The sequence below is a fragment of the Lagopus muta genome, chromosome Z (genome assembly GCF_023343835.1).
Source record: "Lagopus muta isolate bLagMut1 chromosome Z, bLagMut1 primary, whole genome shotgun sequence".
NCBI classification, from domain to species: Eukaryota; Metazoa; Chordata; class Aves; order Galliformes; family Phasianidae; genus Lagopus; species Lagopus muta.
Window position 1 is genome coordinate 58041579 of NC_064472.1, and position 72089 is coordinate 58113667.

At 38.5% G+C, this 72089-nt stretch overlaps 1 long non-coding RNA gene across 4 annotated transcripts; it reads left to right on the forward strand.

Moving 5' to 3' along the window:
• Positions 1 to 10213: 10213 nt before the first annotated feature.
• Positions 10214 to 49912, forward strand: LOC125687189 (uncharacterized). Of its 4 annotated transcripts, XR_007374008.1 has the most exons (7): positions 10214 to 10636; positions 11414 to 11499; positions 12507 to 12595; positions 13514 to 13652; positions 41596 to 41760; positions 43975 to 44086; positions 44994 to 49912. It is a non-coding gene; the product is annotated as an uncharacterized LOC125687189 (long non-coding RNA). The 4 variants fall into 4 exon arrangements; XR_007374007.1 differs by lacking the exon at positions 41596 to 41760; XR_007374010.1 differs by lacking the exon at positions 41596 to 41760 and having other exon boundaries at positions 46990 to 49912.
• Positions 49913 to 72089: the final 22177 nt, after the last annotated feature.

Consider the following 72089-nt stretch of genomic DNA (forward strand, 5'->3'; position numbering starts at 1 on the left):
AACAGGCAGAATCCATCACAGACCAAACTTAAAAAGCTTAAGTGAAGCTCACATCCTTTCATCCCTGCAGGACTGGAGAGAAACAGAGTCTGTTAGATTAGCAAACATTAACCTCTTGCATAGTTCTGGATGTAGGATTAATGTCTACTGAAGGGACAGCTGTGTGACCCTCACACATACACTAACTATACATTAGGATTTTCACTCTATCGATTGGGAGAAGTTTGTGTGAAGAAGTGCTCCCCACCAGGGAGCAAAACAGACTAGAGCTGGAAAAAGCCATTTGTACTCATTGAGGACACTCTTTAAAAAATTTGTTTCCCATTTATGGAATCTGAAGTGCAGATGAGCTGAACTCTGCAGGCTACACCCCAAGGTTCTGCAGGATATGGACCACACACAACTCCCAGCTGTGACCCCGGGATCAGCTCATCTTTGGGCAAAACATAGACCCATGCCAGCGCTGGATTTGCACACAGCAGAGTGTTGCTGAGGCTTCCTACAGGAGGCTTTGGCTCCCCACAGGATTCTCACCGGCTGCACAGCATTAGCATGTCCATTCCCACTTAGATAATTTGGAAGAGACTTGTTTGTCTCCAGTATTTTCCATCCTTACCCCCTAATCTGTGAGAAAGACGACATGTGGTTGAATAGTATGTTTTTCAAGCTTTCTTCCCAGTAAAATAGCAAAACTTTATGCTGTTAAAGCACAGGTTGATTGTTTCCTAGGTTTTGCTGGATTAGGTACAAACACTGGACTTAGCTCTGGTCACACCCTATTTTCATGTTAGTCTAACTGTTCTCATAGCACAGGAATGCCACAGATGTACCAGTAGGTTCAGTGCATTTTTTGAAAGAAGACTTATTTTAGTTAGATAAATGAAAATAAATGCTTATTGTTGAAACCTGTTTATTAAACGCTAATGGTTTCTTGGAGTTAGATCCACACAAATATTTGGATGTCAAATATTTCCAAACTTTCCAGCCCTTGATGCTAGAAGAAACAACAGCACAGCACATGGTTGGAGCCTGTATCTCACAAGGACCATCACACCGTCTCACACTGACCATCAGTGTGTCCCTGGAGCTGGTCCTCATGGGGCCTCCAGCCACAGTGAGGTGTCTGCTGAAAGCAGATGGGTGAAAACAGAATGTGTGCTGAAACCCAGGCATGCTGTTGTTAGGGCATGGGCAGAGAAGACTGCAGCTTGCAACAACCAAGCCAAGAGCTCATTGAATGGCTGAAAAGCAGCCTTTATCTCGTGCTTGCATGGGGAGGCTGATGTTGGGATCTCCAGTCATGCATCCATGTCCAGATGGATGTCCTGACCATGGAGGTCAGAGACTGAGGAAAATGTGAGACTTCAGCAGCTAGATTGGCCATGGCCATGACTTGCGAATGTGCTGTGAGGCTGGTGGTCCAGAGGCTGCTTGGTGTGGTGGGGAGGCCCCACCTTTTGCATGGCAAAGGATTGTGTCTAAAGCATGTGTCTTGCAGCAGTTTCCTGACCCAGAGCTTCATAACAGAGCTGTCTGGTTCTAGCAGTATGCCATCCAACACAGAAAATGCAGTAGGAGCCGTGATATCAGCCATGGCACACAGACAGTTCTGTGGGAACTTGTCAGACTGCGAACTGGTCAAAAACAATCAGACAGGACTGTTTCCAATGAAAATGCCAAATTGGCAGGAGAATGTTTCAGGGGAACATACTAATTTCATCAGCTCTTTATGTAGGAGAGCACTGGAAGGCTGTGCTACAGCACTTCTGAAGCATTTTCCATCACTTCAAGTTCTTGTTAATAAAAGAAGCAAGACACAAGCAAAAGACGTTGTTTTAAAAGTGAATCTTTCAGGCAGATGAAAACAATTCTAGCTGCACATACTGCTGCTTTCTGACACAGTGAAAATCTTGGGCTTTGCTCTTTGCCACTGCAGTGTTGGGAACTGGCATTCCAGAGAATGCAAATATTAGCTGTAGTGGGTCCTAATCAACAGGTACAGGGAGAAACAGACCCAGAAGAGGAGAAAAAGCAATCTGACAGGCACAGTGGGGAAGTGCCTGGCTGAGCCTGGACCCATCTCTTCATATACTTTGTATAATACAATTACTAGGTGCAGGGCCCAACTTCTGGATAGCATTAAGAAGATCCTGACTGAAAAGGTAAACACTCTTCAGAGCTCTGGCCCAGTTTATTTTTGATGTATTCGGCAGCAGGGAGCAGCTTGTATCGTTTTGAGATCTGTGTATTCATCGCTGTACGTGTAGGCAGGCAGTGAGCTGCAGATCAGTGAGATCCTGGGGGGACCTCAGCCCTGGTGCTGCCACGCTGCCTCTGAGGGGCTAAGTTTGAATAGACAGCTGAAGAATTGGAAAACAGCTGGGGATGTGGACACAGCCCCCCCCAATACAGGCCCTTTTACTTCTCCAGAAATGTGTTCTCTCTGTAGCAAATTTGATATTTTCATCAACGCAGATGAAGATAAGCAACAGCTGGTATGCTGTGGGTGTCTTGGAAGTCTGCTGAGGTTTAAATACAACTCTCCCAGGAATTTGTTTTTAATTCACCTAGAAATCTGAGGTTGCTTAATGTATGAAATGGCATTCAAGTGGTTAATGCTTACACACTCCTGAGCAGTACTTAGAAAGGAAGTATGGTCTCTTGCCCACCCATTAACCTGTGTCATTATGAGGATTTTATACCAGCAGCAGTAAAATTCACCTCCCTTTTGTATGTGTTCTTATACTGGAGATCAAAGTCCTGTAGTTTGCAAAAACATGGAAAGTATATCACAATTAAGTCTATTTGTTTAGTTAGAGCTCAGCATTTAATGAATAGCAAATTTCTACTTGTCCAAAAAGGATATGCATGAACCTGTCAAATGAGTGAATGTGCAAGGACTTTTTGTTTTAGGTTTTACAGTCATTACTGTACTGATACTTCATTTTTCCCAAGTGAGTAGAAAGTTAAAAGTGCATGGCTCACTATATGAGTTCATAACTACGATCATAGGGAATGCATTAAAAATTGTGGGATTCTACAGAAAACCAGTGCTTTACATAGCTATGAAGATCAGCTGTGCCAGCCATTTCTTTCAATTTACACTATATTAAACCACGTTAAAGGAAGCATGGGTCTGTCCCTAAGAAGTTTTCTAGCTTTGCTGTATACCAGGATACCAGGAAGGTTGTCTTTTGTAAACCATGTGTTAGGGATCTTGGCAGTGGGAGGAAGGTAGAAATCTCACCCTAAAAACTACCTCAGTTTTCAGCATGACAGCCATAATGCTGTTGTTTTAGCTGGAGGCCAGAGCACAGTCCCTGATATCTTTTCCCACAGAACTAAGCATGATCACAGAATCACAGAATCACAGAATGGCCAGGGTTGGAAGGGACCTCAAGGATCACAGATCTCCAACCCCCCTGCACATGCAGGGCCACCAACCTCGCCTTTTAATGCTAGACCAGGCTGCCCAGGGCTCCATCCAATCTGGCCTTGAACACCTTCAGGGACAGAGCATCCACAACCTCTCTGGGCAGCCTGTTCCAGCACCTCACCACTCATAGTGAAGAACTTTGCTGAGCAACTCTCGTGGTCTCCCTTCAGCTGGTCACTGACAGTGGCTCCAGTTGGAAGATCTTCTGGCAAATGCCAAAAATATTATAGAATGAACTAAAGTTGTGTTTTGACTTTGATTTTTTTATCTTTCGTGCATTCTAAGCCAACTTTCGAACTGAGAGTATGCCATGTCCCACCTGCAAGGGGGGGGAGGGAGGCTGTGACACAGTTAACAGGGAGAAATGACATTAAAAATTAACTGTGACTTTTCTCTATCAAAAATGACAATTTCATCTTCTGAGTAATAGTTTGTTTTTTTTTTCATGAGGGTGGGTGATTTCCCCTAGTATCTGAAAGACGACAGCATTTCAGCATTTTACTATGCTTCTCATCACTTATCTCAGCCAAAGAACAGATACAATTACCCCTCCAATTTTACCATTTCACTTTTCAAATTTCCTTTCACACCCAACAACACAATGACACCTTGCCTGTACAAGGTGTATTTACACAGATTTCAGTTCAGTGTGCTGTGTTTTCCCAGGCAGAAACAAATGACCCAGGCCACGAGTTTTGCAATTGGTTTCACTTCAGTTGTAGTTTACGTTTGACTCAATATTTACCCTTTGAGATAACAGCAGTTTCACTGAAGGTGTAAAATTGGGCAGATATCCTATGCGATCATTATAAACTAGCATGAGAATGCCTGTAACAGTAGGAGCATTGGGCTGGCTGTGTTCCAGCTTGGCTAACTACATCCCGTTTTTCTAAATTCAGGTTTATTTGGAAGCATGATCCAAAATCTCTCGAAATAGCTGTTCTCCTGTTACCACCAGTCTGCTGCTAGGTGAAGCTCTGTCCATGTCCCGTGCAATTCTGAATGAAGAAATAACTTCTGTTGGAAATGGTGTAGACCTCACATCAGGATTGCAGATAAATGGACATCAGAATGCGTGAAATCTTTCTGCCTAAAATACTACCAATGTAGTTGTAGAAATAAACTGTAAAATTAATTCTGTTGCTTATTTTTTCTGTCCTGTACATACTTGTTCACATCACGTAAAAGAAAATGACACCAGTATAAATGTAAGTCAAAGCAAGGGGCAAAAATGTGATCATTGACCTGCCCTGCTGATAGGGAAAATGTTGTGAATAAAATCACACCATTGTCTGACTTGATTGTCAGGATGTCAAAACCATATATACAGATATCAATAAATTGTATAGCAAACAATCAGTTAAAATTCAAATGCAAGAGAAATCTGCAAGCATGGGACTTTCTTTTTCATGCCAGCTACATTGTTTGGAAGTTATGTTTTGCAGAAAATCTGGAAAATGAATCTAAATATTAAGAATATGCACTTTTGCATATAATTAGCACGTGTTAAGCTACAACTTCTGCACAATTTCATATTTAGAGTCATGGTTTCTTGTTTCCAGATTTATCTAGAACTATCATCTGCCCATTTTTACTAGATTACTGATATAATAAAGAGCTGGAGGTCACACCTTATCAGATCATCACACAGTATAAGATGATTCTCAGACACAGAAGGAGGGTGAAGCAGTTATTCTTTAGCAGGAATATGCTATGGGAATTTAGTCACTTCCATAGTTATAGAACAACTCAAGAAAATGTACTGTAACAATGTGGTACATGCTTGGATTGATTACCCCCAAAAATCCTTTCAAGAGGAAAAATGGGGGTGGTGGTGTGGGGTGGGGACAGTTCCTATCCAAGCTTCACACCCTACAGTTTAGTGTCTGTGGATAAAAGTCTCTCATTCAGTTGTTACATACAGTGGTCACTGCATTTGTGTATTCATTATGCACATTAGACAGTCAAATATATTCCTTCCAGTAAATATGAATAGTTTAATTTGTTCTGCTGAAAGAGAGACAACTATCAGAAATAGCAATAAAAGTCACATAATGAAATAAGAATACTAGAAAATCCGAGGATTTTAGTACGGTCCATTATTCATTCAATTCCTGGCAGCCTTTATGATTACAAATCACTTGATTGACTAACTAGACATTCTCAAAGTGAATTATGAATAAGGTTCATTTTTCCTGGTTGAGAGTTGGTACATGTTGTAACTCTTCCACTTTGTGATATATCAAGTTCTTGTAACAGTAATAAGAGATATAATCAACTCTTTATTTCAGGACAAATAAATTGCCTTTTCAAAAATGAAATGTGGTTGCTAACATTTTAACAGTGCGCAATGTAATTCCTGCCTGCTATTCTCAGAGTGCAATCTGCTGTGATGACATAGCCTCTGAGTGTTTGACTTTGCTGAAATTATTGTAAGGTTCTTGCACCCTCCGTCAGTGCATGATGACCTCCGCATGAGCTCGGGCTGTGGCTCAGAGCAGTAAGTGGTCCTTGTCCTGGCAGAAAACAAGCCACAGGCACCTTCAAAGCAGACCACAAGTTGCCCTTTTGTGCCTGGTTTGGGCTTGGAAATGTGGATAAGTTTTAAAGCTGTTTAAGTTTACTTTGAAAAAAGTAAAATGAATCTCTTCTAAAGTGTGCTTGACCCTTGAGTCCTTCTGTATGAAAAACTCCCCCAGGCTTTTGTGGAAATTATGCAAGTAGAATGACTGGCAGGCTGGGGTGGGAGTTATTTGTAGAACAAATGCACAATCAGATCCCAAACCCCACTAGAATAGGTTTAATGCAAGGTGCATTTCACCTTCGAATGGCTACTGGGAATCAAAATAAAAAATAAAATAAGACTAGAGTGAGGCTGCTTGTAATCTTTGCAAGTGTCCAAGCTGAAAAGCACTACAGAAAGCCATTATGCCTTGCATCTGCATGTCAGATGTAGCCAAAACTGCTTGCTTGGCATTCCTGAGCATGGTGGCTGAGCTTGTGTCCTGGACAGTGGAGCTGGTAAGCATAGGGAAAAACAATGTGGGGATGGGGTGGCTGTGGGGATGAGGGAAGGGCAGTTGTGTCCTCTGCACCCACAGCACATCTCTTCACATGGGATTCTGCATGAAAGCCTCCACACAGAGAGTTTACAGAGTGTTCTTCTGGTTAGAGAGATGATCCCAGAATGTGGGTGCTTGTTTTGGCTCCAGTGAAGAGACAGGCTGATACTCAGCAGGTCCGTAGTATTTATAGAGCAGTTTCAAAGACTTTAATCCCCTCTTCTTCCCCTCCCAAGCACAAAAGCACGTTTCTAAAGCAGGATCTTGTGGGAGAAAAAAGTATTACCATATTATTTTTCAGAAGACCTTAATGTGGTCATTTATTTTAGAAACAATGGGTAAAGACGTCAGATTTATTCCTTATTCATCTTTCTATCTCAGTTCTAATCTTCTAATAGCCTTAATTAAATGCTGAGTAGTTTAGAATATTATTAAATAGCTTTCATAGGATTTTTTTTATTTCTGATTACATCATGAGTACAGATTATTTAATATTCCATTCATTTTAAAATTATGATTAAGAGGATAATCCCAAAAAGATGTTTGTAACAATTTTAACTAAGCTGTATTTAATTGAGTTAGGGGATAAGAAATGAGATTTAAAGGGTGAACAAGGGGTAAAATCAAAGCCTGCACAGTTTTAAAATCAAGTGGATTAAGAGATTGGTCAGAATGGAGAAGGTGGCAGGTCAAAAACTGAACTGGTTCAAATAGAAAATTCACTTACTTTTGGGCCATGTGTCTGTCTTTCACGGAAATCATGTGCAACAGCACCCGGTGTAATATGGCTAAACATGAAAGGGAACGAGTGCTTGTTACGGGTCAACGGACTGCACATTGTTCATTGTCAGTCTAAGGTGTGCAACATTAAGGGACATACAAAAGCCTGCTCAAGTGTTACCATCTGTGACAGCGTTGTGTCCCCAGATGTGCCCAAGCATACCAGATGAATCTCCAGCATACCCGTGTCCCACAGCTTGGGCCCTTTTGCTGAAGTGATGTGTTGGGTGACCCTGAGACACCAATGTTTTGATGCATTTGGGTTAGGATGCTGAGTGTGGGGCCTTTCAGCCCTCATTACCATTCCCTCCATTTGTAAATCACTAGTTGTATCACATTCAGAATTTTGCTGGGTTATTTCTTCTAAGATGAAATGTTTGCTTAGAATTGATTCAGTGCAGCTTTTTTGGTGGCCACTCTTTTCTCAGGGGCCATCCCCTTCTTCCTTGCTGTACAGAGGTCTTTACATGAGATGTTCCATCTCACCACCTCTTGTAACAGGAACACAGCTCTAATGTATTTGGAAGCCAGGGAAGATATTTTTACTTGTGTTCCTTAATCTCTGCATGAGTAACTGAAGGCATTCACATATTGGAGGAACTTCTGCAGTCATTGGTAATTATGGAAATGACAGCACCCTTTACAGTTCTCCCATGGGGACATGAGAACAAACCAGTGCCTGTAAAACTGAGCCTGGGAGGAAAGACATGAAAGAAAATGAAACACAGAGTGCAGAGCTCAGGCTCTCAGGAAGGGATGAACGAGGCAAGGAATCTTTATTTCAAATATGGACAAAGAGAGCCTAACCCACAGCACTACTGTCACAGACATTACCGTGTGTGCATCATTTCTCTACAGTTACACAAGCGTCCTTTAAGAATTAAAGCAGTCTACATGACAGCCTTAGGAAGAGCAGAGTGAATCAGCGCATGGTACTGGGAGAAAAGTACATGTTTCATATTTCTTTCGAGCACTTACTTGTTCCAGAAGTTTTCCATGGGTTCAGGGTACAAACAGGGATCTTTAGTATCACACATCCAAACGAGGCTGAGAAGAGCCTGACTGGGAGAAAGCAGCATCTACACCCAGCAGAGAAAAATAGAAAATGAATTTGAATGTAGCCAAGAAGAGTAAAATGCTGTGATGAGTGATGGAAACATTAGTTCTGCAGGTTCAGTTATAGAGGCTGGGATTTAATCTGTTTAGATCTTTTTCTTCCAAGCTTAACAGCTTTAATTATTTTTACGAAGAAAAAAATCAATACGTCCTTACACACTATTAATAAAAAAATCAAGTATCATTGATATTTGAAAACAGAAATCATAAAGAACATATTGCATTCACACCAACTACATCCCAAACAGAATGTTAATAACATTAACCTTTACTCTATCAGATATTTTCAAGAAATACCGCTGTACTTTTTGCAATGGCTCATATCTGTCATTTAACTGACATGTGATCTTTGCTAAGTTTGCCAAATCACTGAGGCCTGAATACCATTCAGCAATGTTAATTTTGTTTTCCTATTCCACCCTTTACACAATTATTCTCACGGCAATCATTCCAGCCTTGAGTATAAATAATACTTCAAGTGGTTTGTTGATATCCAGAAAATGATGTGTATCTACATTAAGAGATTCTGGAATCTAATGGGAGAACCATGCATATTATTAAGCTGAAATGCCTATTTCTTTCCTCCCAGATGGGAAGTAGTACAGGGTAGTGCCATGGCATATGCATTAATTTTATTCCTTCCGCAAATTTTAGCACATATTATTTTTGCAGATTTTGAGTCTTTGCCTCCTACCAAATATCCAGGAGATTTAAACAGGATTTTTCTGCAGAAGGGATCTCAGTCTTAACACTTAGGACCTTGGATAATTCTCAGGTGAGCTGAGGAAGAGGAGGACGGAGCAGTTATTTTCTGGAGAATAAGGACAGAAATGGGAGTTTGGTAGGAGGAGTCCTCAAGGATTAACAGACTCAAAAGTGAGACAGAGAGTAATTTTCCTGACTTCATATTTCAGTTCTATAGATTAAGTAGCTTGTTCTGAAGGTCCTAGTAATAAATAAGGAGCACACTTAAAATGAAAGGGGATAACAACCACATTGTAACGTGAAACATAAATCTTATAACATGTCCGTAAGAATTGTTACCCCATTAATACACAGAAATACTTTTCTATTTAAAAATCAGTCTCTAACAGATTTCTTGCTAGGCCTGTGGATTTCTTCCACGTTCTCTTCCACAATTTTTATTTCATATTACTGCTTTTTTCCTGTTCCAAGCCTTGTGCACCCTTCTCATTCCTTCCAGTCCAATTTGACTTTTACTTCCCTGGGACTTGGGAAGAGCGAAGGAATACACTGCATTACATGCTGAATGTTTGTGTGGGAGCGAGCCATGTGGGAGTGCTTCCTGCAGCACTTTATGGACACTCAGAAGGAGCAGTTTAAAGTCAGAATTGTTGGTGTTTACAGACGTGAAAACATTGTAGGCCCACCTCTGGAAAGGCAGATGGTCTGAGAAGGCAACAAAGTGGTACGAAATGAGGCTTGAGCTTACTTGATCTACTTTTTCTTTTTTCTCTTTTACTTACTTGGTTCTAGTAGCTTGGTCTGTATATCTTAGCCTTCACCATTCTCCTATGAGCATTTTTAAGTTGCGCGCGTTCATTAATGGCTGTGGCTCTGAAGACCTGAGCCTAGAATTAATGCTGAGCTTCAGATCTGTGAAGCAGGACTTCATCTGCACTATTCCTGATTCTCTAGAACCTTTCCAAATGGAGAAATGCACCTGCCTCCAGAACAAAAAGGAGTATTATAGTGTGTGGGCACACTCTGCTCCACATCAGCAGCCCTTTCCCCAACCAGATCAGTACCAGCTACGTAATTCTTTTAAAAGCGTGGATCAGATGTCCAAAACAAAACAGTGCATAGCCAGCTGCAAATCTACATACAAATTGATCTTTTTCAGTATCCGTCTAATATGTCTTGGTTTGAATTCATCCTTCCTTCAGTTAATAAATATTTCAGGGTCCTCCCTCTGCCCACTGAGTACCTGGGAGCCTATGGTGAAAGCATCCCTAGTTTGACATCTCAGATACCCTGAGTTTAGACAACTCATTTAGGTGCTATGAGTAAATGGGATGAAGCCAGCCTTTGTTTCAGCTGTTTGTTTTCTTTTTCTTTCATTTCCCCCATCAGCACAGATCCGATTTTTCTCAGGATGAGTTCTGCTGTGTCTGAATTCCTTTTTGTGTTCTTCCCAGCATTCCAGTCAGTGCTGCACTGCAGCAGCACACCCCTCTTTGGAATGTTATTCCCTCAAGACTCCCATGGCACAGAGAGATGGGTAATGTTTTCTGAGCTTCTTCCACTATTACCACATTTTCTATAGAGGATCAAAATGGATTATTTTCATCTTGACATGCAAATGCCTAGGCTGTGCCCTTGGCTGAGATCTCAGCATTGACTACAGAAGTAAAAGATATGGGGGAAGTAGCTTTTTAATATCACATATGGAAATGGCAGCCTTATTTCTTAAGAAAAAAAAAAAAAGAAAACGACTGTAATCCATTGTGCCTTAAAAAAAGAAGGATAATACAAATATTTCCTCGTGCACTTACTGAATGCTGCATTCACATGCAGTTGTCGATCTGCATAAGGGTAGATGAACATTATGTGCAAGATCTCACTGTTGTACCCTGATCTGCCCAGTTGCTGTGCCAAAGTACTGATGGAAAGAAAAGACATTCATGAATAATTTTACCCAGCCAGATTACAAGCCCGAATATGAGCATTTACTGAGTGGTGGTATTAAAGCAGAAGTAGGAAGGATTTCTAAAACTCGTTGTGAAATGCTTATAAAGCTAAAAAGGTCAAATTCTTCTCCAATTTTCACTCCTCACAATAGCAGTTAAGTAAATGAAATAACATGATGTGCAAATTGGTGCATGATACTACCTGCAGAATATGTCGACACACAGTAAAAGCCATTGTGTGTGGTTTCATGTTAACACGAAAGAATTGATATCTGACCATGAGGGTATCAGCACTGACTCACTGTTTCTAATTATTATTATATTCTTTCTTTCTTTCTTTTTTTTTTTCCTTGAAACAACAACAACAGCGACAAAGCAGCATCAAGCAATTGCCTCCTGGCTAGCATTCTCGGCAAACCCTCATGACTATTGACTCAAATGAGCAGCCCAGCAAGTAAGTTGTTAGCTTAAATGAAAATTATAACAGAGACAAAAATGTCAGCCTGGGAACTGAACTAATAAGGGAAAGAATGTGCATGAAGCTGCCGGCGCCGTTTTAAACCTCAAGAAGAATAAAGGAAAGCACGGCTACCCAAATTAACTTGTGAGGCGGAGGTCAATTAAAATGCCCACGCTCACCGTGACTGTGCTCCCAGCAATGTGGCTGGAGTTTGGCATCTCAGGTTGGAGGGGGATGGGATGCGTGGCAGGCAGCAGGGTGGTGGGTGGGGAAGGGGAGTTGGTTCTCTCCAGGGTAGGTGGGTTGCTGGCATGGGACAAATGGTTGGAAGGGAGAGAGGATCAGCCACGGCGGGCTTGCTCCGTGCAGCCCCTGGACGCCACTCAGGCTGAGGTCTTGGACACAGTCCACTGTCAGGCCTCCTGCCAGGGGATTTGTTACTGTGAGAGCTTGGCTTATGCAGGATTTTATTGCAAAAATTGTCTTGATTCTTCTTCCATCTTATTAAAATCTATCCCGTTCTTCCCTTCTGTGCCAGGAGGAAGAATATTTTGTATATATCTGGGCAAAACACACAAACAAATTCATTTCCCATGGATAATGTATTCAGGGTGATTTGCTTTTTAGAGTTGGGAGCTCAAAAAGATGAATTTATTATGCAAAGTAATAATTGCAAATTATATTGGCAAACTCCATTCCAGAAAAAAAATGGGGTATTAATATAACTAAAAGGATTAAAAAATACTGGCTGTTAACTTGGGGCTACTGCAGATATTTTAGGAGGTTATATATCTCTGTTCCACCTAAACCACCAGAGGCAGTAGCTTTCATTTTAAAGGTCTAGTGAGATACCGTAATTAATGGGCCCACCTAACAGCATATGCTGCACTTGTACTGAGTAGTAGGACATGGTACATATAATGAAAGAAAGTGAAGGAAATGCTTAGTGTCATAAAAATTAGCATCTCTCTCTCTCTCTTTTTTTTTTTCCCGCTATGAAGGAATGAAATACATCAGAGTTCAAACACAAAAGAATTTACCTCCAGTTTTTGGGTCAAGCCAACCTGTGCAAGTGAGGCAAGTGAATTGTGTATGTTGATTTTTTGGATCCTTCTTATGATCCCCTGGAGCTATACAGTACTTCCCAAGTGCAGGTCCAGGTGAACTGGAGGATGGTGGCTCTTCCACCTTGCAATCACCTACAGTCTCCCTTGCTGGTTCAGTCCTATATGGTCAGCAATAGAAAGGGGCCCTAGTAGTTGTCAGGGCTGAGGCTCCAACATAATTCTTGTCAGCCACTTGGGATTTATTTTGCTGGATCTGTACATTAGGTTGGGATTCTCAAAGGATTAATTTGCAATCACAATCTTCATGAAAAAAAGCACAGCTCTTTGCTGCTATAGAATTATTTTCACCTCTGGCACACATGCCCCATTAGGAAGTACTCTGTGGTCAATTATATTTTCCAGGATTGTTGAAATTTGTGGGTAATTATTAAAAAAATAATGTACTTGTAAACCTTGCAAGTAATAGTTGCAATACTTGCACTATAATTCATAGACATAGCACCATTAGAAAGTGATGGAGCATATTAAACTAAAACACTAGTGACATTTTTAGCATACTTTCATGAAAGCATGAGATGAGAATGAAAAAAGAGATTTAGGTGCTTCACAAGTTCTGGCTCTGGCACGCATGCTAGCTGTGCGCTTGAGACAGTCCCCAGGTAGGGTGGTAGTTATTAAGCATGTGAAAGGGACTTTGGAGACAAAAGAGTGATGGCAGTTTACACACCAAGGCAAACTAAGAACAAACTGTCTAAAACTTATTTCCTCATTTTTACTTCTAATGTGCATTACCAACATTCATTGCGATGAAAGGACTTCTACTTTGTGGAAAAAGAGTAATTGGAAAAAAAAGAGGGGCAGTGGAGATCTAATAGGTAAACACTGAACTTATGATCAACAATTTCTTCACCGAATAACAAACCTGCATTTTGCTTTTCAAGCAGGGAAAAAGTCCGTTCGATTCACAGATTATCACGTGGATCCCAAGACCAGCGTGACTGTGGTGACCAAGAGGAGCAGTCTGCAGCTTCCAGTTTTGCCCATCTTGACCAGCCTACAGTATCAATAACAAGAACAAAGGTAAAACTGTTCCTCAAACGTCACCACAAAGTTCCCCTAATGCATCATCAAGCTGTGCTTTGATCTTAGTCCTACCAGTCAGATGAGGATACAGATGATCCCCCTCCTTTTAAGCACAATAATTCAAACTAAACTCATAAACAGAACTGGAAAAGAGAATGAGAACTCAGCAAAACCAGACAAAGCTAAATAAATACTCAGCCAAAGCCAGTTCTCTTGGTCTATGTAGAGATACACTTGTGAGGAAGACAATTTCTAAACAACTGCAGTTCACCAGAAACACTGATAGCCTTTGCTAGAAATTTTACCATGGTCATGTGGTGGTGTTTTGATATGGTATGAAAGATTCTTTTTTGCTGCTGCACTATGTTTTCAATGAAACTGCTATAACAGCTGATGACACAAACAACAAGGAATGAGGTGGTAGGACCTGCATCAGTGAGATGCTATTGTTTTAATAAAATATACGCTGTGATATTTAGTGATAAGTAGTGAAGAATCACAAATAGTTACTACTGATTCCTACATGCCAAATAAAAGAAAAAAATATGTCCTTTTTTTCCTGTTAAGATGCAACATGATAAGGCAAAGTTAACCACAGTGGTTACAGTGCAAGCAGAAAACACAGATTTTAAAGTATGTTGGTAGAACCTGAATGACATTAAGATAATAATACAAAAACAGAAAGTCAGCTTTGTATTTCCTTGTTGGAGACTAAAATCTGATTCAGAGACTCTGACTTTCTCTTCTGCTTGCTTGCAGAATCATCTAAGCGGGGTTTTATGTTATTTCATAAATTTGAGTGTTTGGCAGCCTGGCTGCTTCTACCATCAGTGAAAGAGAGGCATGTCCAGGAATTGGTGCAGCCCATCAGGTGTGTGAGAGGCAGCCCATGGGTTGCTGACATCTGGGGATGCCACAATGGTCCCACATAGAAGTGCCTTTGAGGCTGGAAATCCCAAATGATGAATAAGCATTCTATGCCTCAGCTGGGCTCAGTTCAGCTGGCAGAGGGACCTCTTGACTTGGTAGCCCAACATTCATATGCATGTAGATTTTATATCCCTTTCTCTTTGTTTCCGAAGCAACTGAGAAGAGATTACTGTTTTCTGTTAAAATACTTCTGGAAGAGGAGACAGAAAGTGCCCACCCCCTCCTTGCAGTGCAATAGCCCATTGTCAGGGCAGTCACACAGGAAGAGGGACACATGGGTTCCATTTCCCTTCTGCCTCAGGCAACACAAGCCGGTGTTTCACACCCTTTAGGAAAATGACTGCAGTAAAGGAGAGGATTCAGGATTCACAGGGCCAATGACCAAATATGAAAGGGAGCACGGCTCCAGGGCCTCGGGCATCCTTTTGGTTCCACTCCCTGCTCCCAGGATTGTTTCTGCCTTTTATTTAAAGGCTATTTCATGTAAACATGAACTGAGGAGACACGATGGTGCAGTTTCATCACCATCTGATAACTGGAAATACATAGGCCACGCCTTGCAGAAAAGAATGAAATGTACATATTTTTATTTGAATAAAAAGCAAACAGATTACGGCTATACAATAGATAGAGATGAGTGTAAGGGAGTATAGTAGCACTATTCAAGATAATAAATGGAAACAAGAAGGTAAAATAGGTTCTTCTGTTAATCCACTTAAGAAAATAAAGTTCACTGAAGCCATAAGGAAAAAAATCTAATCAAAGCAAGCATTTAAAACAAAGCAAAGCAAAACAAAACAAAACAAAAGCTGTAATTAACCTGGTAAACTCACTGATATTAGGTATAACTTAGGCCAAGAGATTAGTAGGATTCAAAAAGGATTAGACATCTATATGCATAATGAAAATATCCATAAGCTACCATGATCTCAACTCTTGTACAGAATATCTTGCTTCTTAATGCCTTAATGACAACTTCTGTCTCACTGAGATCTTGCAAAGTGCCTCTCTTAATCAAGGAACTTTACACGTGGTGTGTAGAGCCAACCTCACTCCTTCCCTCCAAAAAACAAACCCCAAACTAAATTAACAACAGAACAGCTAAAATAGAATGCATACTTTTATACTACCGATATTCCAGGGAATTAACCTGTATACTTACACAAAGTAGTGATTTTACAAACTTAGATGATATTTGTACACCTCTTAAGTCAGTGTTTCTACAACTTGTGAGAAATTCAGCCTCAGTAAACAGAGAGAAGCCCAGTCAGACCACTTAGCTGCTTGAGATATAAGGAGAATATCCTAGATCCATTTCAGTAGAAGATAAACCACAACAGGGTCTGACTTCCCACCTTCGGTGTATTAATTGGAGCAAGAGTTAGGTCACAGGAATGGTCTTTGTAGAGCAGCTCTGTACCCATATTGTGGTGAAAGAAATGGAAAATTACCAAATCTCCTTGTGCATATTTCATGCAGATTGAGGCAAAACTACTCTTTTTTTTTTTTTTTTTTCATTCGGTGAGGCAGAGATACACAGAACGCTTGGAAAATCAGAGATTATTTTTGAATATAAGGGCTGGTGTTATAAACAGTGTCCTTCCTTTTGTAGACTCAGACTCAGAAAGAATAAAAAGATCTGAAAATAACTGTTGAGGTTTTGTAACAGTTTTTAGTTTGTATGAGGCCACAGAAGTTTAGAGAAGGCTAAAACTTACATAAGGTAAGTTACTGCTTATGGTAGACTCTCCATAAGCAAATGTAGAATGAGAATTGCACTTGAATTTATCTTTTTTTTTCTATGGCTCTTTTTGGTTCACTCCCCATGCAGTGAGCCATCTATCAATTTCCTTCCCTGAGGAACATTTTGTCCTTGCTCTTTAATATGACCTTATTCCTTCAAATTCAGCAAGAGTGAGAGGACCTCCCAGCTTTCAGATTTCTGCTGAACATATTTCAATGCTGTGAAATCTTTGGAATTCTCACCTAGCTGCCATAGTGCTGTTTCATATTCCTCAGTTCAGAGAACCAATCCCACGACGTATAGGTACACCTGGATGAGCTTATCATCAAGTGGATTCCAGAACGTCCCTGGGACCTCCTAAAGTTTTTGCAGTCCAGAGATGTTCTGTATCTCCTGTGGAGGAGACTGGAGAATGTATTTCCTTTTTAAAGTTCTTTCTACCAATTTAAATTTAAGAACTAACTTTAATTGTGAGCGATATTTAATAATTCCAGGCTCAGTATGCTCCTCGTTTAAAATTTGTCAGCATTACTGTATTGTTGTTCACAAAAGTAACAAAAGGTGTTGCAATAGTGATTCATTTTGGCAAATTAAACCTGCAGTGGGATTTCAAATGCAGGCATTTGTCCCCTGGGATTAGACAGCAGCAGCCTGTGGAATTATTTCTGACATTTCATCCATCATACACTCAGAATAGCTAAACAAACCAGTGCTGTTCTCTCCCTGTTCAAGGAACAACTTTCACAGAGCCTTCCCACGGAAATATCCTAACCTATTAGTGTCAGGAAACTGTGCTTGGAAAGTTAAGAGAAAAAAGAAAATTCTTCCACAGCCAAAAGGAAAAGATGTTATCGTACGTCAATAATGCACACTGGGAGGTCTTCTCAGAAATAGTTATTGGGCTGGTGTAAATCAGAATGGCATAACCAGTGTGAGTATATCGATTTTGTTCACTTCAGTTCAGAAATCTATACTACAGGAGTGACTAGATCTCCAGATTTGAGATTTTGGACTTACTCTCCTTTAAGTAAATGTCCAAATCAGTAGTAGATGAAACAAGGGGAAGACTGGGTCCTCTGATGCTGCTTCTTCCTTTTTTTTTGTTTAAAAAATTATGTTTTAAGACATGTAATGTTTTCAACACTGTCTCACATCTACATTTTTCAGGTTTTTCTTGAAAAGTTGCAAATCTACTACAGTGCCTAAAGTGTTTACTTCAATGATCTAATTCCTATCTACTTATAGCCAAAACTAGATTAGCTCTAGTATTTAAATACCACAGCATCAGTGAACAATAACTCTGGACTAGCTCATTATTAGAAGGTAATAACATTTTAATCTGTATTAAACTGCAGTGTTGTCTGATGGATCTCAAATTGGTTTCCCGTTCTGGAGACATCTCTAAGGATATAATCAAAATTACATGAGGTTCTTCCCCTCCCCTTGCCTCCCCTCCCCTCCCACTTTAACAACCAATATAATGTGCTTTGAAGTAACGTGGTCTCACACTGAAATCTATAGTCAAACACCTAAACTAACAGAAAAGGTAAAACCGCCACAAGGGAGAATTTAGAAACGGAAGTGCATAATCAGATAAATGAGAAGAAAGTTTTGAAAAGCATTGCAGAGGAGTAACAGGAGATATTGCTGGTGTGTTTCTTACTACACTGTTGTTTTCCTTCAGTAAAAGTTCTATCAGCTGGGGAGAGTTGCTCACTTCTTTGAAGCTGGCTCTTGTTTCTCTGAAATCAGATTCCCTATTCCCAGGGCTCCACTCCGCAATGCCAGCACAAACATACATCAGCAGCTGCACAGCACTTTAAAGACTATGCAAGAAGCTATCAAGCAATTACTTATTCCACTTTAGATCCATGTTCATTATTTTCATGGAGTAAGTTTGAAGTTGGGGGAATATAAATCTGAGAAAGTAAATACACATTTTGCAACCTGCAACTCACCTAAGAAGTAAACTCACCTACCTTTAATTGAAGAGACAAGATCTGTAGATAAAAAAGAAAAATTTCTCACCAATGGATAAAGCTGTAAAGAATACTTGAGTCTTTACTCTGTTTAAAGCAGTGAGTTTTGATACGATGAAGCACTAGTGGCCTTATTCCTTCAGCCTAGTTGGGGTCAGGTGCAATTCTAGCTGCTTCTATGCTTGTATAGCATTGTGTGTGAGCTGGTTTCATTCACGATGTATTCCCTAAAAAGTCAGTAGATCTATGCTGATGATGAATTAGTCCTTTAGAAAAATGTAACAAAGAAACTAAACTGGAATTTTTTTCTCCCAAAATTAACATTTCTTTTCCTGGTGATCCCAGGTTTGTGTTGATTTCTAGTGTGTACGTGTAGAATTCACGTTATTTTAGACAACTGACTTCTCAAATAAACAAGAGTACATTTGTCCTTTGGCCTGAAGCATCTAGTGAATCCACTGATTAACAAGCTTCACATAAAACAAACAGCAGTGGAACCACTGAAGCACCTTCACCTAAGAGAAGTCTGTACAACAGAAGGAATGCTGGTGGTATTCCACACGTGAAATCAACAAAGCATCTGAACGAAAAGACAGCAAGATATCAGACAGTCTCACTCAAACTTTAGCAAAGAGATGGTCTTTCCCATTTGCTCTTAACTTTTTGCTTGTGTGGAATTCATTTTTTCAAGGAAGTACTACACTAAGTAATTCGAAGAAAGAACAAGAAAATATAAAAATTTTAGGTCATAACATAACTAATATAAAAGTTTTAGGTCATAACTTTCAATTACCTCACAGTTTTCTGTCTCTTTAGCTACCTGAAACACATGTTTCCCTGCATTATCCTAGGGAAAAAAAAAATCAATTTTCTTTTGCCTGACAGGAGCGAGGGAGAGTTTTTTGTACATTCAGTTAGATATGTCAGGTCACAATGGATGTTGAGCTCAGGTATTTTGACAGAACAGCACTGTCAAACTCATATGCTTCCTGCTGAATGTCCTCTGAAGCAAAGACATGAGACTGCAGAAAAGGAATTTTTTACTCTGCTTTCAGTCTTTCACCCCTGAAACAGCGACACATCTGGAGCAAGTCCTGCTTCAAGGTGGATGCCAGGGTTGGATCTCCCGCATTTACTTGCAGTGACACATGAAAAAGATCACTCAAACTCTTTGGGTGATTTCAGTGCTTTATCAGTCCTCCTTTATTAACATACTTGTAAGTGCATGTAACTGATTAAATTAAGATTAGAATTTCATAAAGTCATGCTATAGACCAAGCATATCCTCAATTACCAGAGCAATTTGGTAACATTGCTTTGGAAGGAAGAGGTGTGAGCAGTTCTGGGAGCATCCCAAGAGCCAAGCCTGCAGTCACCTCTCCCTTTGCTTTTCCACCCTTGTCCCAGGGCCATTTCTCTGAAAACACACCTTTAATAGTGGGAATAGAAAAGGAGAGGGCAGGATGGTTTGGGAATACTGTCTGGCTTTGCATAATCTGGTTGTTCAGTCATTCACCCAATATGTCAGAGGATTGGTCCTAATCCCCAAGTTATAAACCAGCATCCGCATGGGAGACAGCCGTGTGCATTTCTGGAGACATGGGGTTGGATGTCAGCTTCGGAGAGACGTGTACAGATCTGCGTTCCAGCAGAGCAGAGACAGGCATCAACTCAGGGCTGAGGATTTCCCCAGACACTGTAAAATTAGGTTACTTTATATGTTTTTATCCCTGTAGACTTTTTCAAAAATCTGTCTTTGCTTCTAAAACATTTTCAAGTAAAGAAAGATATTGTGGAAGGATTCCATATGTGAGCAATTTGTAGCAGATAGCTTTTTTAATGAAAGACGTATTTTGTTTTATTTTTTTTCTGTCTAGAAAAATGCAGCTACTTTTTAATCTTTGATTTTCGGAGTGGAAAATATAATTTACCCCTATGCTGTGGCATCAGCTTTATTTTTTATGTGCAAATAAACAAGGATGTTTTAGGATAAGAACTTCTCAAATAACAAACTTGATGGAACTGGTTCTGCTTCCAAAGAGCTCCTAAAAACGTCAAGAGTATAAAGCAATGTTGTCATTAGTCCACTCTCCCACAATGTTCAATGATTAGGGTGTGAATTTAGATGCCAGAGTTAACCTCTCTCTCAGAAGGATGGAAAGAGAATCTGTGTTCCATGTTGACTGTCATCCTCTCCCTTCACGCAACAAAACACAGTGCAGAAATTAGATCATCCCTTGTCTTGTCTTCCACAAACTACTTTCTATTTCTAAGCCCTCAGCATCCAAAAGCTTTGAAAAAAATTAGCAATTCAAAATGGCACTGAAAAAGGGCACTTTCAATACAATGCAAGAGCACTGCCTTTCAGAGAAATAGCTTTCAGAGGAAGAGGAACTTGTTGAGTACTAACAAGAAATCAAGGTACCTTCCCCACTGTACTTGTCATTGTTTCTGGCCTTTTATATTTGAGAAGAGAAATAAAGACTTCTACATGAGAGGAAAAAAAATAGCAATTAAAGGTGAGTTGAGTGCCACATGTTTTTGTAGCAAGATTTTTCTTTGAGAAGTATAAAAACAGACCCTGTCAACTGAAAATAAATTTTGTAAAATTTTAGGGTGGTACTTACAGATCTCCCAAAGTACATGAAAAAGTTTCTAAAGGTTGTATTATCATCTCATGTATGGCAGCAGCTGAGAGAGACGGCACAAGGCCCTAGGCTGTAGAGAACAGCTTGATCCTGTATTCCTGAAAAGCCTTAGAAATTCTGCCAAAAGGCTAGGCCAGTTGTACTGAGAATTCTGGATTAGACTAAGAAGAGATACTTAACTTGCTGGGGTGCTTTCTTTCTTCTTTTAAGTTACTGGGTTGTGGTTAGAGGTTAACGGATGTATTTAATTGGTTATCAAAATGTGTTGTGCTGTAGGCATATGTCATATGTTTTGGGGATAAAACCTGACTTTAACCATTTATACACATCATGTTTATGCAAGATAAAAATAGCAAATTGAGGAACAATTCTGGCTGTGTGAGTTCCAAATATAAAATTTGCTTTGAATTCAACTTTCCAAATTTCCAAAACTTGCAATTTTCTTCGTTTGGATACAGTATCTTTTGTTTCAAGCAGAGAAGGTCATGTATGCCTCAAATCAATAGGTTCACATAAAGCATATAAAGAGGTAAGTGCTCAACCATTATTGCTAAAGCTGTGGTTTCCATATAAGAAAGGTTAGCCCTGACTGGAAAGTCTATTGTATGACAAGATCACAAAGACTAATCAATCACTTCAGCAGCCAGCACCATATAGGGAATTTGGAGTACAACGCTCATTTCTGACCTGTACTGTGGATCATCCAGTGTTCTGCAGTCACTCTGCATACAGCATCTGTTGACATCAACAGGGCTGACAGAAAAATACGTTTCAAGGTGACCCTAACTTCTGCTTTGATTAAATGAGTTTATAATTTGTCACTTTGGGGGGGAGGAGGGGATGCAAATATATATCATTAACTCCTTTTGAAAGAACTGTACCTCAATCAAGTGCAATTATGTTTTTAGATGAAACCATCCTGACCTCTCCCTTTACTATCAAATATTTTCTTTGTTCAAATATGGTATCAGTAAAAAGATGCTTAGTGTATTGAGCTGAAATAAATTATGTCAGGACTTGTTTGTGTGGTGCATTCAGAAGAGTGCTCCGTGTCCTCCTCTGGAATTACTTGCAAGTAAAAGCCATACACTTACAAATGACCAAATTTCTAATGTCCATATCATTGTAAAACTAGATTTTCTATGAGTTTCCACTAATGCATACTGAATCCTTAGTAATTCACAAATATCCAGACATATTTTTTTCACTTCAGCTTTTTTTTTTTTTTTAATAACAAAAAGGACAAAGTAAAACTTTAAGAAGATACATAACCTTAAGCTATGTGATGTGTCAGAACATATTTAAATGCATGCCAAAACTGGAGTGATTGTGTTCTATTATTATCTGGCCATCATTTTGCTCAGTAAGAAGTTTAATGTTCCTTTACTATCCTGGGTGCAAGACCATGCTATTCACACTGGTTTCCAAGTATGACAGATTCCAGCCCAGTCTGATACTGCAGTGATTGTTCATTTCCCACTGGTGATCACCTCCTCATCTTATGGTTTGCAGAGAAAAACACAGAGAAGCATCAGAAGACTCTCTATAATAATAACGTACACTTCACATGCAGCTATATTCCATCACTAAAACATTGTGGTCTGCTTTTTTGCTTTGCCATTTTGTTTGACGTGAATCAGAAAAAATATTTGGAGATTAGTTTTATTTCTTCTTCTTCTTCTTTTTTTTTTTTTTTTTTCCCCAGTATGTTTTGAGCCAAGATCATTTATATGGGTCACCCCGTGCAAATTTGCAGGTACACAGAGTAAAAAAGTAGCTATTAATAAAGAACAGATTGGCAAAAATTTAAAAATTCAATTCTTTGAAAACCCTCAGTACTTTCTTCATTATGTATAATCTGGACTGTACTAATGCATTTGCCTGTGCACGTACCTTGTACATCAAGGTACGTGCTAGGACATTTTCACTTATCATGACTATTTTCTGCTGTACATCTCTATCGATTGCTTTTTCACTGTTCTTTAAAAAGTTTTGGCTGAAATCCTGGTTCCAATGCATGAGTTTAATCAAAATCTGCAGATGTTTTCCATTGACGATGTAGAATGGGATTTATATTTCATCAGTGAATGTACACTGACTCTCATGATTATACATACGTACACATCAAATACACAGGCAGCAAAAAGATCTGTTCTCAGGAAGCAAGAACAAAACACCTAGACATACGAGCATGTACTCTGTACGTCAGTGAGAAAGACAATTTCGACACAGGGGCTATCCCAGATCTTGTAGCTGTCACTTGTGCGGCACAAGCAGAGATAAGGAGGAAGATGTAATATAAACAAAGAGAAGAGACTCGCCTTGCACTCCAGTTTAATTTGCCAGAGCATTTTCTCTCCAGCCTGCACACCGTCCGTGGTTCTGGGTCCGAGGAGTGATGCTGTGCTGGGACTGCAGTGATAGATAGACAGGGAGGCTGGCCTGCCTTTCACTCACACACCACCCAGACTGCATCCTCTGATGGCATTTGTTTCTCTGAGACTTCACTTATCTGTGTGCCCTGGTGCCATTTCCCATTGCTGAGCTTTCAGAAACCACAGAGTGATGCTTCTCCATCACCCCAGCACTGTGCAGTGGGGGGGAAAAAAAAAGTAGGAAAAAGGGTTAAAAGAATTAAAAAAAAATCTCTTAATTATTAATGCATATCAAAATTGTCCTCTTCTGTTCTGGAAACTGCAGTAAACTGCCTCATGATCGAGAGCTTTTTTTTCCCAGTAAGTTATTCTCAGTAAATCTTGCCTGCTGGTTGTACGCATACACATTTAGATATCTCAGATCTGTCTTTATATACACTTTCTCCTCATGAAAATCATTCTGACTACATAACAGGCATGTGGGAACTTGCATAAATTATGCTGATTATATATGATTCAAACCATAAAACACAAAATTACATTGCATTTTTGATAAGCGTATATACATACCATGAGATGCGTGAAAGGTCAAACTGGAAGTTCCTCCTTCTCATATATGAATACATGATTTTTTCAATAACCAGCCCTACTGGTTTAAACCAGCCTGGATAAGAAGCTGTACCTAAGACAACTGACTGGCCTCGTGTTCACAGTGCTACAGGGCTCCAGCTTTGCAACTTGACCTGTGCACAGGCAAAAGCAAACTTAAGTGTGTTAGCGGACTTCTTTTTTTGCACAGGAATACTTTTCCTGGATCAAGGCCATAATGATTAAGTTAGCTACCCGATCAAGAACATGACAAAGCTCCAACACACAATCTGATATCTCTGAGTTTATTTTAATTTTTATCTTCAGAGGTGAGCAGTCACAAGTTGAGAATTATATTCTTACAGCATTCCCACAGAATGAAGGAGTCAGTCAACTTCCAACAAATGACAGAGAATGAATAGTTTTTAGTAAATTTGCCGAGAATCACACCAGCAGCAGAATGGCAATACTTGCCAAAAGAAAAAAAAAACAATAAACCCTGATCCTTTCAGAACACTCAGACCTCTCTTTGGGTTCCTGTATGCTTGCTTTCTTTTAACTTAGCTGACTCACACTGAAGTTTCCAAACCTGCTTCTTTATACTCTGTCATCCAAATTTCAATTTAGGTGCTTGTATTCAGAAAAAGTGTGCTTCTTTGAATGCTGTTTGTCCACACAAAGACAGATGCATCCTCAAAGAACAGCCACACTTTGCTGGAGAACTGAGATTTCTAGCTTTAACACTGGGATTTGGAAGTACTGATGCTTGGAGGCTGGATCCAATTACTCTTGTGTTGCACGAGGACCTACCTTAATAATGGGGTAGGTGTTGAGCCAACACTCCTTGAAGTCCATTGAAAGTCTCCCATTGACTTCCAAAGTAGGACGAGCTGTGTGTGAAATACACAGCACAAATTTTTCTTCTCAGATGCCATAAGTGACCTCCTTTGATGGTGTCATAGGTGTGCAAATTTAATGCCAGCCAAAATGCCTAACAGACCCAGGCAGGTGCAATTTCTCACGGTGAAACATCGGTACCTACACATTTTAAAGAGATGTTTTTTCTGTCTGTTTTTGCTGCTATAATTTTTAATATTTCTTGTGACAACTACTTTTCACAAGGTGCTTTTTGTTGATGCTTTGTACACTTTTTCACACACTGGACTCTGCCTGGCACATTCATCAATCTGCAGCACTTCAGCATGCTGTTTTTGTATAGTTATTTTGGAGATTCACATCCCTTGAATACACGGCATGCATGCCTGTGCAAGAAACTTGTTGCTTCAGTAGGACTACCACTTTTGTATGGCAGTCACTGTGATGTTACACATAGAGTCTGGGTCTTAACAAGACTAAATGTATCCTTCCATACTGCACAAGAAACGATCCTCAGTAATGTTATCTGACAGTTACTTTCTAGAGAGCAAAAAACAAGTTTTTCTTGTAGAAAAATAGTGGAAAACTTAGAAGAAAGATTTGGGATCTTCAGAAACTCTTGGCTCACCAAATAATGTTGATGTATTATATGTCTAGGACTGTTTTCTGGATTAGAGCAGGACTGGCAGGTCCTGATCAACTCAGAGCTGAGTGCTTTCTGCATCTCCTTAGCTCAAGGGAAGCCACATGCTGCCCACAGAGATGCAAAGATTGAGTAGACATCATTTCAAGTACAATTTCAATTCAAGTGAGCCCAATTTTATGCCTAAATTTGCAAGGAAACCTATCAGGAGCTACAGAACATTTGGAAGAGCATCCCAGTTGCATTTCTTCTTACCGCAATTCCAAGGAGCTTTTTTGGTCCTTCCAGCATTTAAAGGTGTGCAAAGATAACTGAGACAGATACAGAATTCCTTACCTGTTCACCACTTCAACACATTTTCCACTTGGTAACAATGCATGTGTTCGGTGCTCTTTCCTGCCTGTGACTTCTGAGTGATCTGAATAGTCTTGTCAAAATCTGGATCAAAATCTGGCAGTGCCCAAATCAGATTTTTCTGTTGTAGCTGGAGAAAAGCTTCTTCGGAGATTCCTTCCTGCCATATTCCAGCATGCTGTAGCTACTGGCTATGGCTGACATCTTTCTTTTGGCTAAAAAAAATATAAAATCTTTCTAGTAAAGCTTCTAGCATTCCTTTAAAAAGGACACATCTAGGTAAAGGCGAAGATCACAAAGCTTAGTCCCAAATGTAAGAATATGAATGCAATGGTCAGAAAAATTCAAATATTTGTAGGAGTTTAAAATTGAAATTGACATGTAAACAAGTAGCCACGTTTATTTTCTGTACATCTATACAACTATCTGTAATAGAGAAAAGACAGACACATTATTGATTTTAAGTCTTTTTCTCTGGTGATGAAAGGAATTACTTTAATACAAATAATTATTTGCATGATAATATTAATAATAATGACAGCCAAAATAATGCCACTATGTATGAAAGTGTGTGCTGAACAAATAAGGGTCAGAATCAGGAATACTTAAATTTGAATATTCAATCAACAATAATCGAAAAGATGTGGGGCATGGTATGTAAATGAAAGTGTCCTGGGGCCAAATGTTCTCAACAGAGATACTAAAAACACCCCACATTACTTTATTTTTCAGCTCTTGAGCAAATACATGTTGAAAATATGTTTATTTGTTCTAACAGCAAAAACATATTCTATAATATATGTATTAAGAGGATGTATAACTCACACAGCATTCATAGCTAGGAAAATGTGACTACATAACAGTGAGTGCTGCGGAAGGAAGGGGAAAGAAGGTAGAGCAGTAAGAAGGACAGATGCCTGAAGAGAAAAAAACTTGCTAACCAGAGGCTTGTACATGGACCACATCATCCTGTGTCCCACATGCTGATTTCTTGAGCAGCCTTGTTGCCAAGATAAATTTTTTCTAGAATTTATAGGATGTGGTTGGCTTGCATTGAGAACACAGCAGTTTCTTCTCCACACAAACATCTCTATCTAGTGAGGCTCAGTACAAACAGAAAGACTATCTCACTAATTATTTATACAAAGACACAGATAACTGCATTGTGGAAGATTCATAGGAACAATATTCCTTTTTTTGGGGTGGGGGGATCTGGGTTTTTGACTTTCAGAGCTGTGAAAGAAAGTAATTTACAGATTAACTACATTCATGCAGGTATGTACATTCTCTCACTTTAGAGTGTTGATATTGCTTTTTTAATTGTAAGGTATTTATCAAAGGACTTATGCTTAGAAGCTTCTTCCTACCTGGCCTCTTGGCTTTTGAGTAAGCTGTGTGAGTAAGCAGTGCTCCTGAGCTACTGGGACTAACCTCACTGTGTTTACATTAAGAGAAGATTCCTACATGCCCTGGAAACATGGGATTGCACATACTCCAGCAAACACGATTTTCATGAAATTAATATGATTACTTTTATGAAACAGGTGCAACTCATTCATAAGTGTTTTCAGAATCAAAGCAACAGTTTTGCTAATTATGCCTCATCCTCTTTCCACGTTTCTCTCCACTTTAAGACTAAAGATTTGAATTACCGAAACGATCTTAGAAAGGGGAGTAGGAGGAAAATAACTTTCTGAATGTTTCACATACCATTGTCCTCATCTTCTCATTTGTGCATGAAATACAGAAGAAACATGTCAAGCCCTTAGCAGCTTGCAGAAAAGCAGGTAAGAGAAGAAAGAATAACAGTCAGTGGAAAAACAAACTGCATTTTGGAGAGGCAAAGCACTGGTGAACTGCAGTCACCTTGGACCTTAAACTGAACTTTGCAAGTAGTCTTACTCTATTTTAAGCAGGTCTTAAGGAACTGCAGGATTGAGTCTCAGTTTAGACTCCAGGATTAGCATTCCTCCTGTGCAAAGAACCATAGAATTTTAATGAATACAAGTAGTCAGAATTTCTACTGTCTCCCAGAGATTTGTTTATTTACTAATTTAGAGACATGTTTAACATCTTACTTCAGTGGCGAATCTGTACCAGCACCATACTGAGATAATGGTTAAAAATCTGATGCTGAGAGAAGAGTGGCAACTGTGAGTCATATATGCTTCTAAGAACATATAAATGCTCTTTGAGAATACTGTCCTTGACACAGATCATAAGATATTAAAAGATTATAGCAGTCACAAAGGCATCACACCAAGAAGTCTAGTTCACTTTTTTTGGGAAGTTTTCTGCATTTAAAATAAAAGAGAAATTTGAGGTAATATTTTAATTTCTGCTGTAAACACATGAGTATTTTACTTAAGACAATGATATCTTTAGAAACTTGGTATTAGCACCTGATTTAGTGAAATGAAATCTTATTAAAACAACAAATCATACCCTTTACTCCAAGTCCACAAAGAGATATGGAACTTAATTCCACTGACAGAAACTAGCAGCCATTTTCCAACTCTACATTTCAACTGCTGCCTTTCTTCAGGTTATGAGAATTCTCTTGCTGCCCTAAAAGTCTTCCATTAGAACTGCAGGGACCTTTTTATATCCCTTTTTATATCCCACACAAGACAAGGGAGCTGAGAGGGAACTTACTGAAGCTGTAACCACAATCAGACAAGAACCTCCATTCAGAATCAAGGCACTTGGCCCTAGTATTTTGCTGGGTCCAAGACTTTGAGAACATGGCCTGTATGGTAACAAGCAGGACAGTCAAACAAGCTGTTGTTACCTGAGGGATGGAATCTTTTAACTTGTATTTTAAATGATTTGGGACAAGGTTTTACACTTCTTGTTGACTTTTGCTTTTCTAAAAAGTACGTAGCTGTCTATGTGAAATCTGGCCATGCAGTTCTGAAAATCTGGCTGCGTTCATTCAGAACCAAACAGTAACATATAACATGGTCATTTTTTAGTCAATCTCAAGAACAATTCTGGATATTAGTTTCTTCTTAAAATGAATTTAAATTACAACAAATATCAGGAAAGCCAACAAACTCAAACAAAAATAAAAAAACCCACCTTATTTCAACTCCTATTTTTCCCATAGCACTTTCCATGGTTTCTGAAGTTAAGCCACACTTTCAACAACACTCTGATTTGACAACTTTACCCACAAAAATACTTCATTACTTAATTTGCTTCCTAATGGCACAAGTAAATTATCATTTACTGATTTTTTATCTTAATATTTATATATGTTTTTGTTAAGATTTAAAAGAATTGCTTGGGAAAAAAAAAAAAAAAGAAAAAGAAAAAAAAAAAGAAGAAGAAGATATTCTGTCAAATGAAGCTTTGGTAAAAACTCTCCAGAGAATGCATTCTCTATGATAAATTCACTAGGGTGAACAGTCAGAGTTGAAGTAGTGTTCCATGGCATATGAAGTTTATAATAAAAGTGAGATTGTGTTCTTAACATCCTATACAATAAGCATTTTTTTAAAAGCAGATATCTAATTACCTCTTAAGGCAATTACTCGTTTCCCTGGTGACACCACTCTCCTCATAATGCACTGATCAAACTTTTCATGATTATTTCCCAAACAAGAAAATAATATATTTGAAAAATCAATAGCAAAGAGTTAGTCTTCTGCATAGCTCCTTGTACATTCAAGATCATGATCTTATCAGCATGGGCCCTGTTATTTTTAAAAGAGCTTTTTTAGTTAGCAAAGTCAGTAGCAGTAGGCCATGGGACTGGTAGCAAAGTCAACTGCACATTTGAATACTTAATTTTGTGGCTATAAACAGCTACGTCACATTTCAAGCAATAACAATGGGATGGTTTTCAGCACTGCTCTACCATGAAGGCATGTTTTCTATTTTCTTCTTGTATATACAATTAAAAGCATTCCCACCAGAGAAATCTGCCCTGCATTCACTTCAGAAACACCACGTGAGGAGAGATGGCTCTCAAAAGTTAAAATCTGGCCTTTATTTAGGCCACATCATGAAAGAAAACACATTTTTCTTAGGGCTTCTATCGAAAATTTGGATTTGCTGACTAATTGTCAGTACTTAGCACTGTATTCAATTCATAGAGAAATCTCCTTTCAACAGAGGAACCTTTTTTATTCTTTCTATAAAGGTGGGTTAGCCTTTTATCAGACAGGAGATGAGGAACTGTGCACATTAGGTAAAAGGCAGGTTATAGTCTTGCTCTAGGGGATATCTACCAGTGTCTGTATTCTTGTTGAGTAATAATGAGTTACCATAACCAAACAGTAGACGATGCATGTCAGATGGTTCTCAAATAACATCAGAAAAAAAGCAGCTGATGTATGGGATATTGAAGGCAGATTAAGTTGTTAATGTATATTAGTATATTCTTAATTTCCTTTTAATTGAAAAAGACATATTGACTTTAATTAGAACCATTTCACAGGAACTGTCAATTAGCACATGTCAAACTAGTTAATTCAGAACAGAATTCTTTTAATTAGGGTCTGCTTTCCTTTAACTGTGGGGCCAATGAAATCAGCCTTTCCTTATCAAGATTTTAAATGTCTCTAAGACATACAATACAAATGTAGTCTCTTATCTATTATTAGAAGCCCATATGGATAACATTAAAATGATGATGCTGGCATTGTTCAAGCAGCACAAATCAGAGTTTCCTTTATGACTCTTTGGGAAGAAAAAAAAAAAGATGGCTTTGAAGAAAGACTATTTTAAATACACAGATTTATCCTACTTTAAAGAGACTACAAAATTTATGACATGCATGTTCACATTTAAAGTATTATTTAATACGTCTGCTCAAATAAATGGGCCTATTCAAACGTTTTGTGTGTTCTATCAGCCAAAGACACATAAAACATTTTCAAAGCACGCTGTAACGTTCTTCCCTTAAATGAACTGTAATCAAAAGGAGAAAACAGACTGAACTTCTTTTTTTTTTTTTTTTTTTTTTTTTTTTTCTGGAGGGGGGACAATATAAAACCAGCATTGTTAACTTTCATTGCATGTGAAGATTTAACACTGATTGCTAATCCAGCGGCTGTGAATACTAGTGAGTTAATGTCATCCCAGTTATCAAATGGCATATAATCCTGGTTCTGCCTTTCATATGCATTTTCTGAATGTACCTGATGAGTTTTCTGACGACTTTCAGTTCAAAGCCAACATACGTATCCATAACTCTTCCCCATGTTTCCAGGTGGTGCCAAATGTGACACCTGTAATGCTGGTAATGCGACTAACAACAGCTGGGAGAAATACAGCCAAAATATGAAGGGAATGATTGCAAAATCTAGTCTTAGTTTTATCATATGGGATTTAGCCACTGTTTTACTGACCTATATCAACAGAGGATTACAGAGATTAGTGAAAGGAATACTTAATAACTCAACTGTGGATTCTAAAGAGGATTATCTAGTAAGATATTTTATGTATCCTGATGCTTTGTTGAACATATTAGGGACCTGATTATAGGCCCAAGTAACTTAGAACAATAAAAGAAGCATAATTTCCCTAAGTGGAGTACAACTGGGATGCATTAAAATTTACTGTCCCAGAATTATACTTTGTCTAGAATCCTAACCACAACATTTTTTTCTGCCTGCAGGAACTCTTTGGTTTGTGTTTGTCAGCACAGCTGTTGGGGTGCCATGTGCTGGAATGCGTTAAGGATTTCACAGACTCTTGAAAAGTGGGTGAACTTGAATGTGATGAATGGCTAAAAAATGTGCCTGGGAGTTTTTCAGGTCAAGCAAGAGGTTCTGTACCTGTGTCACTTTGCTGCCTATCATCCCATGTGAAGTATTCCTTGAATATAAACTAAGAGATGTAGTGTTATTTTTAAATGTGATTGTAAATATGTAACATAAAACTCCTCTATTTATTCATTAATCCTATTGTGGCCCATATTAAATCTCTGCTTATCAGTTTAAATACTTACCATATTTTAGCAGTATATAAGCAGACCTAGGTCACTTTGGCATCAAATTGCATAATCCAACTTCTTTCCTAACACAGCAGAAACAATGCACTGGATTTTTACTGTATTACTCAACTGGAAATATATTGTTTGTTTCAGAATGGCAGTTAATAAGAGCCTTCATTTAACATCATCCCAACACTTACTGTGCATAGGAAAGATGGGTACATTCACCACATAGGTTAGATAACATGAGGAGAATGTCTTTGTACTCTTGTTTTCTGTATTATGCTGAAATGCATTTAACTATAGGAAATTCTCTGTTAGATTACTGGGAATTTTTTAGTCCTTACAGCATCCTAGTCTGATCAGTAACAATTTGTCTAATTCATATTTTACGGCTGGGAGAATTGAGGGATAGCTGAGCAGAGGCACACCACCTCTCCACAACCCCATGCCCATTCAGTTGCTGGCACTGAAGGCAGATCTTCCCAGTTGCCTGCAGACACACCAACAGCAGCTCAGTCCCCACTTCAGACCCTGTCCTTACAGCAAAGAAAGGCTTGCTTTTTCCTGACTGATACTAAGTCAAGGCAATTCTGCATGGCAGCAGCACTGATATTTACATGTTCTCAGATCTCATGATTAAGTAGTAAGGTTTGACTTCAATTAAATCTAATGGTTTCTGATAGCAAAAAGTCACTACAGAACTTAAAAAGCACTTGAACTGCAGCAAGATCTTTACAGTTATCTATATAATATCTTTCAGCCTCTTTTGGCTCCTTGATCTGCACCAACTTATGTGCCAACTTTGGTCTGTGAGAAACTGAACCTTAACGTGTGTTATTTTAAAAAATGTATGAAAATACTGCAATCTACAATGGATTTCACAAGGTCTGACATTCCTTTTGGGATAAGTACTTCATAAAAATTGCTCATGTGAATCATGTACTGTTCATGTATTGTTCATGAATCAAACCAAGAGCCATTTAAAAATGACTAGCATTAGGGAAACGTAATAGCTTTTTAACAGATTATTTAAATGACTGTATCTCTGATTTCCAGTCATTTTATCCAAACAGCTATGGCAGAACTATCCTTGAAAAGAGAGTAACATTCTGATTAAACTCTTTTGTTGCTGGATTTAAGAAATATTTTAGAAGGGAGAATTTCTCAATTATATATTCATCTTTCAGAGCCTGGGCATGGAGGGTGTACAATTTGATCAAACCCAGCTGAAAGCACGAATGGCTTGGAGGATTCATTCCATTTTTACAATCACAGCTGAGACAGCACTTGAAATGTGCTCAGCACTGCGCAGTCCTCTTGTGCAGGCTGACTGGTGTGGGAGTCATTTCCTCACTAGTTTCTTGTAGTGGCAGCTTGGCTGAGATGCCTGACACCCAGCAATGCCTGGCAACTCAGTAGTGCAATAAGACAGTGTTCAAGTGCAGTGCTTATATTTTCCTGTAGCTGGATTATTGTCCCAGCTATCCGCCTGGTTTCTGGGTTATATGTATCCTGATGTAAGCAGCAGATATGTTCAAAAGTTCACCTTATCTCCTCCACCTGCTCCTGCTGGTGGCTCGGCCCACACACCCTCACTCCTTTTCGTGGAAGGTTTCTTATCTGTGGCTTTGTGTGTGTTTGTGTGTTTGTAAGCAGTGGTGGAACCTGCTACAATCCTGAGTTGGAAGGGACCCACAAGGATCATGTAGTCCAATCCCTGGCTCCATGCAGCACCACCCAAACCCAAACCCTATGTCTGAGAGCAGTGTCCAGACGCTCCTGTAACTCCAGCCTGGGGCTGTGCCCACTGCCCTGTGCATCCCATTCCATGCCCACCCTGGTGGGCAGACCCTTTTGCTGACCCCCAGCTGCCCTCCCCTGACGCAGCTCCATGCCGTTCCCTCAGCCTGTCGCTGTCACACACAGCAGAGCTCAGCGCTGCCCTCCGCTCCCTGTGAGGAGCTGCAGCCGCCATGAGGGCTCCCCTCAGCTCCTCTGCCCTGTGCTGAACACACCCAGGGAGCTCAGACGCTCCACACACACCTTGCCCTCCAGACCCTTCCCCATCTTTGTAGCCCTCCTTTGGATGCTTATTAATAGTATTATGTTCTTTTTATATGACGGTCTCCAAAACTGCTCATGCAGAGCTGCAAGCACGTTTCTTCGGGTCGCAGCACCTCATGCTACACCAGCCTTAACTACTCCTTTATTAAGCAGTTCTCTGAGCATAACTAAAGCATGTGGGTTGTTAACATACATAATAAGTTATATTTAAGAAGGTTTCAAGCCAGCACATTGTATTTTGCAGCAAAGTCATAAAAATACGCTAACATGAAAACATCTAATGAGGGAAATGTTGCGTGCAGATGTCTGTTTGCCTATTATTCCATAAAATGACAATATATTTTTATTTATATGAGTAATGTTAGACACAAACATGTTACCAAAAAAAAACATTCATTTAGGAAACATATAAACACAATATGAGTCTAATATAAGAAACCGTTGTAAAACACATTTTTTTTTAGTGTTTATACAATGAAGAGAAATTAAAAGAAATTGTTTCAAATACATTTTTTTTCTCTCTCATGATGAAAAAGAAATATATGCTCTCAGCTGGCATATTATTTCAGATGTAGTAGAAAAGTGAAATTTGTGCCTCACGTCATGTATCCTTTACATGATGCAAAGGAACATAATTTTATTTTTGTTTTATTTGAAGACTGTCCGGGCACATTGGCCACCAATTTCATTTTTATTGCAGTACATGGATAGCAAAGTCACATATCCTTACGTTAATGCAAAAGGCATGGGAAGGGAAAGGGAAAGTATAATTTTTGTTGTTGCTGTTGTCATTTGAAATTTCCATAGTGTCTATGCACATTGGGTACCATTTCATTTTTATTGCTCTGCACTGATAGCAATGTCGCATATCATTAAGTTAACACCAAGTTAGAAAAAAAAGAAAAAATGAGTTTTTTTTTCTTCTGTTACCATTGTTTGAAATTGTTTGTACTGTTTAAATATAATTTCTGTGTGTTGGTGAGAGTATTGAAAAATCTAATACCCACTGTAAAAAGCTATATTAATTTATGCTTTTTGTATGTCTCCATATGAAAGTAGGTAGAAAATGTAATGCTACTCACCTATCTTATTGGTGAGATAAAGGTTTGCTCAGTGTCCAGATGCAGCTAATATGGAAACAACTACCTTTCTGGAGAAGTGGAATAACCCCACTTTTTAATATCTCCAAATCGGTACATTTTTTTAAAGAACTTATGTTATACATCCTAAAATACCTCCCATGTCCACCTCATTGTCTTTTAACTCCTGAGCAGAGACTGATCCTCACTTTGGGATGCAGAGGGTTAATCTGTAGTTGTGGTGCATCCACTCCTTATCACCGACATGTAAATAATGGCCATTGGGATGGACGTAGCACTCATCTAAATGGGGAGCACCAGGCAGCTGCGTGGCTGCTCCGTTTTATGTGACAGGTCATTGTACAGGTCAGCACTAATAGCAGTCAGGATTACAGCCCTTGGGCTCCTCTGGGAAATTTGTGCCTCAGTATGGTGAATCTACTGCCAACAATTGTCTCAGTTTTGGAGGCCAAAAGAGGCCAACTTGTTTTATTTTACTTAGTTTGTTATTAACCATTCTCATATCATGCACAGCTCTGTTTCTTTATCCTTGACCTGTGGAGCAGCTCTGTTTTGGTACTGTAATTCAGTGTCCATTTTTAAGGAGCCACCTTAGAAAGACAGATAAGGGGCTGCCAGAAGCTGATGGCATGCAGGACCAAAATGGTCTACATGGTTTCAAATAGACACCATGCGTTTCACCTGAGGATCTGCTCTCTTGGTAGAATGCCCAAAACAAATTTCTGTAATTCATACTTGAATTAATGGCTCTGGGGGCACCTCAAACCCTTTGACATTGCTCTTGTGGAGCTCATGGTTGAGGTGATTTCATGGAGGGCAGTCTCAGCCAGCATATTCAGCTGATCCATTACATCCCATTCTTTTCTGTCCTGTGATATTTTAAATGTAAACTCTTTTGAGGCATATGGATTAGACCCCACAAAAGCAGTCATAATTCCAAAACTGTTCGTGGCCTATGGAATCCTTGTTACTAGAGGAGGGATACAACATCTTCCAGGCAGTTGTTCTCTCAGTGAGGAGCATTACAAGGAAGGACCTAGAGTGGAATCTGTGCACTCTGTAAAACAAGATGAATCTGCGAGGACAAGAGAACCTTGGCCAACATATTTAATGAGAGCTGTATGGTGTTAAACAACCACAGATGTATGTAATAGATTTGTTGTGTCACAATAGGCTACATCCCAATAAGCCACCTGAACACACAAATGTGTGACAGCTAGTATGGTTTACATTTTTAATGCATTTCCTTGCATGAGGCTTGGAATAGCTTTCTCTTCACCCACTGCCATAGGCTACTGCTGTTTGCTTGCAGCAGCACTTCATCTTCAAGAGATCACATATCATGAAAGAAAATAATAAAAGAGAGACTGGCCAGGGGAATCCCATGAGACCATTCATTTTCACTGAGCCTCAGATGTCAGCACCTGTACTGGTGTTGCTGTTCCCTGGATGGTGTCCATGAAATAAAGACCTTTCTGCAGCAAATGCAGTGGCAGTGGGAGTTGCTTGCTCTGGAAATGTCAGTTGAAGTATTGGACACAACCTTCAACGGTACTGGTGTCCTTTTCCTTCCAAACTTCGAATGAAACAGAGCAAGTGTGAAATATTTTGTAGCAGGTGTTGGAGAAAGCAGGATAATGTGGCAGTTTTGGAAGAAGTGCTGGAATGGGAATACGCGACTGAGCTCTCCATCTGGAGAGGAAACCCAGAACCACCCTTCCCTCACAAGCTGCTGGAAAAACAGGAGAGCGTGTGTTTGGGGCTTTGTAGAAGTCAAGTTATAGCTTGTTTCTAAATGTCTTCATATGTTTTTATTTGTATTGCATACTTTCCTCTTGGCTGCAGTGGAGCTCTTTTATTTTGCACCAATAAATTCTGAAACATTTTAAGATATAAAAGATTTGCATATCTCAGAGACATGTAAACTACATACCCCCCCTGGATTTTTGTTAAGTTCACTGGAACTAATTCTTTATCACTCTGCATCTTATGCTATCATTTATATTAGTGCCAAATGTGTTTAAAATGCTGGTCAAAACTACATGACATGTCTTTAAGTAACTGAATTTGAGTTCTGGGGTCACACGCAAGAAATCTGTGTCCAAACCTTACATCTGCAGTGCGTAATGTGCCTGTCCAGATGGCAGGTATATTCCAGTTCTTAATAAGCTACTTAATAAGCTCCCGTCTGTCTCCGTAGCAAATGATGACAAGCCTTTCTGATAGTACTTTAGAAGCAGGAGAGTTCATATATAGTCATACACCCATACATAAGTATATACATACATAAGTATATATGATTTCCCAATTTTTAAGTAATAGAAATTATGTACATATATAGAATGCATGCTTCTACATACTTGCACATCTATGAGGTATTAAAATTACAGTCTTTCAGGAGAAAAATGAATCTGCAGCAATGTTACAGAGGATAACTTTTGTGAAAATCGTGCCTAAGAGCTGTTCCATTCACTGCTGTTGCCAGTGGTGAGGAATGCCAGCAGTTTAACCATTTGTCTAGAAGGAAAGGTAATAAACCATTTCTCAGCAGTAGCAATCAGCTTGCTTTAGTTGGACTTGGGTCCTGGCAGTTTTTGATGGACACCAAGCAGAGTGGGAGGGCCTGGGTCTTGAGAACCAGCCAATGCTCCCCCAGGGCTGGAGCATCAGCTTCACATTTTAGAGTTCTGTGAGATATCTGGGTGGAGCTGTAAGCAGTTTGAGGTTTGAGGGTGGGATAAACTGTCCATGTCGACATAGCCATTACTCATTATAACTGTGTTGACATAAAAATTACCAAAGTTTAGCTTTGGTAATTCTGAGCCTGTGTTGCAGTGGCTGTGTAATGGGAGAAACAATAGAGAACAAAACTTGTATACAGTGCATTTTAATCAAATTTTTTATATAGTTTGATTTTTAAAAGATCTCTCATTAGCCTATTGCTTGCATTTTTGTAGCAGTTACCACAAACATTGGCATGATACCATGGAATGGTAATGGAAAATGGAAAATATTAACAGGGAAAATGGTTTTTTTTAAGTATGTTGACTACACTGCCAAAATCTGTTTGAAAACCACCTGCAGTCCGAGGATTTATTTGTTAGAGTAACCAAAGCTTAACCGGATAATCTCTTCACTTGCTTCTCATGCGCTGAACAAGTGAACAGAACAAACAATCAAACCCATATAATAACATAAATAATCTATGATTTTCTGTGATAAAATTCCCCTATGTAAAGACCTGGGATATCTGGAATGGATAGTGACATACAAGGTCCTCAAGTAAATTTAGGGTTTCTCTTACCAATCCTATCCATGGAGCCTTCTGATGAGAAAGTTTTTTGGCTAAATCTCTCATCTCAGGAACTTTCAGTGTAAGATCATTGCTCTAGTGTGTATCTCAACTAATAACTTCTTGCATGAACTTCAGGTAAATAATTCCATCCTCTCCCAGTTTGATCATCTGCAGATCTGGTAGCTGATATACAGAAAGCCTGTTGTCAAAACATTTGCAAAATTAAAGAAAAGCAAAAGAAAAGAAGCAGATTTTTTGCTCCATTCTTTATAGATAGGGTACATTGGTTGCTGATAGCTCATAAATATTAGCATACTGTGATAAAGCCAATTTAGGAAGAAGTGCTAAACAGTTACTATCCTGGTATTAGCACCAGGAAATGACATCTTTTTTTTCTGGATGCTCTATTTGCCATAGTTAAATCCCTTTTCTCTCCTTGCTCAGGCAAAATTGAGTATTGAACATCATTTTTTTCATATGCAGTGACTTAATTTTCCCCCTTTAAGAGCTCATGCTCTGATTAAAAAAAGTGTATTTATAATTTTTCAGCAAATTAAATTTATTAAAACCAGTCCGATAATCTTTATTGTCAAGTTATACTTAATACTTATTATGAGGTTAAACCACTAAAATATCTGTAGTTCAATAAAATATCTCCAAACTTCAGTCATAAGAGAATGACATTAAAGCAAACATTCAGATTAATAATGGGAATGTTTGGTTTCTAACAGCAAAGACAAAATCTATTAGGGTTGGGCTGAATCTTGAAGTTATCACCTATTCTTTGCAATCACTGTCCCAAATGTTTATATCTGTAAGTACTGACTAAAATGAGTAAATAACTTCAAGATTTAGTCTAATGTTATTGAAGTTTTTCTGATTGATTTCTGTGACTGACATCTTATGTAAATACTCTGAGCTGTTGCATTGTCTGTAATTACTGAGCAACAGATGAAGTTGCAGGTTAGTTAAAAGCATGCTTCTTGATTACAAAATACAAGGAATAATTGTAACTTATTTCATTTTTCATTTTCATTTTTTTTAATGTAAGAGCAAATGCAGTAAAATTTAATTAAAGCACCCGAATTTTAGTGCCAATTGTAAATATACTGATAAAATTCTGACTATATGATAATAAGAGATTTCTAAATAGATCATATTCTTCTACACTACAACATATCTAATAATAAAAAAATTGCAATAATAAACCAAGGGCTACTAGTGTGTCCTACAGAATACTTGATGATTCTAGCAGAAAAAAATATGGGGAAACAGGATGGCATTTATCTGCAAAAATCTTTTGAATTGAAAAGCACACTTGACTTGTCATGAAAGATAACATAATATAATTTGATGCAGGTACAAATTTATTGGAATGGGCCAGAAATCCGACAGAAAAGGCTTTGTTCATATCTCAGTAAAGATTATATTTCTAGACATCTAGTACAACTTGTACAATGATGGGTTACATTTATATTTTTTTTCACTGATGAACATCGGAAATATTAAAATAGTGTTTGATAGTCTGCTGACATGTTTGTTATTTTTCTGGCATAGTGAAGGAGTGGAAAGAGAATCATTTGGGGAAAAAAAAAAGATTCTTTCTATTTCATGGATTGATGGTTTTATTCAGTGTAGGAACTGTTGTCGTGTTGTGTGGCCAGGTGACTTTGTGGGCTACCTAACAGCTTGGACCACAGAAATACTCAGAGCTGGGTCAAGAAGAGCAAACTCACTGATCTGAATGTCTTTCCAAATGTGGGTGTCAGTCCATCTATCATGGGACACCACATCCAGTCATAAAGAGCTTCTTGCAGCAGCAGCAGAGGATTAGAAAAACCTTCAGTTACCCAGATGATTTTTTCCTGTAAGTTCAAACACTGCTCATAGCATGCTCTGACAGTCTGTCCATCCCTACTTCTATGGATAGAAGGGAAATTGGTTCCTTCTTTGCGGGAAATATTCTGTAGTTTTTTCCTCGATTTCAGACAGCAGTGAGAATCATCCCCCTTGATGATATGCTGTGCCATGTAGAGCAAAATACAGCCTCTCTGCAGCCCTTTCTCTTTGGGGTTTCCTCAGCCTTCCTGAACGTTTTTCTTGCTGTTGTGCTACCTGCTGTCTTCAGGTGAAAGTTTCTTCCTCTTAATAATGTATGGTGCCACCTTTCCTAGTCTGTTCTTGTGCCAAATGATTTTATCTTAAGAGCTAAATACCCAATGGTTTTGGCGAGCACTGAGTGGACTAAGACGAGCCTGAATTTTTTTTTTTTAAAAAACACTCAGGAAACAACTGCTGCCATAATCACAAGGGAATAGCGATCCCTCTTCATAAATTCAATTTGTTCATAACCTTTTGACACAGACCATAAATAACCTTTATATATCTCACATACACACACAAGGACACATACAGCATGTGACATAAACAACGTATATAAATATTTACAAAAATACAAAATAAATGTAAAGTGTCATAAGAACTACCCACTTATTAGCAAGTGGTTAACTGCTTGTTCAAATTGATACCTGGAATGCCTGCCAGCTCCGTTTGCTGTGCCACTGTATTGGCTGAGGTACAAAACCATAGCAAAGGAAGCACCAATCCATGAGAAATGAGACTATTTCTGCAGAGATTACACCAGAGATGAGGGGAAGTTGAGGTTGCATTCTGGCTCCCATAAGGGCTAGCAAGATTTCCTGCTGTGAGATCTGGAAAAGCAAAACAATAGGGAGAAAAAAAAACCCAAAAAACATAGAAACTACTTTTAATTCTAAAAATCATTCTATGATATTATTTATTATTTGGACTCACTTGATAATAATATTGAAAAAAAACCACAAAAGCATGTGCCAGAATTGAAAGCGGTAAATCAGACAATGTTATGGAGGGAATAAATATTCCTAGTTCAGTTTTATTCCTAAAAAAGTCACATTGCAATGGAATTAAATTAAAATTAAATTAAATTAAATTAAAATGTGCCTGGCTTCCTATGTTTTTTCTATGTTCTTTCTTGTGCTTTAAAACCTATAGGAAGATGTCCCATCTGATGAACTTGGTGCTTTATGTTTTCAGTAATATATAATGCTGATAATTTCTGGGTAAAAAAATCAATGGAATGTGCTACATATAAGAAAGTACTGAAATTTAATATTTATTTTGATATTAGCACAACTTCTTGCAGAAGATCCACAATAAAAATAATTCAATTCACAGCCTTTATCATTCTTATTTTTGTTCAAAATTAAAAGAAGCATTTAAATTTAGACCTTTCAAGTACGATGAGGATGTACACTTTTCAAAGAAAAAAAAAAATTGTTAAGATCAGGAGTCAGAGACCTATTTGTAATGGTGGAAAACATCCTTTTTAACTTTTTTTTTCACCTTTGTTGAGCAGGGTTGTCTGGAGCTTTAATGTACATAGTCAGAAAAGGAAATATTGGAGGCCGCAGCATCTCTTTGCCTTTTGCATACCTTTGGTTTGGTTGATGGTGCTCACAGCCCTGGAAAGTGCAAGAACAACAGGCAGGGAGCAGGCAGACTCCTCATTCACAGACACATGGTAAGGAAACACGATGGATAAAGGGATGTTGCAAATTACACCTTGAGTGCAGCACTTGGGAAAACCAACATGGTTCTGCTTTCCTGAGGGCAGTGTGCTTAGTCTTTCTTACCAACATGGGCAGCATAACAACTAGAATACATGGTCTCTGACAAATAATAACAAGCTGTCATTTTCAGTGTTATATACTTAGGATATTCTGAATAGAGAGTAGCTCCTCACAAATATATCTTTCTAAAAGAATGACTGTAACTGCTCATCCATGCTAATTAAACAGGCCCCCATCTCCTTGTAATGCGGCTCTTCCAGGTGCAGATGCTCTCGTGAGTTTGGTGCTACCCACAGCAAGTCAGGCCAGAGGGCTGGGTGATGGAAACCTTGGGACATCTAATTTGCATGTGATGCTGCAAGGCTGCAGAACCACTGAGGCTGAGAAGGAAAGCTCTTTCGGACTATAAATCAAAATGTGGTTTGGTTTAAGGGTGGCATTTTGCTAATGCCTATTTAATTGAGAAGTATGTTCTCCAGCAGTGATGAACCCTTTCACAGTACCAATTAGTTCACATTATGTCGTGACAAGTAGAGGAAACGGTGACAGCACAAGGATTCAGTTTCCTAAATAATAAACTAGAAGCTATATTAGTGTAAATATTAGGAAACAGTAGTGTAAATAGTGTAAATTAGGAAACAAATTTACAATGCACCTGAAGGTATTATATAGCTTTACAACACATTTAAATGTGATTACTGAATTTGGGCCACCTTTCCTCTAAACTTTCTGCTTTTAAACCAAATGAGGGATGTTCATTTAGACTAAGCTGGTCATTATTCCCATGTCTTCATGTTTCCCTGCAGCAGCTGGAAACAGTCTTGTTTCAGTTTTATTTATGTAAGTTTCAGTTTAGGAAAGAATAAAGTTAAAGAGAGACCTCAAGAACTAGGAGAAACTTCAGAGTTGGAACTCTGCGAGGTAACAAATAGATGAGAGCATACACTCTGGCAGGCCAGGAGCAGCTTGGAATGAAAGATCAAAGAAGCCACAAGAAACAAAAGTAGCCAGAGATCTCTAGAACAGATATCATATATTAAATTAATTACAAGAGCAAGAGGTAGAGGTGTAGACATTAAAATGTACTGAAGAGAGGGGACAGCCAAATCAAGTACTAAGCTTCTTTTTTCCTTCCTTTTCTTCTTTCACTGGGACTTTATCTAGTTAATAGGGTTTCCACAAATTAATCTGGGATGCTGCAATGTAATTCAGGAGATTATACTTCAAAATAAAATTTCCAGGCATTACACTTTACTTTCCTTTTCAGATTTTCATTCCAGTATCTCAGTTGACAATCTTACAGTCATTTGTCATTGAAGATTCAAAATTACCATCAGTTAACACACCACAGTGTCTGAAATACTGAGCCCATTTTCTGTGATAAGATAAACACATCAGAATACATACTTCAGTGATAATAATTTTCCCCTATCATTATTGTTTAATGCCCTCAAATATTTGTAGATTTTTTATCGCATTTTCACATGATCAACACTAAGCAACACTCAGGACTTAACCTTTTTCTACTGAATCAATTTCTCCAGTCTTTTTATGTATTTTCATTTCTATTTCAAGGTCCATTTTGAAAGGAAATAAAAATGTGGCCTTAGCAGGCTGATGTAAGGCACAAAAAAGACAGAACAATTTGAGGGATTCAGTTACAGTAAATTACCAGGACAGAATGATTTCCCTCCAGAATTCTGAAGCTAGAGAATTATTAAATACAGTATGTATAGATGGGAATACACATTGTATTTTTAAATATAGTAACAAGAATAATAATATATAACATTCCTCCCTGCTAAATCACTTTTCTTAGAATCTGAAAGGCATGAAAATGGCACCTCATTCAGGATTTTGGATTTCTTTTGATAAAGGGAGTGAAATCTGTGATTCATTCTGGTGCTGAGAAAGCTAATGAATTCTTCTAAAGAAGGTAATTTTGCAGGACTCGGAGGACAGTAGCCTTTCAGAAACAAAACAGTGAAGCTTCTACAAACAGGAAGTGAATTAAGAGATAACAAGTGAAAGTGAGAAGGGAAAGGAATGCCCTGGACTTTGAGAAATCACATGACAAAGGCAATGTAAGCAGAGTGTGTGAGGAAATACTTTTCTGTGTAGAAAGGAATTCCTACTGACTGAACTAATTATTTTATTCTTTGCAGTCCATTGATCCTGTTCACCAAGTAGGAAAGACAACTGAAATTCTACTGGGTTACGATGGATAGCTTCCATTGTGTTACTCTGGACATGCCCACACTGCTGACCAGGAAGAAGGTAAGAGTTATCCATTGGCAAGTCATTCTGATAGGCTACAGAACTGAATTGGCCTATGAAAAGTTGTTGGGAGAACTGAGGTTGTCATCAGCAGCCACAATCCCACAAAATGCAGAACACAGATGTCTCTCTGTACCAAGAGGGGCTTTGTCTGCTCCTGCACTTGGGCTTGATTTTCTGGATATATCCTATGGGACCAGACTCCCAAGAGCTCAAGGTCAGTAGTGCCAGGGAAGATCTGTGCAGGATCTTCATGTGGAGCAGTTAGATTTCTTGCATTTAGAGAATGTCATCTTTAAATGAATAGCAACAACTGAACTCAGCAAGAAATTAATTGAGGGTGGTTTCTTTTTCTTTTTCTTTTTCTTTTTCTTTTTCTTTTTCTTTTTCTTTTTCTTTTTCTTTTTCTTTTTCTTTTTCTTTTTCTTTTTCTTTTTCTTTTTCTTTTTCTTTTTCTTTTTCTTTTTCTTTTTCTATTTTCTTTTTCTTTTTTCTTTTTCTTTTTCTTTTTTTCTTTTTCTTTTTCTTTTTCTTTTTCTTTTTCTTTTTCTTTTTCTTTTTCTTTTTCTTTTTCTTTTTCTTTTTCTTTTTCTTTTTCTTTTTCTTTTTCTTTTTCTTTTTCTCTTTCTCTTTCTCTTTCTTTTTCTTTTTCTTTTTCTTTTTCTTTTTCTTTTTCTTTTTCTTTTTCTTTTTCTTTTTCTTTTTCTTTTTCTTTTTCTTTTTCTTTTTCTTTTTCTTTTTCTTTCCCTTTCCCTTTCCCTTTCCCTTTCCCTTTCCCTTTCCCTTTCCCTTTCCCTTTCCCTTTCCCTTTCCCTTTCCCTTCCCCTTCCCCTTCCCCTTCCCCTTCCCCTTCCCCTTTCCCTTTTTCTTTTGTCTTTGTCTTTGTCTTTTTTTTGTCTGTAAACAGCATCATTCTGTCATACAAAACCACATCCTGTGGCTACCTGTTTTACACATATCAGTTTGGGAAGGACACTCTGGACACAGATCTTACCTAATGTGCCAGATTATGAACAAGAGGTCCTTGGTCTGAGTCTCTTTGACACCAGGGGAAAGGCTTGTTCTAACCTTGGATTCATCCGAAGTTTCTAAAAGGAGTTATTTAAGTGAAGATAGGCTAAACAACAAAGGGCATCTGCTTTCCCATATATGTGTGGATCCACAGAAAAAAGTGGGAAGGGAATGTGGCTGAGCAGAAGTAAATTACTCTGTCTAACTTAAAATCAAACTGTGGAATCCACTGCTATTTGGTAAAATATTCTGAGTGAATTTTTAAAAAGGGCTGGATTAGTTCATTGCTATTTGTTGCAGCTACTCTCAAATAAATGGATAAACGTGACTATTTAAGAAGAATCCTCTTATCCAGCTTCAAAACTATACAACTGAGAGCAAAGTTTGTCTCTCTAAAAGTAGTCAAACCCAATGGTGGATGCTGTACAGCAACTTTTTTGGCTGAAGAGGTCAGGAAGGAAATATTTCCCCACACTAATGGGTAACCACAGTTTCATTTTTCAGCAGCTATTATGTTCTTGAAGTACTTGTTCATTACCACTGGAGACTTAATGTGCCAGTGCCCAGTTCTCTGTGCCAGAGGTTTACAAGTTAGGAGAAATGTATCACACTCAAGAGGAGAGGGAACAGTTGTCCCCTTCCATTCATAAAGTATAGTTTTGTCATATCGTAAGATGTCTGTTTCGTCTCCAGCTTTTGCCCTACTTACACTTTCATTCATTCAAGTGTAATTGTTAAGATAAGCCCTGTGTCTGGGCTTTACTTGTCAAAACCCAGGCAAAAACAGAAGCAAAAAATTGGTAATGGTGGCTCTCCTGTGTGTGTTGGTACAAAACTCCAAGAGTACATCTCTGCCTAATGAGAAAGCACAGATGTTCTGACAAGCAAGAACAACAAATAATAATTAAAAAAAAAGTTGCTATTCTGTCAAATATTGTGTGCATATCAAGGATCTGGAGTACAAAGCAGACTTAACAGCAATCACATTTTGAGTAGAATTCACTTGAATGTAACACCTTCTCCCTCTAAGGTTTTGAATGTGGTATCTTAAAGATGATCACACAAATTACTCATTCCAGGAACAAAGGCTCTTTCTTGAAAGCTGTCAGCTTTCTGACAGTTATGATGAGCATTTACTTCAGGCTTGTAAAACATATTAATCAAACTTGTTCCTATAGCTTCAGTCCAAGGAGTGTTACTGTTTCTTTTAGAGAAATATTTTACATAAGTGCTCTGAATACGTATACACCTTGAATGCAAACCACTGTCTATGCCATTCATTCATTCATAATGAATAAATACTAGTCTACATCGGGATTAAGGGGAATTGAAGCAGTGTATGGAAATCTGTTTATTACAAGACTATTTGCCAAAGACCTATGCACCATTCCTTGAACCCTGAAAAACATTTGAAAATATGGGTTGCATTTGCAAACTTCAGTGTATGACATGGAGAGCTGGCAAACTGCCTGGTTTCTACTTAAAGGATTGTCATTCTGGGAAAAATAAATTTCTCTAACTAGACAAAAGTCAATGTTTTCATGTTTTACTGCAATCAAACTGATTCAGCTGACAATTTAATGTCTCAACACTTAAAATATCTGTGGATAATCAGTTATCTCAATCAATCATATCTACAAGATTTCTCTATTTTCAAAGCCTGTATACATATGACAGAGATATCTAACAGTTTATAGAAACCTTCCCATCCTTAATGCTTCATGATTTCTCTTCAACTATCTACTTCTTTTTTTTCTTTCTTTCTTTCTTTTTTTCCTCCGTATTCAAGATTTTATAATTTTTGGAAAAAAAATCCAACCCTGCACTGTAATCAGATTTTGAAACCTTTGTGTTAATGTCCTGTTTTATTTAATTTTATGTATATTTTATAGTCTGCTTGCCTGTCAGAAAGATGTGGAAATGTGCTGGCATTCCAGCTGAAGACATCATTATGAGTGAGAAAATGCTCAAGGCTTTTTCAAAGTGGGTGCTGAAACATACGTTTCTCTTCTTTGACTCCAGGGGATGCTAACAGCTGCCCCAGCAGACAGGTACCGCAAGGTCAAAGGCTAGCAGAGCTGTGCACCTCCAGAATTTGACTGCCAGCAAAGTAGACGGGTAGTTTCTCAAAACTAATAATAAAAATAGCAACAGTGATGAGAAAAAGGAACTGACAACAAAAATGAAAAGAAACCTGCAGGAAGTGAATTCTGGGAAGCATAACACTTGGCAGAGCTGATTTTAATATCTGACAGGTTGAGTTCACTAATCTTTGCTATTCATATTGACGTGAAACTTCATACAGTTTTAGAGATTTGTATCTATTAAGACATGCAGCAGTGTTCCTACAACACAGGAACAAGTTTGCTAGCACCTACTGTTCTTCTTCCCTGATAAAAATTGGTATGAGCTGTTTTAAATGCCTAACAAATAATTACTCTGAACAATCAATAAAGAAAGCTGCATCTTTAGGGCCTCCTTTATCTTTAAAAAATAATAAAAAAAACACCAAGCCTCAGACCCACCAACAAGACAAAACAACATTCTTCCCTCCATCTTCCCCCCTCTCTTTTGTTTCTTTGATTACTTGGAGCCTTGTAATCAAACTAAGCTTAGTTTCAGGACCCTTGGGGCAGTATCTTTTAGTTCCCTGTCAGACTGCGTTGCAAAACAATCAATCTTGCTCTTGCACTCACTTGGCGGAAGTGCTGCGACACGAAGAGTGCCGTGCTTTGCTCTTGCTGTGAAGCTTCGATGACAAAAGTTTTTATCAGAAGCTGACTGTATTTAGGGTTATGAATATGCAATGACTCTCATTAGTATTGAAGCGCAGGAGCACAGGCTGACATCCCCGCCACTTTTAGCTGCTGCAGAATCGTCTAATGAATTGTCTTGCTCTTTCACTTGCACAGGCGCTGCTGTTATGGCTCCCTGTTCCAAGGGGAGTTGCCCAGTTTGAGAATACTGTTGACTGCAGAAATTAATTGCCAGGAACTGCTCTTGATTTTGTTAAACAATGTTGAGACAGTGTTTAAATTGCCAAAACAGAAAACCATTAAGCTCTGCACAAGACAGAGCCATCATGAATGAATGAAGGAACATGTGTGTCATTGTGCCAGGCTTTGCGCGCAGTCTTATGGTCACACCTGCACAATTGAAGATGTCTGTGTGCCAGTGGAGGGTCTCAGAGACCTGTCTTCACATTGATTTATTTACTGTCCTTCCAGCTAGAACAATTAAGATAAGGCGGGGGATAAGGCAGAGTTCTTCAAATGAGCAGGATTCCAATACACTGCTGTTTGATCAACCTGTTAATGCTCTCTTCTTTTCCTCTGGGACACTGTCAAACATTTTTCAGTTCACACATCTGCAATCTTTTTATGAATAAAGCACTGATAAGAATGTTGCCAACAAATGATTAAGATATCTGGCTTGATTTGTAGTATTGGAGGAGATGTGAAAGCTTTCAGAAAAAAGTGGAAATGCCCCTTTCTCCCAATTGGTTAAATTAAGTTTTTTTTTTTCCTATTCATCTGAAATTTCTCCTGACATAAAAGGATCTTTTGTGGCTCTCCGCAGATTGTGAAGGATGGAGTGTATTGAAATAGATAATATATTCCAAGAAGCGTAAGCAGCATTCTGAAAGGTGCGTGCATACTGCAAGTAATGAAGGATATGAGGTTCTCCCAATAAGATGTCAGCCCTGTGCAGCTCTTTATCTATTCAATCAGTAATGGAAATGGTCCCAGTGCAAGCAGGAGGATCTGTTTAATTTTTACTGCGATTTTTGGCACTGCTGCTCTAAAGTGAGCTTAGGTTACCTCTTGACCCAACCCCAGGAGTGCCTGTTCTCGTCAGCTGGAGAAAAAATAAACATAAAAAACATCTACATGTTGGGAGTATCAAATACAAAAGCAGTTTAAAATAAATGCAGTTCTGACAAAAGTGGCTCAAGTATCATACATCAAACACTTGTTACCTCTCTTGGCCTTAGTGATTGCACGTGACTAAGAAAGAGTGAGTGATAAAATCCGAAGAAAGATGAAACCAATCTGGGCCTTTTTAAAGATCATCAATCATTCTGCGCAGCCATGATATTATTAGTTCCAGTAAGCCTTGTTCTCCCATTTTATGGACATCATAAACCCCCACCCTTCTACCAATGCTACCATGGGAAATCACTTTTATGGGCAGCATCTTAGCATGGGCCAATCAGATCTAATCACATAACAAGCTACTGAATTATTCAATGTTCTCTCTAATTCTGCATTCTTCCTGCACTTTGCTGTCACTGCAGGGTTTTAAAAGTATGTGATTTTACAATATTTATTAAGAAGATAACTGTACACAGGAATTTTGCTTTCTCGATGTCTTTCAATAATTGTTTGTTCCCTTAGATGGTTGTACTATATACACTTCTGTATAGAGAATATTTTCTCAGAAAAGTACAGCTATTCATAATGTGGCATTCAGCTCTAAACTCTTTCGGCTTTTAAAATACTGAGCGTAAGGACAATAGTGAAACAATTGTGTTCAAACATAAAATATTCAGATTTACAGAGCAAACTGTAACCAGCATGTCTCTTAGCTGTTGCTATGAATACAGGGCTCACATTGTATGTGAAAATATTTCAGTTTTAATTGCAAATCTGTGCAGAGATGATTTGGGGTCTGTAATTAGCACATAAATTCCAGACTTTGTGACTGCTGTGAAAACACACATTATTTATGGAACGATTATCTAAACATAATTCAGTGTTTTTTTGCTTTCAACAACTACTGTAAAAGTCTGATTTAATAAAATGTGAAAAATTTGCTGTCTCTTACACTTCTGTTTACGTTATGAAGCGTTCGTTTCTCTGTGCTACCATTTCCCACTCCACCTGCAGTGGTCTTTGCTTTCAGTGGTTCCATGCTTCACTCACACCTCAGGGAGGTTTCTTCACAACCATAAAGTGCCAGGCACTTAATTTGTTTAAAATGAAAGCTTGGATTATGCAAATCGGTCTGAACTGCATGAACAGAGTGAGTTTATGTGACCTCCATCCTTGTGCTTTTCATCCAGGCTCAAAGGGGAAATAGATAGGAGCCCTGTCTGAGCTGGTTTTAAGCTACCATATGCAGATTTGTGCTTATCCGGACAGGGTTACAGGAAGGACAAAGTGGTCTCTTGTTCCCACCCACTTATTGTAAACTGTGGGCTCAGCCTCTTCTCATTCCCATCACTGTAGGTGGCATCCGGCTCAAAGCTCCTCATCTCTCTTCCACGGGAATTCTTCCCTACCTGCAGCCCCATGTGTTTTCAATATTGGCTACTCCTACAACTCATTTCACAGGAATAATTTTTGGGACCATCTTCCATTGCAAGGTTTAAAAACAGGTTTTTAGGTTGTGTGGAACTGAGCTTTCCCCTTTCCAGTCTTAACTGTGTCTGGAGGCTGCTAGTGGGCACTGAGCTGCGAACCAGTGTGCACATCTGCTTGAACACCACAGCAATGAGTTAAATAACAAAACACAGCTTACAGTAACAGCAAAAATCCCTCATATGGACTTAATTTACAGCTGAAAATAACACACCTGATGCTTTCCTCCCTTGTGGGTTGGCCTTGTATATGGTTTTGCTGTTGTTGAGGTACAATCCCCATCTTCCCTCCAAAACCTGGTCACGAGGTACTCTGCAGACACAGCTCTGTGCAGCAACAGCCTCAGCAGTTGCTGTAGTAGTGACAGTCCCAGCCACTATGGGAATCACCTCACCTCTGCCACAGCTTCTTTATGGCTGTGATCCCAGCCCTGTCTGTACCAGCGATCCCCGTGGGATAGACAACACCTTGGTGCTGGGCACTGGAGTTCTGATTTACTGGTGATATCAGTGTCAGAGTGCACGTGCTGTGCAAACGGACTTGAGAAGAGTAATTGAGAGATTCAGTGTGAAACCACTGAAAGCTGTAATTTGAAGTTCCAGTACTAGTATTACAACTGAAGTTTAAAGCGACAGAGGCCCAATTGTGAACAGTTATTTTCTTAAATATTATTGAGTTTCTATTCCCTGGGAAACACTTGTTTCTGCCTGCACATTGCTGTCACTAGAACCTATCTCTGTGGCTTCTTGTGTCAGAGTTGCTGATCCTCACATCCTGGCAGCACAAAACAGTTGGGAATTGAGGCTGGGAGACTTGCTAATGCAATGGGGCCAGCCTACCTTCTAGGGGCAGTGTAAAAACAGTACTTTTGAGAAAGGAGAAGGATGGATGAGAGTGGAGATCTTTTCTGATGGACTAATTGTGTTAGAAATTATTGGAATAGACCAGCTCAGTTGGAAGTGACCTTCAAAGATCGCCTAGTCCAACGGGCTGACCTCTTCAGAACTAACCAAAATTTAGAGCATACAAATGAGGGTCTTGTCCACATGCTTCTTCAACACTGACAGGCATGGAGTATCAACCACCTTGTTAGGAAGACTTCCAGAGTTTGACCATCCTTACTGTAAAGAAAATTTTCGTAATGTCCAGCAGGTGCAACTTTGTGCTGTTCTTTTGCATCTTACCATCAGTTTCCAGAATCAGAGCCCAACCCTTCCCTCTTCACTTCCTTTCCTCTTCTGCTGACTAGACAATCCAGTTGCCCTCAGCATGCCTTTCAGCCCTGTAACCAGACCGGTTGCCCTCCTCTAGATGCTCTCCAGCATTTTTTTTATATTGTGGAGACCAGAACTGCACCCACTATACAAAGTGAGGCTGCACCAGTGCTTAATATAAAGGGAGAACCACCTTGTTTGATGAGTTGACTGTATATGTACATATACAAATAGTGTAATACACTTAATGTACCCCAAAATGCATTTTACCACCCTGACTGCCAGAAAATGCTAATACTGGCTCATCCTGACCCTGCTGGCACTGACACCCCCAGGTCCCTTTCCACACAGCTGCTCCCCAGCCATATTTTTCCCAGGCTGTACTGTGGCAGTACTCCATCCCAGGTGAGGAACCTGGTATTTTCCTTTGCTGAACTTCATGCCACTGGTGACTGCCCAATATCTTACAAACCTTTGAGCTTTACCATTGAGGCAGTTCATCACTTGGTGTAGCATGAACTTGTTTATCTCATGGTTGGACAATTTATCCAGAGTGATGCTGTGAGGAACAGAAAGATTACATCCATCACCAAGCTGATGACCTTATTGTAGAAGGAAATCAAATTACTAAGACAGGGCTTTCCCGTCATGTTGACTATGTCTGATAATATCTTTGCTTGCATATGTTTCAATATCCCCCAGGACAATCTTCTCCATAACTTTTCTTGGGACTGGGGTTAAAATAATATTTTATTTTTTATAATTGTCTCCTTCATATCTTTGGCTTAATTTTAGGAAAAAATTGTTAATTTGCATTATAAACCTTAACATGCAGTACAGCTTGTAGATTGTCTAATCAAATAATAAACAAAAATTATTCTACACATTTACTTGACTGGTGCTATACCAGTCACCAGTCTCATAATATTGGTGTATTTTTCTTTGTGTCTGCTGTGATAAGATGACAAGAGCACCTGAAATTTCATATGAAAGTGAAATGTCTGCTTTTAGGGAATACAAAAATTTTAATACAGAGTCTGTTTAAAAAGTTCTGCTTCCTTTTGTACAAGGAATTCCAAAAGTAAGAGCAGCATTTGGCTCGCAGACAGCAGGATTTTATGAAAGTAGAACTGTCCCAGGAATATCAGCCACGCCATCTGATGTACATAGCATAAACAATTCAGATTGGTTTCATACTATTAATGTAGTTATCAATAAAAGCACATTTTCATTCCCCATGTTGAACAATGAATCCTTTCTAATAAGGTGAGATCTGTGACACAGAAAATAAATACCGAGGTGGAAATGAAAACAGACTACTTTTTGAAAACCTAGAAGAGACAATTATTTCCTCTTACAAGAGATATTATTTTCCCACCCACATATTTAAGATATGATTTTATCCAATTTAACATATTTTTCTATCCACCTGTCCAGCAGCTGCCCACAAGACCACAATTGTTCCTGTCCTCTTCTGCTGTGAAGCAGAAGAGTATGTTTTCCATACATTGTTCATCATAACCATGAATAGTTTTCATTTTTTACCCCCAATATTTTACAGAAATGTAACTGATTAGACGAAAATACAGGAAAAATCCTTTAAAATATGCTACAGAAAGCTTTCTGGGAGAGGTGTGATTAGAAGAGAGAGGATGTCCTCTTTGACGACACCTCTGTGCAAGCAGGAAATCATTGTAGGAGCAGAAACTGGGAATGCACCCACTAAGTCAATGAGTAAACACTGTTATACACAGAGGGATCTGTATGACTAAACAAAGCTGCAGATCAGAGGGTGGAAAATGCATCTGGTGTTGTGATGGACTTTTTCCCTAGCTTATACACAGAGAAAAAAACTGACAGCGTCGATAAAACAGGTTTTAATTATGGACTACAGACCATAATCCATGATAGCTTTCTGAAATATTTTCAAACTCGGTAATGAGGGTTCATCTGCTACTGTAGATATTTGAAATGGGAAACCATGTAATAGCCAGAGATGAGTATTCCTCTGGGCTAAGCACTGTACAAACACAGGATCAAAAAACCTGTCAATATCCAAATGATTACCACACTGGTTGGTAACTGGAGAAACGTTATGGTCCTGTCAAGACCATGCTGGCAGTGAGGCTGAATTCTTAAAGTGAAAATTCATAACTTGTGTCCCTCCAGCGGTGTCTGCATGCTCTCATCAAGCACGTACATAGCTCTGTGTTTGACTTGGCTGGTGCTGATACACTGCTGTCCTGCACCCCACATACAACAACACCTTCCAGTATCACCAGGGCAGGTCCTTTGGGCACCATCCTCACAGCTGGATGAGGACTGGGGCCAAGTGACCTCTGCAAGTCAACCAAGGCTTTCCTGCTAAAACCAGTAAAGGCTGGTCCCAGAGAAGGCTAATTAGTGTTGGCCTACTGAATACTAGTGAAATCATTCAAGCTGGGACACATGCTCTGTGCAGATGGATGTTGCTGTGATCTGCTGCCAGACTGAAAAAAATGAGAAGAATTTTATGTTATGCACTGTAGACTTCTTACCTGTTTTAATTTTTAATAAAAATGTTCCTTTATAAGTACCAGAAGCAATATGAACTTAATATGAGCTCAGAGGACCGTGCAATACAAGCATAATTGACTCACTGCCATCACTTGCTAGATATTTTTTCCTTTCTGTTTCTTAAGTCTTAAGGTTTCTGATGTTCGTAATGGAAATAGAATATGCTAGAGAGCTTGCATTTGACACAGAGCTTACAACCTACTAGTCAATATTGAAATTGGATTTGAATTACCGTGTAAGTAATTGCCGATGAGAAAACTGGAATAAAATAGGTGTGGAGAGACCTAAAGCACCTGCAGGTCATAGGCAAAAGAAACCAAAAATTAAAATGTTTACAGAGGTTAAAGGTTTAAATTTTTAATTATTGTTGCATCAGGAAACAGACCACTTTTTATGTGTGTGGCTTTCCTCTATAAAACCAGAGTTTGTCTTATATGGAAGTTTGATATATTTCCACTAGCCAGTGTCACAACTGAAAAGCCAAACAGATGAACAATATTTACACTGAACCTTTGAACTGTCGGCCTGATACTATCACTCTTTTTAATCACAGAGTAGCTCAGTGTTGAGCTAACCTTACTTTCATCTTCTCTGTTCCTGCTTGTGCTACATTACCCCATCCGCAATAAACAATGAAGAAAGCTGTAATATCCTGAGTAGTGACTATAACCTGTCCTCCCCTTAATGACAGGTTTATGCTGTTCGTCAAAATCCATCATCTGAACAGATAAAATTGAATTAAGTGACTGGTGAATTGGACATGCCGAAATAAAAGCAGTGCAGTGTCTGTTCTTATTAGGGACTACCTAACAGGAGATAGTCCTGGTTACTTACTGAAAGACAGCCTTGCTGTCATCTAGGGATTTTTCTGGAAGTCAAAGCCAGAAAAACAATTGAGGAGCAGTGTTTGCTGTGTTTGCTAGACAAAATCTCATTAATACTACTTTGACTGAGGAAAGAATATCACTGCTTGAAGTGAGTGCTTGAGAATTTGAAGTCACTCCCAGTTTTAGAGGACAGATGAAGCCAGTAAGTCACATTCTGATCCAGAACACTCTCACTGCTGTGTATTGCAAACAAAGTTCCTGACCAGACTGACATTTCTGTTTAAAAGTTCAGTAGCAATCATGTCAGCTGAAGTGGAAGATAAAGTTCCCAAGTAGGCTTCAGGATAAACACCAAGCTGAGCAGAATCATCTTGTCTGTATTTCAAGAGCTTTGGTTTCTCCTCTTACCAAAATTAGAGAAAAACAAATGAGAACAAAATGATAATTTTAATCTGTTCCTGCAGAGAAAGATGGATTCACAACTGTTTCTTGATTCTACAAATAGTTTAACTAAATACATATGAATAGTATAGCTCACTGAGTTTTGAGTGCTACTCCTTATCCATGGCTGCATGAAACAGAACTGTAGGGGATATATTAGTATGTGGACTTAACCTGGGTTGCTGTTTCCAGCTTTAGCAATGACTTTTTTTTTGTGCATTCTTGAAAGTGGTGTTTATTTTTTTTTCTTACATTCAAAGTATTCACTTGAAAATGAATATATTAATGCTTCCATCATATAGTGAAGCTGGCAGTCTTGATTTATGTAAGCAAAATATTTTGAAGTCCTTACAGAAAAGGAAGTAAAGAAAAGTAAGGATGTAATTGGACGTTAGCTGGCAAGCAATGCTGCCATCACCTTACAGTGTTTCTTTTACTTCCTTTCCATTGCAATATCTGCTCAAATCTTATAAAGATTTTTTTTTGCACTGGAGCAGAGGTGAACAAGCCCCTCAGATCTGTTACTGAGACAAAGGAAAATGCTTTCTTGTTAGAAAGCTCATTAACAATCTAAGCAGTGATGGAATCAGCACTTGGGGTAACTCCAAAGCCATCTACTCACACTGGCTGGAATGATAGATGGAGACAGATCCTGGTGACAGGATTAATATTTCCCCTAACTTAGCTCTGGTGATCTATGTTCACAGCTATTAAAAGTAAAAGAAATAAATGTTTCAAAGCTGTCTTTGCATTCCCAGCAGAGTTTTTTGTGATTTCCATTTTGTAGGAGATTTTTCTTTTTTCATTGAGGAGTGGGCATACAAAACCCAAAGACTCCCAATTCTTATTTCCTTCTACATCACCACGGGATAAAAATTTGGGAAAGCTACCTGCAGTACTAGGTTCAGCTAATAAGCTGATATAGTCCCTGGCCTGAAGAGTGCATATAACTACATTTGCTTGCTGTTCACCTTCCTTCAGCAGAAGAATGAGAGAGGAGAAATCAAGGCAGGGAAACTTTTCAGCTGTTAGTCTACATACTTCTTTTTCAGTGCCTTTTCTGCTGAATAAATGGAATACTCAGATGTGCAACACTGCCAGCCTCATGAGCTATAACATGCTTGTACACATAAGATAACTCAGTGGAATCCACTCTGAAGTTCAGTGCTGATGCCTTCCTTATGCTTTCTTTTGGTCCTACTCCTCCCTTAGCTCTTTAATTCCTTAAGCATGAAACATTTGAATGGCATTTGTGCAGCTTCCCCATGTATAAGATGTCAAAATGAATCAAGGAGTTGTCACTAAAACATCTTTCACTTAAACATGTTTACATTAGGAGCACCTTTCTAGGTACACTGATGACAGCATCCTCAGGAAGAAAAGAAACTCACAAGTATGTATTTCATCTTGGCCCTAGCTCCTGAGAATTAAACATATGTTTATGACTGTCTTTGCTCAGGAAAATCCTTATTTAAACCCATTTGGAAAAGGATTCAATACAGTCTTTTAAATGTAAGCAAGCATAGCTGGTGATAAACACACTCTACATTTTGTACTTTTAATTTGCTTCAACAGTGAGAAAGAAGTGCACATTGCCATGTAACGAAATAATGTGAGGTCTGTCCATGGAAATCCAGCTGAAGACTGAATTGCTCAGTAATACTGAGGGCTGTAATCGGACACAAGACCAACACATAGAGGAATAAAAACAGCCTTTCACCCCCACCCCCTCATCCCACCACCTTGCATAACCTTATGTAGCTTGAAGCAAGACAAGCAAGTCAGCATCTCACACCATTCAACAGCTTTGACATGACAGGTATGGTATTTTCTTACTCACAGAATTGCCAAAGAAATCCGCCCTAGCAAAAGTGCAAAAGTTTTCAGTATAAGGAGGTGGGGTGCAAAAACTGGCTTGTAGGCAAAGGTTGAAATGACTCAATCTGAAACAAAATGTAAAGCAATTACTGCTAGGAAAAAAAGATCATGCTGACATTTAAAGGCTGCAGTGATAGTATCTGTCCCTTCCCAGGCTGACATAAGCAGCCTGGATTTGATCCCCAAATGTTTTTGTATTTTATTTTTTGATATTTGGGATGTCCTTTATTCAGAGGTGGGGGGCAGCAGGATGGGTTGCCTTAACTTCAGTTGTTGATGCAGAGAAATAATTGCCACTCCAGAAAGGTAATTACATATGCCATTGTTTATACACATAATAGGCCTGGAAAAGCATGTTCTGCAGATAGGAAAAAAGAAAACCCTGCTTTCACATCAGGGCGGAACACTATGTAAAGTGACAGATTGCCACAAATAGCATTCAAACCCTTGCACATTAGTGGTTGATTTTTCTTCTGGGGAATAGTAGGGGGGAGGGATGAAGGCTATGAAATAGGATGGAGGGGGGAAAGAAGACAGTTTTGCTCAACAGTCACAGTAGCATATCCAGTGTTTTTTGCTCTCCTGATTGCTGCTAAATGAATCTGATCTTTAAGAAGTTGTTATTAAAGTCACTGCCTCAAAGGGATGTTTTCTGTTGCTGCCATCCTGTGCAAATACCGCCTTTTCTAAAGTAGCCTTAATCTGAGTTGCTTTCAAAGCATACCAAATAATGTGGTAAATATGGTATGGCACGATGCATCCCTTCTTTGTGCCTTTAGTACCACATAGAAAGTGAATTTAGGTCACAAAAGGGCAGCTAAAGTCTCTTTTCTCTCCCCCCCTTCCCCCAGTCGTAATATATCTAACAACAAAAGAATAAAACAAACAGCGTGCTGTGTCAAACCCATTTCTCTCTTACATTTTTTTTAAATGCAAAATATGTATTTATTTCTTCAAAATATTGAAAGTATCAGGGCTGAACAAAGGAAAAAATACATATGTATCTCGATATTGAACCGAGCATTGTTAGATGCTGAAGCAATTCATAGCTGGGCTATTCGCTGCTGCAGTGTCCAGCAAATTGCATGACCTGCTTGTTAGGCTTGACAACAGTGTTTTACCTAACAAAGGCCTCAACAGCTCAGAGCAGCAGAGGAATGTCAAAATGAGCACATTTCACACACAGATGTGTGACCATAATGGTCTATAAGAAGATGCATGGGGTGGAGGGAAGGGGCTGGGGGCTGGGAAGGCTAACAGTTAGCAGTGGGGACATGGCCCTGCTGACCACATTTAATCAACCCTTCTGTAAACAATTCAACATTTTCATTGTTCTCTAAAAACTAATAAAGAGAAACAAGCACTTTTCATTCATCTTGAAGTAATTTTCTGTCAGGTTTGAGCCCCTTGTGGCCTACAGCCTGTGCATTGCTAGCTGTGTGATACAACAACTATTTCAATTTATTTTACAAACTCTGGCCATTCACATGTCAGTTAGTGTTCACCAAGCCGGCATCTGAAATTGTGCAGTTAACGAGTTTTACAACATTTCTATCAAGAGAAACTGTTTAGCATAACTGACTCTTAAGGAGTTATTATACCTCTAAAAATCCATTTTAAGGGGCATTATTTAAATAAAATAGAAAAACGGTTCACTGCCTTTTAAAGGGGCTACAAAAAAAGTCCATCAGATCCAGTGCAGTAATCCTCAGCTTAAAGCACTCTTGAGAGCACTTCTGGGAATTATCAGCATAATGAAATGTTTTGTGAAATGTCCAGATAGATTCCTCTACTCAACAATTTTACTGCACCATATTTATTTTCCTCCTAGTTTTTAAAGAAGTGAATTACTTTTTTGAGGGGATGACTCTACATTGTGCAGATTAACTGAACACATTATTGCCAAGGCTGTAGTATAAGCGAGGGTTTCAGTCTGTGTGCAGTCTATATACATCAGCAAGGGAAAAAAAGAAGTAAAGCCCTTTATGCTATACTCAGCTCTAAAAGGGTTAAATCACAATGAGGCTTATGCAGATTTGCATTCCTCTTGTACTACATTTTTCCCATACTCTTAAACAACTTTGTTATACAATGGCATCTGTAAAACGCATTATTAAAAACAGTTCTTAATTAAATAAAGAAAAAAACTTATAAAATTGAAATTTGGTTTAAAACATTTTGAAAGGAAAAGCCCTCTGAATTTTAACTTAAAGAGTAGATATCTACATATTGACTGCAATGACCAGTGATCCAAAGCTGCTAAAGCCAAGACTCCATGGTGGTAGAAAAACGGCAACATATGAGCGAGTTAATTTCAGCGTAATTCACCTGGTGGAGTAAGAACCATACCTGCCACGTAAATTAATGAGTGTTTCTACCTGAAGTGAGCCCTGTAAGAGAAAAATTGCCCCTAATACAATAACAGGTACAATAGTTAAGATATGCAAATGCATATACAATATGCACTGATGCACTGGCAATACAGATGTGATGGCCTATCTACCGTTGTTAGTTCAATATCATTTGGCCTAGCTCAGAATCCTCAGAATTAAATGCTAGCAAAAAAAGTTTGCCTCTCCACCTGTCCTGTGAGGAAAGCCTGAGGGAGCTGGACTTGTTTAGCTCAAGAGAAGACTCTGGGGAGACTTCACTGCAATCTTCCAGTACTTGGAGGGACTTTGCAAGCAGGAAGGGGACAAAAACTTTACACAGATAATGATAAAACAAAGGGGAGTGGGTTTGAATTGAAAGAGGGGGAGTTTAGGGTAGATGTTAAGAAGAAATTCTTCAGGTGAGGATCTGGTACAGGCTGCCCAGAGAAGCTGTGGGTGCCCGATCCCTGTAGGTGCTCAAAGCCAGGCTTGATGGATTCCTGCAGAATCTGATTTAGGGGATGGCAACCCTGACCATAGCAAGGAGCTGGAACTAGCTAATCTTTGATGTCCTTCCAACCCAAGCCCTTCAAAAATTATATGATAAGTTTGGTATCAGCTTTTGGGAGTTTTTTTGCATCAGTTCTAACTTAGAGAGCCTAACATTGCCAGCACTGGATATCAATGAATACAATTACTGATCCACAAGGCACACAGTTGATAATTTGTGCACTTTCTCAGGGTGAAAGTACATTTTCAGGTTTACAAAGTTTTCTAGAGTTGCTATGTTCAAGGCTTTAGCAAGACAAATACACGTAAGGTGCCTTCTAATCAGGCAAATCTATGATTGGTCAGCATGAAATGAGATAGCAGGCACTGTCCTAACTGGACTACAACTCAGTTTTGCAAGATGCCAAGCATTTTGGCCCAAGTTTACATCTACAGTCACTGGTAGAACTATTTACTTTATGGTTAGAGAAACCAGTTTGCTTACAACTGAAAGATGTTCTGGAGTGGTGGCATGCTTCTTAGCACTCTTCAAACATGCATAGGAAAACCTGTAAAATATGAGGGTTTTTAAAGCTACATTGTTCAGACTTGTGTTACAATCAACAGAGAACAGCTATGCAAATAATGTACTGATTGAGATAATGAAAGTAAGGAAGGAAGAAGTCTATTGTATTTCTAGAATACAGATATTAGAGACATTGGAAGTCAAAATATAAATATTTAAATAAAATATAATAGCACCCACTCTAGAGAAAAAAATTGTGTCCAATTCCAGAGAGAAAGCTAGGAGGGACAAACCACATATGGATGTTCATTTTGTTTAACAGAAAGACAATAACAGTGAAGCAAAAGGAGTGAACTGAGGATAATCCTGGTGACACTTTCCAATCCTGTGCATTCAGGCTTAGTTATTCTTGGTTTACTGCATGGTCAGCTAGCAGATGCTATTGCAGGTCTTCTCTGGAATGACATGTAAATGGGTCATTAAGATATTTTTCATGTCTCTTTATGTTTAAAAGCATACAACTCCTCCTTCAGTTGGACTCCTTTCTTCTCCTTGGCATGTTGAAGTTTTTGATGGGGAACTGGGAACTGTATCTACAACCAGTGTAAGTGGCAGGAGCTCTAGGTCGAAAAAGAATGGACAATTATGAATCTGAAGACTAGAGAGTGATCTTCAGTGTTGTGTACTAGAGAGATATCTATGATTAAAAAAAAAGTTAGGAACAAGCTTGTATTCAGCACAATGAATTAGAGTAACATATTTTCCATGAACTTAAATATTATGGCAGTAGGAATTCTTTGTTCCTTCATTATTTATGAATGCATATTTGGCCAAAATAGAGTATTTTTATTAAGTATTTTTTCAAGCATGCATGAAGGTGTCACTGATTTTCTGTTCTGCAGTGTAAGATCTTTTACTTTTGGGGAAATAAGTACGCAAAAAAGAAAGAGAGAAAAGAGGGTGAGCTTTAGCTGTGACAGGTTTAATTATGACAAATGAAACCTTAATAATTGATTTTTCATGTGACCAAAACTTTGATGCTTCTTGCTCTTACTTTTATTTATTCATATAAGTTCAAATTTTTGTGCAGAAGTTACTGAATTTTTTCTCTTTTTTTTTTTTTTTTTCTGGAAGGGCAATTTTACTCCTTCATGTAACACGCACACTTAATTAATAGGAGAGTTTAGAGGTACTCAAGCTTGAAAGGGCCTAGCTGGAATATATGCATACAGGCTGTAAAAATGTTCTGCAATCCAGTGCAGAGCAAGATCTCGTCCAGCAGGTTGAGAGTGGGAAGCACCATGGCAAAGTAAATGTGTTCCTCCTTACCTTTGTGTTGCTGCTGCGAGGCTGTTGCTGGTTCATTAAGTGTTCCACTTAAAACTGGCTTTGGTCAGTTTGGCCCTTCATCTTACACTGATGTCTGCAGTCATGGCATCTCAAATAACGAAGATGTGAGAGAATGTTACTGTTTGAAACCTCTGCCTGGACATACAGTATGTCTTCTGCTCGTGTTTCTCTACAATGCTGTGTTAGGTATTTTCCATCTTTACAACAAAGAGCTTTGCTCTGAAATACTGTGACCTTTAATGTTCAGGAAGAAGCAAAGCATGAGGGGAAAAAAAGGGAAAAAATACTTAAAAAATTTCAAAACTTAGCTCATCTTTTATGTATCATCAAGGTACCTGTTAAGCTGAATTTTCTTGGCCTTTGTGATTGTGATGACATAGTTACTTACAACCAGTCCAAAACTCACCTTGGAAAATCTTAAAACAAATCTTTTCCCTGTAAAGTGAGGGATGTCTAATACAACCACCTCTGTGAATGCTGCGATTGCTGTGAAACCTTGAGAAGCAGCCTGACTCTGCCACAGCCACATTTGCTTCTAAAAATAACGGCATAAAAGTCAGAGTGCCCCTTTTGTTGCTTTTTCTACCCTTCTAAGAAATATGGATTTATTTTTTTTTTTGCCATGGAAAGATTGTATACATGTCCTAATTTTTGAACTCAGTAACTAACCACAGTTGAAATGCTAAGGGTGTGGAAGACATTTTGAATCTAAAAGCAAGCCAAGAAGATGTTTGTACTTGTACCTCACCAGTGTCAGATGCTTCCATATTACTATCTTTGATTGGGTCTTAGCTTGCAGCTCGATTTTCTTCATTTTGTAGAATGCCTATTATTTTATTAAGATCCAAATCAGTTCCCAGACGTTTAATCATTTAAATGTGGATACCTTCATTCCTGATACTACCCAAGGTTCTTTTAGCTTCTGTACCTCTTTCAGATAAGACAACCATCAATCACAAGTGAACCAGTTTCAACCTCACATTAAGACATGAATTCACTCAAATCCACATCATCTGCAATTCCATAGGCATGGAGGTCTGCTTATTCTTAAGGTGTGGTATAGAAAAATATGTAAAAATCCAAATTTCTATAAGCAATCACTCAGTAGAAAAAATGTATGAATGATTTTCATTAATTGAAAAGAATCCCATGAAAAGAACCTACTGCAACAGGCTGTAGAATTCACTCTATAAAAGTAGCTATAGAAAGCATGGCACATCTTGTTTTACAGAAAGAAAAAATATATGAGCAGAAGACAGAATAGGTAAAACTTGGGCATCTACCTAGTGAATTTGGAAGTTAACTGAATGTACTGAACTGTGGCAAAAGAGCAATACAGCAATAAGGACAAAATATTCCAAGAGACATCAGAGAAATTTTTAAGAGGCAGTGCTGCCCAAGGTGCTGGGTGTCAGCTGCTTGTCTGTAGATTAGCAGTGGCAAACATTCGAGCAGCAGCCCCAGGCTTGGGGGCCTTTGAGTAACTGAGTTGAGGATAGGAACAAAACAGAGACATACGAACTCATGTGATTTAATAGATTTCTTTCATCGAAGAAGTCTAGGTCCTTGGTGTTTATGAGTCTTATCAGCAAGCTCACAAAGAGACTGAGACATGCATCCATGGGCTGGACCAAATCTTGTCCTTTCTTTGTCTTCTTGACTGCCATCACATATGTTTTCTCAGGGGGGAGAACACCCTGTTGGTTTGGGCACTGACATTCCTTCAGCTAAACTACAATCTCTGCTTTCATTGAGTACAGGTTTCATACCCTGTCATCCATCTGTGGGAAATTTTCTTTGTAGCCGTAAGTCACTGATATGATGATTTTCTTGGGAAGAACTTACGGTGAGATTACTAGTCTAGATAGCAACCATTTGAGCAATAAAAAGGATCTTTAATGTCCTAGAAAGCCAAAGCTTGATGTTTCAGGTGTTTCATCATTTAACATGACCATGAACATGAACATTCACCTCAGATGACAGTATTAGAGGTTCCTCCTGAAAGAAAGGGAAAAAAGACACTTGCTGTACTTTAGAGGCTGTTCAAACAGATAATTTTGCACTGCAAAATCTGCATTACATTTGCAGTAAATATATTCTGAAACATAAGAGCAAGTGGACACTTAATAAGCATTTGGTGATATCTCATAGTCAGTCATAGCCTATAATTATGTGCAGAGTGTGCTGTGGCTTCATTGACAGGGTCCATTTTGTGGGACTTAACTTAAAGCCTGAAAGGCTGCTGTTCTTGTGTTCAAGCAGACAGTATAATTAGTAGTGGTGATGAGGAAAACTGCAAGGGGAGATATCAATCACTGCCTGTTCTCAGCAGACAAGTTCACTCTATAACGTTGGGATGAACTGAGGCAGAGATCTGAAGTGGTCTGATCATATTTAGGACAGTGAAATCTTTTCCTGGGCTTTAATGGATTTAGACCAGATTTTTTGTCCTCTGTGAGTGGAAACATGACACTGGATAATTTACTAAGCTCCCAGTGATTTAGGATGTGTAGTGTGTCAAAGAAAGGGATGAAGAATGGAATGGGAAGATTCTTCCTATTTTTAATTAAGATTCTTTAAAAAGTATTTTCTTTAGTCTAATTAGATCTTGCAGTATTTAATGTGCTTTCACCAGTCTGGTTAGAATGAAACATATATTTTCAAGATTGTCTTTTCCACGCTAGCCTGCAAATGTGGGAACTAAGTCTATATGCTAGAGGCTGAGCAACAGTCAAAGCTTCAGAATTGCTAACCACAGCAGAAAGAAGCCAGGAAGAACCTAACGTAAAGAAGAAACAGAATGGTGATTTTTTTTTCTGTCCAAATTAGTACAAGAAACAATGCAAATACTTTTTTTATTCCCCCTGTGCAATTTTATTTGAAAGATCATAGAAAAAATTACCCATTCAAATATTATCATGTAGATCATTGACTTGGGGTTCTCTAAAGCAATTTGGCCGTGTTCCTTGAATGTATTTTCCAACTATACATCAAACCATACACAGTTATAAAATATGCTGCAAATTTATCATGTCACATCTGTGACACTGAGTAAAATACTTGCTAATGTAACTTGCTCTAAAATAGCACTCAATGTGATAGGAAAGAATAAACTTATAAAATTCAATGCTTTTGTCCAATGTTAGAGTGCATATTCTTGTGCATAAAGTGCACATCCATTCAGTTATTTATCTAAATATTTTAAAATTTATTTTACTTAAATCATGCGAATGATTATTGTGGACATTCAAATTCATGCATTTATTTATTTTGTAATTTATAAACTTGGTGAATTATTATGTTTTGCTAGATTTTATCTAAATAAATGCTATTTATAGGTTTATTAAACCAATAAACTTTTGTAAAAGAATTATGCTAGCACAAATTTAATTGATGAAAGACAAGTTCTAAGTTAACCGGTAGCAACGAAATGCTTGTCAGCTACAGAACAATTACTGGTTTTTAAATCACAGCTGACTGTATCATACACTGCTATGTCTTTTACCACAAAATATCTCCATTCAGAGTGTAAAAGGTGGATTGCAGCTTTCTTGAACTCCTGTGTAATAATTCCTGTGTGAACTCTGAAAATGTAACTGATAATATGTCAGTGATTACTATACAAAGAGGTTAAATATTACAGCTAATTTCCTCACTGAAATCCAATCCAGGGATTAACAACAATGGGGAATCTGTTTTATTTGCATTTAATTTGTACCTTCACACTATTATCTCCCATGTTTTAGTTTCAGGAAATGTGGTCTCAGGCTATTATAACCACATTTCATGCTGCAGTTGCACTGTTATTTGAGCTGTAGGGTTGGAAACGACTTACTGAAAAAATAAAGTCAGCATACTTTATTTTAATTATACTATAGCTGTGTCTAAATACAAAAAAATACTACAGTATATATTTAATATGGAGCACAGATTAACAGTTTTATGAGACATAAAATCTATCTATATCATTTTCTATTTACAAATCAGTTATATATCTTTCAACAAAACAAATGCCTATAGAGTAAAAATGAATAAGGAGGCCGTCAAACTAGCAATCATGTAAGCAGTAAATAACATCTTAATTGGCCTGGAATGCTGGAGTTTGATTTTTTGGGGACTAGGTTTTATTTATTGATCTATGTAGCATATTTATCTTTTCACTATTTTGTACAAGTCTATTCCCTTTCCTCAATATTGGATCCATGTATGGTTTTATATAGCAAATCCCATCTGGGGAAATAGCCAAGTAAGAGAGCACTGTTGCTTCTGGTAAAACCATCCATTTAAAAGCCTTCACTGAGGCAAAGATAACTTCACAGTTTTTACACTTTGTCTTCTGATAAAAAAAAGGAATGGTAAAGTGAGTGAGGGAGACTAGAAATGCTGCTATTACTAGGCTACCACCCAATGCGTGCTTCAGCAATTCTTCACTCTTCAGTGGTTTGGCAGCAGTGAGAAAACAAGAAAGTGTCCGATGAAGACTGGATATGTTTTTTAAATGTCTCTGCCCATACAATTCACCAGTGAGGTTTGAGGGCAGGAACGGATAAAGTTGGCTTGATGCTTACAGAAAAAATACGTTTCACCTGCTCATCCTGTTGAGATCTGGAAAACTCAACCCTCCTCAATAATGCCTGTTCCTTATGAAAATGCTGCTGGAAATGTCATCCTGCAGACATTGCTTTGCTGTTTTGCTTTGGACTGGTAAAGTTTGGCCCTTAAAAGTGTTTCTGCTGGAGGTGTTTGAGAAAACAGTTTACAAACAACAACGTTGCACTTACTTGACTTCTGCTTTTGTGAAAGTGATTTTATAAACACTGGAAAAGAAATTCTCTGAGAGCTGCCATTGCGCTGGTATAACCTTAGCAATCTGGAAATGAGCTAATGAAATTTTTTGGTGTGTCTTTTAGAGAATACATTTGCATTTGACATAATTAGTTGTAGGCAGATCCAGTTCCATCCAGGGGGAATCTCAAGACAACTGCTTTGCTGACTATTAGTGCCTAATTTCTGAATGTCAAACCCTGCACATCTTAATTTCTGGAGAATAAGCTCAATTGAACTTGCTCCCCAGTTATGCAAAAACTGCTCGGATAAAACCAAGTGGACACCAATGTAATGAATGTGGTTATTAAATTGTTTCAATTGAAAGAACCCTATTCTTACACCATCATAATGGGAACAATTTATCCCCACTGATCGGCCTGTCTCTTTTTTCTGAGCTCTCTTTGATCTTGAAGCATATTGCAGTGGTGTGTCCTATTGAAAAGCAAAACTGGGGCAATTTTAATGCTTTTGTACCTTACCAGTGCTCTATTTTTTCGCTGTTTAAAAATAGCTGTTAATTATAAGTGCAGTTTAAATGTCTCAAGTGACCCAGAAATGCAGGTTGGAATGAGACAGATTGTGTGTCTCATATAAAACAGATGTACTTTCACAGAGCTGTCTGAATTCAGACCTCAATATGTATCTTTCTTAAGGTTATTTCAGTCAGGTATTGAGCATGTCTAGCACTAAGTTATAAAATCCCACACATTTTGAACAATGAAGAGTAAACTGGATCTATATTTACCTCAAGAATAAAAAGTCTTTTTTTCTGTGTGGGTGTATTTTGCTAGTAGTGGCTGATGGGATGAGGGCATTTCCCTTCGACTTTGGAGACCCAGGAGACCAGATGCCTCATTTAATCTCCACCTCTTCTTCCTCTTGATGTAATAAGTCCATGCTTTTAAAGAACATTTAGTGGTAATAAACTTCCAGGAGCTCCTCTTATTTCGACTAGATTAAGCACTGAACAAGTACCAGCCATACCTTGCAGATATGAAATTTCAAGATTTTCCTGCTTTTTGAGTGGTTTGAAGTCTTTTTTTTTTTTTTTTCTTTCTTCCACTGATGCCTTTTAATTCCTGTCTGTGATGAAGTTCATCAAGAGATGTCTGAAAAGTAGCATGTAAATTAAATCAGGGTATGTTAGTGATTTACTGGAGAGCCTGAACAAATCAGTTATTTATCTGTCTTTGTATGCTGTTAGACAGCAATTTATAGGCGTTTCAATTCAGGCGCAAGACTCTGTTTTACCTTTCAGATTAGAATGGGCTGTCGAGTGCAATGAGTTTGATGAGCTCTCCCGTGTCCCCAAAGATCAGAGGCACACATTTCAAAGCCACCACCACTTCATGAAACAGAATGGTTTAATGGTGAGGGAAGGCAAGGGTCAACATAGCCTGGATTGCACACTCAGATTTCACCCATTAAGAGAGACTGACACCTAGTTAAGGGGTGCTCACTGTGGGAAGGACTGGTCTGTGGCTGGAGGAGAACCTACCTGCTCTGCAGCTAAGCAGGAAGCCTGAGACAAAAGGGCATTGGGAACTCCTTCCCCTCTGTTGGTTGTTAGACATCACACTTGTCTTCCTTTTCATGCCACTGAAGAATAACATGTAAAAATAGAGCAGCACATTACATTTATTGACCCACAAAAATTTTTCGGTAAAAAACAAAACAAAAAACCACAAACAAAAACTAAAAAACATATTTTTGAGGCTCATTCTCAGATTTGTATTCACATAGTTAGATATTCATTAGATAAACAGAAATGCTCAGTGGTTGTAAGTGCAAAGTGTGAAGTACTTTGTTTCCTCAAAAGACAGTGATTATATCTACCTTTGAGAACTTGTGGAAACAAAAGTGCTGCCTTTCAATAATTCAAAGCTATCTTGATGGAAAACACAAATCTGAGAACAACTCAAGCATTAATACATGTATATATTTGAAAGAAGAAAACTTGAAAAAAAAGTTTGATCAGTCTTTACTGTCTTTTCACTTTGGAATTCACTTTGGGAATATATTCATTTGCATAAAGGATTTCTCAAGGTGCAGATCTCAGGAGAAAATTTTCTACTAAAACTATGAGCTTTCTTTCATTCTGTGAATCCATCAAGCACCAGGACTGAGTGTCAGTTTAAACGATTAACTATCTAGTTGACAAAGCAGTATGAACTCAAAATTAAACAGATACTTAGAACTGAGTACTGTGCTAATGTGGACTGGACACACACTTAAAATCCCTGCAGTACTGAGCCCCTTAATTTGAATTTAGGTGTCAGTATTTTCACTGCATTCAAAATAATCCCTTCTAACCTGAAGTAAACAGAAACATCAAACTGCCAGAGGAATTCTGCAGAGTGCAAGAAAACTTCACCTACCACACCACAGATGTGGTGGTTGGAACCCATATTAATGTTGGTGCTTTAATTTTAAATTTCCCACCACTACTGGATGCAACTGCCTGTGTTGCTACAGTAAAACTAAAGCATCTTGGCACAGGGTAGAACTTGAGTCCACATTAAGAAAGATTTTTTTCAAAATTACACATTAGACACATAAAGAAAAAGGTCAGCTTCGAAAAAGTTTTCACATTTTGCCTTTCTCAGAAATAGGCAATAATCACTGTCTCTGGAATAGAAGAAAAACCATGTGAAAGGAGAGTGGGTCATATGTAAGGAGAAAATATTGTGAGACAAATCTCTAAAGAGGTAGAAGTCACAATAATTTTTTCTCACATCTTCAGTGAACACTGAACAGATAATATATGTAATAAATACTTATCAAAGAATGGCAGACTGCAGTGTCAATGGGAAGCAGCAGTAGAGAACTCAGTTGCTTTAGGTCTACCTTTCTAACAGTTCTGTGTATAAAGTCTTAAACCAGCCTCTGTTGAACAGTTAAACTGGTTTTACGGACCAGTAATTCTATTCAGGATTGGCAAAGTTAATGTGAGCAAGCTGACTTTTTGTGTTGCTAACGTTAATTAGACTTTTTTTTTTTTCTTTTAGATTGATAAACAATCTTTTAATAAATTCCTATTTGTCAGGAAAAAAACCCACTGTGTCAGGGAATTCATTGTGTTTGTTGTGAGTAGTTATGTTATGATTTCTCCCCTTATTTCAGACATAAAACAGAATAGCTGTATGTTGCATATCAGACAGAACACATACATGCATATAAGTGCTTTCTATCTTCAGCCTTTGAATTTGCTGTCATGAATGGTAATGAGCAAGCCTCAAATATTTGGAGGCTCAATTCAGAGAAGAACCCTATGATTGAAATATCTAGGATCCCTCCTATGAAGCAATCTTTCCATTCAGCATTAATGAAGCTGCTGCCCTAATCCTTTATCTTCTTTCAGATGCACATGATGCAGGGAGTTTGGAGCAGGTCCAGGGGAGAGGAACAAAAAGAAGCATAGGTCGAGGAAATATGATCCTTGAAGAAACCCTGAATGGGGGGTGTTCAACCCCTAGAAATGAAGACTGCCAGGGGACGTGGGCATGGTCACAGTCCTCCCATACTGAAAAGCCTAGTGCAAAAGTGTGAAGAGCTCTGTTCTCCCCTAGCACAGGCTGTAACACGATTAGTTACAGTCTTCAATGCAGAAAGGTGGAATCAGGATACCGGGAAAAGTATACAGGTGAGGAGTGGCCCAGATTTTTGGATGTGGTTACAGGAAGATACCATCATCACAACAGTGAGATGTAAGGGGCAGGTTAGACAAAGATCTGTCAGAAGTGGAGTGCTGATAGGTGTTGTCCTGCTCTGGGGATGCACTTGACCCTCTTAAAAAGCCTTTGACCTTTCTCCTGGCTACTCTTTCCTCTTCCCTCCCCAGTAATCTGTAATCTGTTGTTTTGCTTTCTACTGTAGTGGTTACAAAGAAACATTCCTTGTCTTCCATAAAAACACACTTATCAGTATGCTGCTTCTTTTCTCTTTGTCCCTTACTCTTAGTGTCTCTCTAATTGATAACTCTCTAGAGTTATCAATGAAAATCTGATTGACAAACCAAAATAAATTGAAAAAATACAGTATGAGCGGCCAATAATTATTTTTGTTGGCTCACAAGTACCTATTTGTCATTACTACACTTGCATAATCAACAAATTTACAATTTACTTTTTGTGCTTCAAACAAAAATAATTTTCAAAATTGGTGTCAGTGTTCCAGCTACAGCTAGGTTCATCTAGCTGAGTTTTGTAATAGTTTAACTTTTTGTTCTGCTAATTGGACTAATATTTTGCTTTCTTCTTATTTATTTATTTATTTATTTACTTACTTACTTACTTACTTCCCACATGTTCCTCAGCTTTTATGGTTATGAGGAATCATAGAATGATTCAGGTTCCAAAGGTCCAGAATGATCATCGAGTTTCAACCCCCTGCTATGTGCAGGGTCGCCAACCACCAGACCAGGCTGCCCAGAGCCACATCCAGCCTGGCCTTGAATGCCTGCAGGGATGGGGCATCCACAGCCTCCTTGGGCTGGAGGAGTTTGGAGACAATTTCATGCTTTTGATCTGGTAATCTCATAACTGTTTCATGTAAACTAAATAAGCTTTACTTAAAGCAGGGACAGAACCCAGATCCTTTCCAGACATTATCCTCAGGGTTGAGCTACTTTCAGCCATCAATTCCTCCTCTGTGTTTCTGTTGTTGCTCTTTGATTCTTACTGATTTGAAATAATTTATCCTGAGTGATAGATCTACTTCAGTATGATACATTAGGAAGGAATGGTGGCTTTGAATAAGAAGTGGAAGACAGACTTCAGGTGAATCAAACTCTCCCATCACTGAGCCAGTGCAGAGACAGCAGAGGAAACAACTACTTCTTTGGCCATGGTTTGAATAGAAGAAATGAACATCATGAAAAATGAATACATTATGCTTTTGTTTTTTGGGATTTAGTTCTAAATCTGAGATGGAAGTAACAGTAATTCATATTCATAGAAAGTTTAGAAATTGTAACTGGGGGAAACTCTTTAGGAGAAGCAGTTGCAGAAAACCATGTCTGTTAATACCTGAACCAGTGCTCAGACATCCACTTTTTCAGGTGCTGTATGGAGACCAAGCCAATGATTCTGTAACACGTTATAATCCTAGACCATACTGTACAACATCTGGAATATGATTAAAAATCTAT